The 68,308-nt window shown below is 39.9% G+C and overlaps 1 protein-coding gene and 1 long non-coding RNA gene across 6 annotated transcripts; one reads left to right on the top strand and one right to left on the bottom strand.

Annotated features, from left to right (window-relative positions):
• LOC109229414 (sulfate transporter 1.3-like) lies at positions 37,335–43,610 on the bottom strand. 5 transcript variants are annotated; one of them, XM_019394843.1, is made up of 14 exons: positions 43,381–43,610; positions 41,020–41,373; positions 40,877–40,925; positions 40,589–40,796; positions 40,299–40,473; positions 40,128–40,193; positions 39,928–40,041; positions 39,717–39,833; positions 39,504–39,630; positions 38,941–39,227; positions 38,662–38,852; positions 38,496–38,581; positions 38,329–38,405; positions 37,335–37,875 (listed from the first exon to the last, which is right to left on the bottom strand). In XM_019394843.1, exons 2-14 carry the CDS (start codon positions 41,347–41,349, stop codon positions 37,732–37,734), a joined length of 1,971 nt encoding a protein of 656 aa, XP_019250388.1. In that variant the 5' UTR covers positions 41,350–41,373; positions 43,381–43,610; the 3' UTR covers positions 37,335–37,731. The 5 variants fall into 5 exon arrangements, with proteins under 5 accessions (XP_019250388.1, XP_019250389.1, XP_019250386.1 ...); XM_019394844.1 differs by lacking the exon at positions 43,381–43,610 and adding an exon at positions 41,545–41,750; XM_019394841.1 differs by lacking the exon at positions 43,381–43,610 and adding an exon at positions 41,580–41,750.
• LOC109229415 lies at positions 37,808–39,607 on the top strand. The gene is made up of 3 exons (XR_002068565.1): positions 37,808–37,895; positions 38,350–38,480; positions 39,521–39,607. It is a non-coding gene; the product is annotated as an uncharacterized LOC109229415 (long non-coding RNA).

The following is a 68,308-nucleotide window of genomic DNA, read 5'->3' as shown; positions in this document are numbered from 1 at the left end:
TATACTAGTATACTATATATATTATATATACTTGAAGAAGTAGTACTAAATATACTACAAAACAAGATTTTTCAAAATGAGGGCCCCATCCCCAATGACCACCAACGGTCATATTGCACAAATAGCCATTTTTTTTTCCAATTTACAAAACTAACCTTCTCTAACACTATAAATACCCCCCTCCCTCTTCTTCATTTCAATACTCAATACTCATTTCTCAATCTAAATTTCTCTCAATCTCTCAATCTCCAATTTTCAAGACTTCAAGTCTCAATCTCAATTTTCAAGTTAAATCATGCCTCGTTCGGAAAGAGTGCGCTTATTTGTTTCGCAATACTATGAAGTGCTTGAAGAAAATGAAGAAGGCCAAATATTAAAGTGCAAGAACTGTGGAAGAGTCTTAAATTTTCGTTCAGGGTGTACCACAGGCATTTTAAGGAGGCATATAAAGTATTGTGTTGAGGGTATTTATCCGCAACTTCGTCTTTAAGATTTTTCAACAATTTGTGTTATTTTAAAATTATTAGACGTATTTATGCTTCATGTTGTACTTTGTTATTAATTTATTATGCATGCCAATTTAGTTTTACTATTGTTTTGTTATTTTACTTTTACGTCAAGCACTTTAATAATTAGATTTTTATATTATATATACTACATATATTTATATAGCCATGCATAAGAGCAATTTATATATATACATACATATATGGTTTACAAGAAATTGCCTTAAATAAAAAAAATTAAAAAAAAAGCCCGAAAATTAAAAAAGCCCGTTAGGCCCGCTAAGCCCACGAACCCGGCCCATTTAGCCCAGGACCATATGGGCTTAGGCCCGTCACGGGCTGGTCCCACCCGTTGAGCCCACGAAGCCCGGGACCGTGAAGCCCGGGACCGCCCGGGACCGCCAGAGCCCGGGACCGCTAAGCCCATGCCCGTTTAGCCCATTTAGGCCCGGACCCGGCCCACCATACAACCTTATATGTACCTATTTTACTCTATCGAGCCACACTATAGTCGGCCGGGTACTGTACCTGTTGTGCAACCACCGATCAGTTGGGTTTTATCGAGCTCCACGTGGCCGGGTACGATTCTATCGAGCCTTATGATGGCCGGGTACGTTTTTACCGAACCTATTATGACCGGGTACAATATGATGATGATGATGCTCACATAGGCGTATGAGGGGCTTATCCGTCGGAGATGTCAGACCTACTTCTATAATCTCTTGAACGAGGGGGGGGGGGGAGATAGGAGCATTGTACTGGGTGATTTGGAACTCTCCGGTAGTCGTTGTGACTTTGGGTATTGTAGGCGAATTAGAGTTGATGAAGTTGAGAGGGCTATGCATAAGATGAGCAAGGTCAAATCGACCAGGTCAGATGAAATCCCGATGGAGTTTTGAAAGAGTGCGAGCAAGGCAGGCTTGGAGTGGCCCACTAGGTTATTTAATGTCATTTTTAGAACGAAGAAGATGCCCGAAGAGTGGAGGTGGAGCATGATGGTTCTTGTATACAAGAACAAGGGTGATATCAAAAATTGCAATAACTATTTGGGTATTAAGTTGCTTAGCCATACTATGAAAGTCTGGGAGAGAGTGGTAGAGCTAAGGGTGAGGAGGAATATGTCTATTTTCGAGCACCAGTTTGGGTTTATGCCTGGGCATTTGACTACATAAGCCATCCACCTTGTTAGGAGATTGATGGAGCAATATACGAAGAGAAAGAAGTACTTGCATATGGTGTTCATCGACTTAGAAAATGCGTATGATAATGTTCCAAGGGAGGTTTTGTGGAGATGTTTGGAGGCTAGAGATGTACATGTTGCCTACGTTAGGTTGATTAAGGACATGTATGAAGGAGTAAATACCCGAGTGAGAGACTCGGACCATTTTCCTGTTATGATGGGGTTGCATCAGGGGCCGACACTCAGCCCTTTTTTGTTTGCTTCGGTGATGGGCGTACTGACGCGCCACATCCAAGGGGAGGTGCCATGGTGCATGCTATTTGCAAATAATATTGTATTGATTGACGAGACGGGAGACAGTGTGAACGCGCAATTAGAGGTATGGAGGTAGACCCTGAAATCTAAAGGTTTCAAGTTGAGCAGGACCAAGACAAAATACTTTGAGTGTAAGTTCAGTGGCGAGACTCAAGGAGGGGAAGGGGGGTGAGGTTGGACTCACAAGTCATCCCTAGGAGAGGGAGTTTTAAGTACCTTGGTCTATTATTCAGGGAAATGGGGAGATATATGAAGACGTCACACATCGTATTGGGGCATGATAGATGAAATGAAGACTCGTTTCTGATGTTATGTGTGATAAGAAGGTGCCACCGAAACTAAAGGGTAAGTTCTACAGAGTGGTGGTGATGATAGGCTATAATTACGTATTTTAGTCGCTTATTAAACTCTAATTTACTGCACTTTAATTGAGTTTACGCTTTAATCGCTAGTGTTTTGCACTAACGATGTGTTTTATGCTGTAGGAGTGATTCCGAGATATATAGATGTTATAGAATAAATTCAAGTGATTTGGAGCTTTGAAGTCTGAGTAAAAGCCCAAGGAATTAAGCCGGGATCGTATTCGGGGATCAACAGATGATAAAACAACAAAACGAAGACTCAAGTAGGCATATTGCGTAATGTCTAGTAAAATGCACATAACTTTTTGCTCAGAACTCCAATTGGGCTCCACAATATATGGTTGGAAAGCTAACTCAAAGGGCTACAACTTTCATGTTTTACATTTTTCCAAGTTCCAAGCGGAACAGGGTCAAAAACGCGATTGAAACTGAGATTGCGGACCTGACGCGGCAGAACACTGCTGCAGATTCTGAAGGCCACTCTGGCCGCGGTCTTGGCGTAACCGCGGTAGGACCGCAGCAGGATGCGTAAATTTCAGGGACTAAAGTGCAAAACATGGGATTTTAAGCCCTAAACCCTATATTAAACGAAGGAAGCCGGCCAAGAAAGGGGAGAATGATTTTTGGAAGTGAAAAACATCAGAAGGAAGGGCAAGAGGCAAGGAGGATCATCGGGAATCAATCTTTAATCTTCTTCTTTGTTCTTTTTTACCTTTGAATATGAATTCTTTTGTGATTTTTGTTATTTTCATGAGTAGCTAACTTTTCTAATCTAAGGTTTTGGTGAAACCCGTTGGGGATGAATTGGTTGTTATAAGTAATATAGATTTGAATCAGTTTAATCTCTATTTGTTCAACTATATTTTGATTGTGGTTAATTGAAAGGATCCTCAATTAGCCGTTCCTATTTATTATGTATCTGCTTGAGAGAGAGTGCATATTTAGGTAGTTCTTTGAACAACATCACTCCCGGAGTATAGGCGAGAGTCATAACCGAGGGTTTAGAGGTTGGATTAGAGATAACGATACCTCGGGTGCGATCTAAGTGAACTATAATGTGAATCTAGCTGGCGTAGCTTGAGAGAGTGCGTCTAGTAAATTATCATAATTGCTTGAGAGAGATTTATGATAGATGGAGAGTTCATGATTGATAGAGGCATCTAATTCAACGCTATAAGAAACATACAACCAAGGAAATCAACAACGGGGGAAACCATTACCTTAGACCTTTATTCCAATTGTTTACAATTCAAGCATAGTTAGTTTTCAGCTGCTTATTTATTTTCAATCTTGTCTTCTTAGTAATATTAAACAGATACAGCTAAGCCTTAGTTCTCTGTGGGATTCGACTCCGAACTTTTAGACCGGATTATATTTGCACGGCCGCTTATCCTTTTTAGGACTGGAGTTGGGCGTGACCACAACCCATTTTCTGCCTGTTAGGACTACATATTCTGCAGAGGATTATGCATGGCTTTACATTAAGGAGATAGTACGACTTTATGGTGTCCCTATATCTATTATCTTGGATAGAGGTGCTTAGTTTACAGCTAATTTTTGGAGGTCCTTCCAAGAAGGATTGGGGACTCAGGTAAGTCTTAATACAACATTTCATCCCCAGACAGACAGACAAGCTGAGCGTACTATTCAAACACTTGAGGATATGTTACGGGCTTGTGTGATAGACTTCAAGGGTAGCTGGGATGATCATCTGCCGCTTATTGAGTTCGCAATAATAGCTATCATCCCACTATTCATATGGCTCCATACGAAGTTCTTTACGGATGGAAGTGCAGGTCGCCTATAGGATGGTTCGATGTAGGGGAAACTAAGTTAGTAGGACCAGAGTAGGTACAACAGGCAATCGAGAAAATTAATCTTATACAGGAAAGACTATTAGTAGCTCAAAGTCGTCAGAAGTCTTATGCGGATAATCGACGACGAGACTTGGAGTTTCAGGTTGACGATTGGGTATTCCTAAAGGTATCACCGATGAAAGGCGTTATGAGGTTCGGTAAGAAAGGAAAACTTAGCCCTTGGTACATTGGACCGTATAAGATCATACTCAAGGTAGGTTAGGTAGCATATGAGTTAGACTTGCCTTCTGACTTGGAGTCTGTACATCCAGTCTTTCATGTGTCTATACTCCATAAATGTATCAGAGATCCTTCTAGAGTCGTGTTAGTTGACGATGTTCAGGTCACAGAGCAACTATCATATGAGGAAACTCCCATTGCTATACTAGATAGACATGTTCAGAGATTGAGGACTAAAGACGTAGCTTCGGTGAAAGTAATTTGGAGAAACAATAATGTGGAATAAATGACTTGGGAAGCCGAAGAAGACATGAAGTCTAGGTATCCTCACCTGTTTCCTCTTGCAGAGAAGGATCCGACTGAGACATCACAACCTTAAGGTTCGTGTATGGATTCTTGTGTTAGTTATTGTCATTGGTCATGTGAAGCCATTGTCTGTGGCATTGAATTATTGAGTTTTTTACAGGAAGGGTTGGTAGTAGTACTGTTACAAAGGCGACTCTGCCAAAATTTATATAGATCCCGAGGAGTTAAACATTCGAGGACGAATGTTTCTAACGGGAAATGATGTGACATTTCGCATTTTCGTACGTTAAAGTTTCGTTGTAAGTTAATCTACATAGGCTCGGGAATAAGAATATTTTGATGTTATAATTATTTATGCTATTTATAATAGGTGATAATTAAGTGTCGTGAAGGTTAGATTGGAAAAAAATCAAAGAAAATGAGTTTCATTGAAGGTTGTCAACTTGGGATAAAATACGGTCCAAGCTATAATTCCCGGTATTTATGAACTAGTGCTATACAAGGTACCACATGACCATGATAGTAAGATGTATAAAGTATGTTAAAAGTGATTAGTATTTTAAATAAATTAATATATTACCTAATTATGTTGGTAATGGGTTAATTATTGATTTGAGTGGGAAATTAAGAAATCAATTAAAAATTGGTGGATAATTATTTGGTGAAAACATCACACCCAATGTGGCAGCAAGGGGTTTATTTGCTAATACCAAACAATGACTCTTTTGCTATGTGGCTATGTGGCATATTTAGGGGATTTTGGAAAGGTAATCTATATCAAGTGGGACCCAAAACCACTAAGATAAGAGACCTCCCTAATTCATTAAAGGGAGATGGATATATCTGCAAAGTAACGGATGAAAGCTACAACAGAATTCATACGAAACTACAAAATGTAATAGCAACGTGACTTGCAATTCTAAGGGAGCCCCGGTATAACCTTTCTCAAGAATATCATACGGATTTTTCCCTACTTCGATCTCACCGTTATGTATTTTGTCGCGATTGACGTGTGTTAGAGAGATTGTCAAGAGAATCGGCTCAGGTATGTTAAGGCTATCCTTTCTTTCCTTTTGGCATGATCCATACGATACAACAAAACGAGCAAATGCGCAACTTTCACAAATGAATCTATTCTTAGAAGTACTAGTGATGCCTATGCTCTTGATTACCCATGAGTCCTATTATTTTATCATCTGTTCATGGGTCTCAGAAAAATACGTAGTTGATAAAGGTTTATTCGTAAGCATATTGACTTATGATATTCCGGGAGATCTTATTAACTTACTTCTTATGCATTGCATTCATTTATACATGTACATTGACCAACGACCGGATAACGTTATATATGCATATATTATATGTATATGGGGTATGGGTAAAGGTTACGATGTTATATACGCACCACCACTTGATCAGTTGGTATACGTTGATGATTTTGCCCACTAAGACCGAGAGGATATGATGGGATGCCCTCAGAGGCTTGGTGATGTTATGTACACATATACCTATGTATGATACGACCTTTATACACACATGCATGACTTTATAAATAATTCAGGATTCACAAAGTTATTTAGACTTACAGGCGGATTCCTTTGCTCCATGTTTCTTTTATATCTTTTATGTACTGATTTTCATGCCTTACATACTCGGTACATTATTCGTACCGACGCCCCTATTTACGGGCCCTGCGTTTCACGCCCGCAGGTGCAGGTAGACAGGTTGACGGTCCCTCTTCTTAGGATCCTTGACCAACGAGAGTTAGTGTGCTCCATTTGATCCGGAGCTGCTTTGGGTTTCGGTACGATATGTTTGTATGCATATATGGGTAAACGGGGCCCAGTCCCGTTCTTTGTACAGTTGTACACTCTATTAGAAGTCTGTAGACAGTCATGTATAGTTGGTAGTATGTGGCCTTATCGGCTTCTAGTTTTGAATATATAGTTGTCTATAGCAGCCTTGCCGGCTCGCCCTACCATATTTCGGATGTTATATGTATATATTTTGGGCATGTTTTCCTCGCATATGTTATTGACGTGATTCAGCAGCTTATTGACAGATTTTATGCATGATCTACCCTTTTTTAATGCTAAGTCTTAGTCATATGCTTAGGGGTGTTCGGCAGGTAAGACGCTGGCACTCGTCATGTCCCATCGATTTGGGTCGTGACAGGAAAACTATACAAATTTGCTTCTACTTCTTAAACTATTTTTGGTATTCAATGCATCTAAAAAGAACAAGAGCGCTAAAACTAGTAAAAAGTACTTACAATGTTTAGAAGGAAAAAAAATTAATACTCACACAGTCAACTATAGTGAGAAGAAACTTACCAAGTTGGAAGTTGAAAGATAACCCACTATGCTAATCCATACTTTAGCCTCATTTTACCCATGAATACCCATATTTCTATGGGTTAAAGCCCAAATTTTACCCAACTTAAATATCACCTATCCAACCTACTAAAATATGGGCGATTGACAAATATGGGCTCATTTTTCCAGCACTATATGTTATTATACAATTGGATCAAATATACCCCTCATCCGTTAAGGTTGTCCAAGGTGGACGCTCAATTCCACGTGACACCGATATTTTGGCCACGTGGTATGCCACCTCAGTATCATCAACCCATTTTATTCCTCACCTTCACTTCTTCTTCCACCACTAGACCTCATATCCCTTCACCACTAGTGCCACCATCAACATCATCATGACCACCACCATTTTCACCATCTCCACCTTCACTCTCTAGACCGAGCTTAGGGATAAAATATAAACAATTATTGCAAAATATTTTTTAATATTCATTTCATAAAATTTATAATCACTGTAATAATTTTCAAAACCATTAACATATGCATATTTCAATTGGGCTCCTTCCAGTAATTGTAAATGCTTGTTTGACTCCCGACGTTCATCCCAATTAGTCCAATCCCAAAATGTGTACTAACAGTGTGTGAGGAAAAAAAAAGGAAAAGCATAATTCGACGATTTCAGTAGCCAAATAAATGAACTGTCATTTGTTCTTGATTTCATTTTTATTGCATTTTTTCTTGTAGTCTCCGCCCAAAACATTCTTTTTCCTTTTGGAAAAACTTCAAAAAAAAAAACTCATGACAAATATTAACAAAATATTTTGCTACAATTTTTTATATTTTTTCCCAAGTTCAGTCTAGAGAGTGAAGGTGGAGATTGTGAAAATGGTGGTTATAGTGATGTTGATGGCGATACTAGTGGTAAAAGGGTAGGATGTGTTAGTAGTGGAAGAAGAAGTGAATGGGAGGAATAAAATGGGTTTGTTCAGTAAGGTAGCATGCCACATGGCCAAATTGTCAATGCTGCATGGGATAGACGTCCACCTTTGAACAACCTTAATGGAAGAGAGATATATTCAATTCATTGCATAATAGTAAGGGTAATATTAGAGAAAAAGTATAACGAAGGATAAATTTGATCCTTTTTTTATAGTAAAAGGACAAATTTGACCCTTTTCCCAAATAAAAATATGAAAACATAAAATAACAGAAACAATTCGACCCAATAGAAAACTATGTTTCCTTAAGGAATTTAATCCACTCACAATTAAATTAAAATCTCGCAAAAAAAATTTGAATCTGAAACCGGGCTACAATGACGGCACGCTTACTCGCTTCTCAACTCTTAAGAGCTAGAAGAAGTATTATTATATGTAAGCACAACCATCTTCCTCTTCCTATCTAAAGAAGGATAAACTTCTTTTTACCTTAAAAATACGAGTAACAATTAAATTTCATTTGTGGTTTTAAAGATATGTGATTAAATTCAATACCAATTAATATTCAAGAAATATGTAGTAGAAATGAAAGAAATATGTGAATCAAACCAATGTTACTCAGCAGTGGTGATCTCGAGCTTAGTGACCTCGAGACGAACTAAGAGCAATAAAGTAAGAACAATAAATGTAAAGAACAATTCTGATGAACAGTAAGAGAGAAAAGTAGGATAGTATATTCTTGCCAATGATGAGATGATCTTACAAATTATTGGGGTCCCCTTTATATAATAAGGGAACCCTAAAAAAGGTATATTTCTATTTACAGTAAGGAATATTCTTGGTACAGCTGTCTAACCGCCTAGTACAGAATAGTACAATCCTATTCCGGGATTTGCGCCGTGATCTTGGGGGCGTGGCAGAAATCTAGCACATTCCGTTACAAGTCCATAACGGTACTATTCCGGGGTCGATCATACTCGACCTCGGTATGTATCGTGCTCTGTCTTCGAACTCGGGTCTGATCCCTCGAGCTCGAACTCGACCTTACCTAAACTAGGACTCTGGACGACCACTCGAGCATATAGATCCAAGGCATACGATCTCGATCATATAAAGATAGTCCACGCAATACTTAGAAGAAGATGATAAAAAACGATTTGAACCTCGTTTCCCCGGAATCTTTAGTGATGACGTCATTTCCGTGATGTAGGCGATCGAAGTGACTGAAATGTCCTGTCGGTTCGCTTTCCCAAAACATTAAATGTACACCAGTGCTGGTCGGCCATTAGTACCGCCGAACCGTCGTCACCTTTCTATAAATATGGGGCTACTTCTTTGAATAAAGGACTTTATTCTTGTATCACTTTTGCTCTGATTCTTCTTCATTTCTTTCCCTAATCATCTGTTTCCACCGCCCCTTTGAGCGACAAAAAATGCCAAGTTCCCCTAAAACGCCACGTTTTGCTACAGTCTGTATTCTTTAGTTCAAAATCATGGATAAAACTTCCAAAACAGTCCCCAAAAAAGATAAAGCTTCGTTTTCTTCTACCTCTCAGCTGGCCAAACCGGTGGTGCCCCCGACTCTTGAAGAAATCACCTTCGGCCCTTGCATTATTAAGAAGGACTTCGGTATTGAAAATCCCCCGATGTCCCGAGCCGATGCGAGTATGTATCTCGATATCTTAGTTTGATATCGGAGAAGAACCTCAAAGCAATGAAGAGGGACTACGGCTGGGGAGACGGGGTCCTGGTTCAGATTCCGAGCCCCGAGGAAAGCATTACTACACACGTGGAGGGGTTTTTAAGTGTTTGCACTTACCCCTTCACACTAGGTCCCCTCGACCCAGTGGTGATCGACTTCTGCAAAACATACAAGATTACCCTCAGCCAGATTCACCCCTCCTTTTGGCGCATCGTGATCATGTTGCGCTACTTTTTCGATAAGGCCGAGGGGTTGGAATTCACCCTCAACCACCTGGTTCGAGTGTATCGGCCCTAGCTGTTTCGAGGGCTTGTCAAGCTGCAACGTCGAACAAAGAAAGCCTTCTTTGCTAGTAATGGCAAAACCAAAGATTGAGGCTGGATGAGTCGGTTCGTCAGTGTAAAGACTTCGGATGTCATTCCCAGGGACAAAATGCCGTTCCGGGAGAGATGGAATTTTAATCGTAAGTGGAGTTCTTCTTCCCACTATCTATTCATATTCAGCTTTCACGCCTCATAATGCCTTTACCCTTTCTGCAGCCACTGCCTGAGTGCCTCACGCGGTCCCCAACCTCGAGGATTGGGTCCGAAAGTTAGCTGCCACCTCCTCCTACGATGAGCGCAAATGGCGTGAATTATCGAGGGGCAAGTGGGAGGCCAAACATCATGGTAAATTCCCTTCCCAAGTTCCAGATATTTTTCATTCGCTAGTGGTGTCAACTTATTCACGTTTATTTGTACAAGCATCGGAGATGTATCCGAAATGAGGCCAACTCCGCCCGGGGAGAAGACCGTGTCCTCGACCCCTAAATTGGAGAAAAAGGGCTTCGAAGCCTCAAGATTCCCAAGATGAGGCGTCACCTTCCCGGAAGCTGAGGAGAAGACTCATTCATGTGGACTTGGATTCGGCCATTCAATACATGGAAGATGAAGAGAACAATGGTGAAGAATCGGCGCTGGTACCTCGAACCAGAAAACCAATCGAAGCCATCAATGCCTTCGAACCAAATGCCTTGCCACTCGATGAAGGAACTCCGAATAGAGACTCGGAAAAAGCCCTCGAATCCCCCGAGATCGAGATCGTACCTCCTTCTTCAACAAATACACCGAAGGGGGCCAGCACTGAGAGGGCCGAAACTAGCCAGAGCGCCCCAAGTGAGGAGCTCGGGGCCATGACAATGGGTCACTCACTTTCTCTTCCACCTTACTCTGAGGAGGCAATAAAGGATGCTCGCGCTTGGCAAACACCTGATCCGAGCAAGATCCTCGAAGAAAACCCCTTTTGGGATTGTTTTACCGGGGTTGGCGATGTTGCTGACCTTAACGATGCATCCACCCTGTTCGAGGAGGCTCAACGTCTTCTTTCTAAGGTAAATGCTAACTTTCATTATTGTAACTTCCTCTTCCCTTCCTTTCCTTTGACTGACAGGCCTTCATCTCATGTATAGGACATCTTCAAGTTTAGAGCAGCTGAGCCAATGTGAGGCCGAGCTCAGGAGGGTTTTAGGTGAAGAGAAAGCCCTGAGGCTCCTCTGTGGCCAGAAGAAGGAGGAGCTTAAGGACCTGCGGGCTGAGTTGGCCAAGGATCGAAAAAATGAGACCGAGTTGGATGAGCAAGTAACTCTGATTTTAATAGAGTATGGTCTTCTTGGCCTTACTTCGGAGGCTAATACTTTGATGTCTCAGCTGCAACAGAAGTTGGAGATGATTGGGCAGCTTTGGAGCGAGGTTGATCAAGTTAAGGCTGATTGCCATAGGTGGGAAAAAAACATGGATCAGCTCGCTGCCGATAAGGAAGCTGTTACAGTCCAATTGACCTCAGCTGAAACTCAACTCTGAGGTATTAAAGCGAAGGGTCTGGCCCAGGCCAGGAAAATCGAGGAGTTAGAGGCAGAGCTTGCTAGAGCTCGGGCTGAAGCTTCAAAAGCTAAGACTAAAGTTGAGAAGACGAAGGCCACGGCTGACAAGACTATTGCCGTGTACTTAAAAGATGGCGCGGCTGTTCTGTCACGCCCCAACCTTGGGAGGCGTGGCTGGCACCCAGTGCCGCACTGGCCCGAGCGAACCACTCTGTAACTCATTCATTGCTTTTGTAACTATCATAGGGCAACTGGCCACAACTCGTAATGTACGATTGTAAGTGGGCAAATTTTATATCAATGAACCATCGTTCGTAAAACATGAATACATACGGTCCGTCAAGGCCTCTGATATACTGTACAAAATAAACTTGTGTCTACAAAGCCTCTAAGATTATCTGACATAAAATGAGACAGGGTACCGGTCTACCCATAAGTCTGTAGCAAAATTCTGACACGATGACATATAGACACGGCTGCACTCCGAATGAGGTGGAGTCTTACCTATTCTTCGTTGAATGCTAACCTCGTCTACTATGAGGGTTCGTCAAACTGATTGTCCATACCTGCAAGCATGAATGTAGCGTCCCCAACAAAAGGACGTCATTACGAATAAAGTACTGAGTATGTAAGGCAGAACTGAAACATAATAGTAAGTCAATATCAATTAAGGACATGGAAGAAACATGGAATACATGACTCAACCTGTAAGTCTGGATAGCTCTGTAAATCGTGAAATATTTATAGTGTCATGCATATGCGTGTAAATGTCATGTAATGCATGGTCTGTACGTACATAATATCATCAAGCCTCTGAGGGCATCCCATCACATCATCTCAACCACTATGGGCAAAATCATCAATGTATACCAGCTGATCAGGTGGTGGTGTGTATATAACGCCATAACCTTTCCCATATCCCATATACATATATATACATATATATACGCGTAAATAACGCCATCTGGTCATAGGTCAACATGCATGTAAATGCATGAAATGCATATGAAATACGTTAATAAAATCTCTCGGTACATCATAAGACCATTATGCCTCTGATTAATATCATGAAATAAACTTTACCAACTTACGTATTTTTGAGACCCATGAACAGATGATAGAATAATAGGACACATGGGAGAATAAGAATATACATATCTCTAGCATTTCTACGAATAGAGTAATTTATGGAAGTTGTGCATTTGCTCATTTGGCTTGCGTCGTATAGATCATGCCAAAAGAAAGAAGGGATAGCCTGAACATACCTTAATTGCTCATAAGAACTCGAGAAGGTCGTAGATGAACATTCAAACTTGGATCATATTCAAGAGAATTATCCTCAAAGCATGAGTTCCCAAAGAATTATCCTTACTAAGGGTGTTGAACTTTTGTTTACTCCTTCTCTATACCAAGTGCTCCAGCTTAGGATATACCATAATATCAATGCTGGTGTTCTATGGTATGCAAATCAAATTACCAAGGAAATGCTTACAAACAATTTGGTTACCTTATGAAATCATATTCCACCATGCCATGAAATTGTAGTTGGGCTTCTTTTATAACATAATCAAGCGCACATCTTTACAAGTCGTTCATGGCCGAAAGAGGGTAAAACCCACCGCCTCAAAATGTTGAAAATAAATAAACAAATCCCTTATGCTTTTAGCATTTGCATCATGTGAGACATTTTTAATCTCCAGTTCTACCCATTATAATGCAAAGCTATCATGCAACCAAGTTCGATAATTTTCATCCCACCGACATCCTTAGTGATTCCCTCCCTACTCTAGCTCTGCTTCAGTTTCTCCGGGCCTTAAGATTGATCGTGAATTTNGTTACAGTTTAAATTGGATTAATTATTATAATTATGTACACGCGTGCGTGACATAGTTATGATGTCCAAAATAACCAAGGTATACGTTCGCGTGACCATGGTCAATTGTTTAGTAATTAAGCGCCTTAATCAAACATTCGTAGAAATGCTTTAGGCACGAGTTTTTAAATTCTATCATGACTACGTTTCATTCAAATAAATTCAAAGTATGTGTTCGCACAACTTTGACCAAACTTTTTTCTGAAATAAACTAAGTGTTATAAATTGAGTATATGTAGGTCTTAAGTTAATTCATTAAATATGGATTATCAAGTGATTAATAAGGGTAAAGGTAAAAATAAACATAGGTCCTAAAATGAGTAATTAGACAAAATAGGCCAACTATAAATTGCTAAGTGAACGTGCTAAAACCACGGAACAGACTTCCTTACCTAGTGTTTCTGGTTTCGCAGACTTTAAACGAAGTCAAATTCTCCTCGATTTGGGATTTTAAAATAAATCGGTGACTTGAGACACCATAAATTATTCGAAGTGGCGACTCTGAAATTAAATAAATAATCCCACATCGATTAATGTCACCTAATTTGGAAAAACTCGCCTATATCCACTTTTCGGGTAAAAAGGAGGTGTGACGCCAGGGATATGTAGGCAACTCAGGAACCAAGGTTCGGCCCCCATTTTTTCTAAATCACATCATCCCACAATCAATTCGGCCAAAATTGGTCATCATTTTCTTTACCCGACAATTATTTATCATTTCCGGGTAAAGAGAGGCAGCTGTTGATACCCAATTTTGCTTTTCCAATATATATATATATATATATATATATATATATATATATAACAGTATCAAGGTGGTTAAATTTACGGGGTGTAACATCCTTCCCCCCTTTAGAACATTCATCCTCGAAAGTTGACTCTTACATATTTACAAAATTTTCACTAGGGTCTCCTCTGTAACTTAAACTTTATCTCAAATGAAATCAGATGTCGCGACTATTCACAGCCCTTTTGTACTTGTGTATCTAGTATCTTCTTTAGCTTTACCTTACTTACCTTTCAATCTCGCATTGTATCTTCTGATTCTTTCATAACTTCCCTTCCACATAAGTAGAAATTACATCTACGCCTTAAAGCTCTATTGTGATAGCACCTCTAGTGCATACAAAATTCGGTGGAAACTTCATGCTGACTTCTTACGACTTAGCTCTATGGCACGATCTGGGAAACAAAGGGTAACATTTCCTAAATGCCCTATAGCCTCTAAATTATAAATGTGGCGCGCAACACACCTATAAGTGAGACTCTACTAGGCACAGCTTTGTAGACTCCCTTGGACACGACCCGCTCTGATACCACTTTGTCACGCCCCAACCTTGGGAGGCGTGGCTGGCACCCGGTGCCGCACTGGCCCGAGCGAACCACTCTGTAACTCATTCATTCCTTTTATATCTATCATGGGGCAACATAGTCACAACTCGTAATGTACAATTGTAAGTGGGCAAATGTTATATCAATGAACCATCATTCATAAAATATGAATACATACGGGCCGTCAAGGCCTCTGATATACTGTACATAATAAATCTATGTCTACAAAGCCTCTAAAATTAGTTGACATAAAATGGAACAGGGTACCGGCCTACCCATAAGTCTGTAGCAAAACTCTGACACGATGACTTATAGACACGGCTGCACTCCGAATGAGGTGGAGTCTTACCGATTCTTTGCTGAATGCTAACCTCGTCTACTATGAGGGCTGGTCAAACTGATTGTCCATACCTGCAGGCATGAATGCAGCGTCCCCAATAAAAGGACGTTAGTACGAATAATGTACTGAGTATGTACGTCAGAACGGAAGCATAACAGTAATCCAACATTAATTAAGGACATGGAAGAAACATGGAATAAAGGAGTCAACCTGTAAGCTTGGATAGCACTGTAAATTGTGAAATATTTATAGTGTCATGCATGTGCATGTAAATGCCATGTAATGCATAGGTCGGTACGTACATAACATCATCAAGCCTCTGAGGGCATCCCATCTATCATCTCAACTACTGTGGGCAAAATCATCAACGTATACCAGCTGATCAGGTGGTGGTGCGTATATAATGCCATAACATTTCCCATATCCCATATACATATCTATATATATCTATATCTATATATATCTATATATATATATATATATATATATATATATATATATATATATATATATATATATATATATATACGTGTATATAANTATAACGCCATCTGGTCATGGGTCAATGTGCATGTATAAATGCATGAAATACATATGAAATACGTTAATAAAATCTCTCGGTACGTCATAAGACCATTATGCCTCTGATTAATATCATGAAATAAACTTTACCAACTTACGTATTTTTGAGACCCATGAACAGATGATAGAATAATAGGACACATGGGAGAATAAGAATATACACATCTCAAGCATTTCTACGAATGGAGTAATTTATGGAAGTTGTGCATTTGCTCGTTTCGTTTGTGTCGTATAGATCATGCCAAAAGAAAGAAGGGATAGCCTGAACATACCTTAGTTGCTCATAAGAACTCGAGAAGGTCGTAGATGAACATTCAAACTTGGATCATATTCAAGAGAATTATCCTCAAGGCATGAGTTCCCAAAGAATTATCCTTAACTAAGGATGTTGAACATTTGTTTACTCCTTCTCTATACCAAGTGCTACAGCTTAGGATATACCATAATATCAATGCTGGTGTTCTGTGTTATGCAAATGAAATTACCAAGGAAATGCTTACAAACAATTTGGCCACCTTATAAAATCATATTCCACGATGCCATGAAATTGTCGTTGGGCTTCTTTTGTAATCATAATCAAGCACACACCTTTACAAGTCGTCCATGGCCCAAAGAGGGTAAAACCCAATGCCTCAAAATGTTGAAAATAAATAAACAAATCCCTTATGCTTTTAGCAATTGCATCATCAAAGACATTTTTAATCTCCAGTTCTACCCATTGTAATGCAAAGCTATCATGCAACCAAGTTCGACAATTTTCATCCCACCGACATCTTTAGTGATCCCCTCCCTACTCTAGCTCTGCTTCAGTTTCTCCGGGCCTCAAGATTGATCGTGAATTTTTCAATTGTATAACAGGGGTGATTGTATATAGCCTAGTGAGTGGGCCACTACTTAAGGAATGATTTTTGCCACCCAAATTCCTTATGTGACACATATAATAATTGACTAATGAGTCATTTGATTGAATGGCACAAACTACCACGTGGGGTAGGGTGGGAAATTTTAAATTTTTATCTACCTATTAGGTAATTAGGTAATGTCCCGTTACCCGGTAATTAATCAATTACCCACATAATTAAATATTGACTCAAATTACTTAAAATTCTACTTATTTTAACATACTTTATATAATATGGCCATGTGGTACCATATAAAATTAATACATACACTATTGTTTCATTAAAATATCCATGTAAAAATACATATATTTTCTCAACTTATAATTTCCCTAATCTCATATAAAGAATAAAAATTTCTCGTACGCTTAATTCTTAAAATGGTAAAAGGATAACCTTCTTTTCTTGTAAAAAAAATAATTTCTATCTTTACAATAAAGAGATCTCATAAACTTCCTTATATTATGTGTATAATTTAAAACATATATGAAAGTAGTAATATTAATAACAAATCATATTTATTTTATTTGGCCATGAAAAAGCTGTATATATATATTCATGGTGCTTTTTTTTGAGTTTTCTATTCTTCTGTTGAAATTATTTAGGAGTAATTTATTTGTTATCTTAATCATTAAGGTAATATTTATATGGAGAAACTATTGTTTTTTTTTTATCTACGAAAGTAAATAATTGTCATGCTTTGCAGTAAAATTTCTCACATATAGATGTTTCAGTAGATAATAGATTAATTAATTTTCTCGATTCTTGCTACACATACATCAACATATGAGAAATTATGTCTTTAGCTCCTTTTTTTTCCACTCAAAATATATATATATATATATATATATATATATATATATATAGCAGTATCAAGGTGGTTAAACTTACGGGGTGTAACATGTTCAAGCGGAGCTGAGGAAGGCTTCCGACCGGGAAAAATGGAGTAATGATTTGGCCAAGTGTCAAGCCCGGAGGGAGACTCTCGAAGAAATCCACGCCCGAGAGTTCGATCTAACTGAAGAGATAGCCGAAGCAAAGGCGCAGGAAACCGATGCCAGGTTTCTTGTCTCTTTTGATGACGAAGATGATGTGAGAGGCTCCGAGGGCGGGGAAGGTGAGGAAGGTGTTCCCGAAGAAGAGGAGGCTCTCGAAGATAGAGCTATCGAGGGTACGTTTCCCAAGGAAGCTGCTTCCGGGGACGTAACCCCAAAATAGATTAGGTTCTCTTTTTTCTTTTTTATGTAAGGGCCCATTGTGGGCGTTGTAAATATATCTTTGTAAAATATCCTTTTTGAATATAAAGAACATTTTTGCTCTATCCTAAACTTGTGTTGAATTTCATTTTTTTCTCATTTGTGGAAGATTTGATTGTATAACTCGAATGATCTGTCCGAATATTGGTTTGGATTCGGAACATAATAAACTCTTAGGTCTTTATTGATAAATATAATAATCCTCGAGCTAAGTTTAAATCGATTCGATGTGAGCTCGGGGTATCGGGAATCTTGAGTCCGAGTTGAGTGAGAACGGGGTCTCGAACTATATGTTTTGGCCCTTAAGCCTTTCAAAGTTGGCCCTCAGGCTCTTATATATCGGCCCTAAGGCTCTTTAAGTTGGACCTTAGGCTTTTTAAGTTGGCCCTTAGGCTAGAGCGGCTATATAATTTTTCTCTCTTTTCGGCTAAAAGACTTAGTGAAAATTTTATTATGCCTTAGCACTTTTTTTCCATACCCATTGGGTTTTTCGAAGGTTCAACGAATCGGAACCTAATTAGTTTGTATAAATATAATCGAATACCCCTTGAGGTTTTTTTCAAAGGTTGATGTTATAGAAGCCTTTAAATTATTCGAGGGCTGAATTTATCGAAGCCCTTTATATTTTGCTTTTGCCGAGGGTAGCCTGATTTAATCGGTTTTTTCAAAGTGTTTGAAAGCCTTTAATTTATGGCGGAAGTCGGACGTCTCCAAGCCGCATTATTTCGGCCGTAGCCTTTTATATGACCGTAGTCTTTTGTATGGTCGTAGCCTTTTATATGGCCATAGACTTTAATTTGGCTGTAGCCTTCGAGTGTGTCTCTTGGACTTGTTTCCCGATAACCTTTCGAACTTGTTCGAAAAGTTAGTCCCCGAGTATATTGGCCTTGGCCTTTGTTTCGGGGGGGATGCCTCTTTGAGGTCTTACGACTGAGTTTTCGATGGCTCGGACGAGCTGAATGTCGATGACAGTCCCCGAGTATCTCGGAGTTACATTCGTGCTTTGGCCCTTGAGCCGTTTCCCGTAGGATTATAAGTGTAGAGCTCGTATAATAGTAGACTTCTTTGAGACACAAAGTGTTTTTGATATAAACAGAAAGCTTCCTCAAATAATTGATACATGCGTACATGTTGCCGTCGAGGCTTGACTATTCTATATGGACACGGTTCATCTGACCGTTTGGCCCATTACAAAGTTTTCCTATCGAGGCCCTCTTAGGTGTGAAGTATTTTCTTTGAAAATATGATCTCCGAGGGTGATGCCCCCCAGTATTCGAGGTTGATTGAAAAGAAGTCTTGGATACTGTTCGAGTTTTCCTTAGGTAGCATATAGTTGTTGCCTCGTTAAAAACCTTATCGTAAAACCCACTTGGGACAAAATCCGGTCTAAGGGAAAAAGAGTGCAACGCATGCTTTAAAACCTAGGGCCTTTGTGTAAAAAGGGTGTCTTCGATAGCTTCGATCAAAAATCTGCAATGAGTTAGTTGTAAACTCAAATGGACAAAATGATAAAGTCATACCTTAGCAGTAGTATCGTTTGAGCAATGATACATTCCAATTATTTGGCAGTTGTTCACCTTTCATCGTGCTGAGTTTATAAGATCCTTTACCGACAATTCCGAGGACTCGGTACTGTCCTTCCCAATTCGGGCTCAGTTTCCCATCATTCGGGTCTCGAGTATTGAGGGTGACTTTCCGAAGGACTAAGTCCCCGATTCCGAAGTGTCGAAGATTAGTCCTTCTATTGTAGTATCTTTCGATCCTTTACTTCTGTGCAGCCATCCGAACAAGCGTTGCTTCTCGTTTTTCATCTAGTAACTCGAGGCTAGTATTCATGGCCTCGTGATTTGACTCCTTCAATGCATGTCGAAACCTGGCGCTGGGTTCTCCGACCTCGACAGGGATAAGGGCCTCGGAGCTACATACCAAAGAAAACGGGGTAGCCCCCGTGCTAGACTTCGATGTTGTGTGATATGCCTAAAGGACCTCGGGTAGAACTTCTCTCCATTTCCCCTTTGCATCGTCCAATCTTTTCTTCAAGTTCTGAATGATAGTTTTATTTGTTGACTCGGCCTGTCCATTTCCGGTTGGGTGGTACGGTGTCGATAAAATCCTCTTTATTTTATGCGCTTCGAGGAACTCCATCACCTTGCTGCCGAAGAATTGTTTTCCATTGTCACATACAATCTCGGCAGGTATCCCGAATCGGCATATGATGTGGTCCAAGATGAAGTCAATAACTTCTTTTTCTCGGACCTTCTCGAAGGCCTGTGCTTCCACCCACTTAGAAAAATAATCAGTCATAAACAAAATAAACTTAGCTTTACCTGGGGTCGTTGGTAGGGGTCCGACTATGTCCATTCCCCATTTCATAAAAGGCCACGGGGATAGGACCAAATGGAGTTGTTCTCCAGGCTGATGGATCATTGGAGCAAATCGTTGGCACTTATCACATTTTTTGACAAATTCCTTAGTATCTTTTTTCATATTGTCCCAGTAATATCCTGCTCTGATGATTTTGTGAATCAAGGACTCGGCGCTGGAGTGATTCCCACAAGTGCCTTCGTGGATTTCTCGTAGAACATAATCGGTGTCCCCCGGCCCCAAACATACTGCCAGTGGCCCATCGAATGTTCTCCGGTACAATCTTCCATCTTTATCTAATGCAAACCTAGCAGCTTTAGTTCGTAGGGCCCTTTATTCCTTATGGTCCGATGGGAGTTTTCCACTCTACAAATAGTCGATGTACTTATTCCTCCAGTCCCACGTCACACTTGTTGAATTTATCTTGGCATGACCCTCTTCAACCATAGACCTCGATAACTGGACGACAGTCACCGGGACGATGTCGCCTTCTTCAACCAAGGATCCCAGATTAGCAAGTGCATCGGCCTCGCTATTTTGTTCCCGAGGCACATGATCCAACGACCACTCCTTGAAGCGGTGCAAAGTTACCTGTAGTTTATCCAAGTACCGTTGCATTTTATCCTCTCGAACTTCGAAACTTTTGTTTTCTTGGTTTACCACCAATAGAGAATCGCACTTAGCTTCGATGACTTCTGCTCCAAAGCTTTTAGCTAGCTCGAGGCCTGCAATCATGGCCTTATACTCGGCCTCATTGTTAGTCAATCTAGAAGTTTTAACAGATTGTCTAATGTATCACCCAAGGGTGGCTTCAAGACAATGCCAAGCCCGGACCCCTTCACATTCGAGGCACCGTCTGTGAAAAGGGTCCATACCCCCGATTATGTACCCGAACTTAGCATGAGTTCTTTCTCCACTTCGGGTACAAGGGTTAGCGTAAAATCAGCCATGAAGTCAGCTAGGATTTGAGAGTTAATGGCCATTCGGGGTTGATATTCGATGTCGTACCCGCTAAGTTCGACGACCCATTTGACCAACCGGCCCGATAGCTCGGGCTTATGCAAAATATTTCGAAGGGGGTAGGTGGTTAATACACATATGGGATGACATTGAAAATATGACTTCAACTTTCTAGATGCGCTTATTTATGCAAGTGCTAATTTTTCCAAGTGAGGGTACCTAGTTTCAGCGTCTCATAGAGTTCGGCTTACATAATAAACAGGGAATTGCGTACCTTGCTCTTCTCGAACTAGTACCCCACTCACCGCTATCCCGGACACCGCCAAGTACAGGTAAAGTTTTTCATCTACCTTCGCGGTGTGAAGCAAAGGCGGGCTCCACATATATCACTTTAATTCTTCTACGACTTATTGGCAATCCGGGGTCCATGCAAAATCCTTCTTCTCTTTCAGCAAGGAAAAGAACCGGTGACTCCGATCCGATGATCTCGAAATGAATCGACCCAAAGCGGCTATTCGCCTTGTTAGCCTTTGCACGGCCTTCTCTCTATCCACGATTGTGATATCCTCGATGGCCTTGTTCTTATCGGGGTTAATATCAATACACCGATTTGCCACCATGAAGCCGAGGAACTTACCCAAGCCGACTCCAAAGGCACATTTCTCCGGGTTAAGCTTCATGTTGTACTTCCTCAAGATTTCGAACGTTTCCTACAAATGAGCTAAATGGTCCTCTGCGCGCAGGGACTTAACCAACATATCATCAATATAAACTTCCATTGTTTTACCTATTTGTTCTTCGAACATTTTGTTAACTAGGCGTTGATATGTAGCTCCTGCATTTTTTAGCCCAAAGGGCATTACGTTGTAACAAAAAGTTCCAAACTTAGTAATAAATGAAGTCTTTTCCTGGTCCTCCGGGTTCATCTGAATCTGGTTATACCCAGAGTAGGCATCGAGAAAAGTTAGGATCTCGTGGCCGGCCGTAGCATCGATCATACGATCGATATTGGGCAGCGGGAAAGAATATCTCGGACATGCTTTGTTCAAGTCCTTATAGTCTACACACATTCTAAGTTTGTTTCCCTTTTTAGGAACTACAACTACATTAGCTAACAATTCGGGGTATTTTACCTCCCGAATATACCCTATTTTAAGGAGTTTGGTTACCTCGTCCTTTATGAACGCATGTTTCACCTCGGACTGGGGCCTCCTTTTTTGCTTCACCGGTTTGAACCTGGGATCAATGCTTAGCCGATATGTGGTGATTTCTGGTGGAATCCCTATCATATCTAAATGGGAACAAGCAAAGCAATCCATATTATCTATATGAAATTGAATGAGTTTTTTCCTGAGCTCGGGGGTCAATCCCGTTCCAAGGTATACCTTTCTCTTGGACAAGTATTTGATCAAAATGACCCGCTCCAGCTCCTCGATAGTTGATTTGGTTGCATCGGACTCTTTGGGAACGACGAAGGTTCGAGGAGTAAGGAAATCCTCATCTTCGTCTTCGATTACCTGTTGCTCCGATTCCTTCGAGGCTGGAGGAGGTGATTGCTATTTGGTCGCTTGTTTACCTTTGATGCTCAATTTCTCTGAGGTCGAAGGCTCTGGTATCGGTACCACTTCCTCGATTGCAAACATCCCCTTTGCAGCATGTTGCTCTCCGTAGACTGTTTTTACTCCTTCTTCTGTTGGGAACTTCATCATCTGGTGAAGGGTTGAAGGCACTGCTCTCATGTTGTGTATCCATGGTCTCCCGAGGAGTGCGTTATACCTCATGTCACCTTTGATGACATGGAATATAGTGTCTTGTACGGTCCCAGCTACGTTTACTAGCAAGATAATTTCTCCCTTTGTTGTTTCGCTTGCCATGTTGAAGCCATTCAGGACCCGGGACGCAGATACAATCCGATCCTGTAGGTCGAGCTGTTGTACGACCCTTGATATAATTATGTTTGCCGAGCTACCTGGATCCAAGAGAACACGTTTAACCTGAATTTTATTTAAAAGGATAGAGATTAGCAGGGCGTCGTTATGTGGCTAAGATATGCCATCTGCTTCCTCGTCGTAGAATGATATGGCATCCTCGGGCACGTAGCTCCGAGTATGTTTTTCTCTTATGATCGACACCTTGGTACGTTTGAACACTGGTCCTTGCGGGACATCGATGCCGCCAATGATCATGTGGATCACATGTTGTGGTTCTTCTTGTTCATTTTTTCTTGCATCTCTCTCCCTGAAGTGATTCTTGGCTCAATCGCTTAGAAATTCTCGAAGATGGCCTTCGTTGAACAATCGAGCCACTTCTTCCCTTAGTTTCCTGCAATCTTCTATTTTATGACCATGCGTGCCATGATACTTACACATTAAATTTGGATTCCTGTGAGATGGATCGATTTGGATTGGCCTGGGCCACCTGGTATCTTTGATACTTCCAGTAGCTGACACGATCCCTGATGCGTCTACACTGAAATTATACTCTGACAATCGAGGTGCTTCCGCGGGATCGGTGTGCTTATCGAACCCGTTCCCACTCATGAGTCCTCGAGAACTTTGACCTCGATCGTTTCTCCGACCATTTCGAGGAGCGTTACGGCCTGGACCATTATTTCTCCGACCAGCATACGACTGATACCATTCTTTGGTCGACCTCGATTCTCTGTCTGTATCCCTCGGGGGTCTGGCTGCCGATCTATTAGGATGAACTGAACCTGAGGGGGCTCCCAACTGGTCGTCCTCGACCCTGAGTTTTGATTGATAACGGTTGTGCACATCTGACCACGTCACAGCCAGATACTCGATCAGGTTCTGCTTTAACTGTCAAGATGCAATCGAGCTCCTTTCATTCAAACCCTGCATAAAAGCTTATACTGCCCAGTCATCTGAGACCGGTGGTAACTCCATTCGCTCAATCTGGAATCTAGACACGAACTCCCTCAACATCTCGTCGTTCCTTTGTTTTATCTTGAAGATATCCGATTTTCTCGTGACCACCTTTATGGCCCCGGCATGCGCTTTTACGAAGGCGTCTGCTAACATAGCAAATGAATCAATAGAGTTAGGAGGTAGGTTGTGATACAAAATCATTGCTCCTTTCGATAATGTTTCTCCAAACTTTTTCAACAAGACTGATTCAATTTCGGCGTCATTCAAATTATTTCCGTTGATCCCCCAAGTGTATAAAGTAATATGCTCGTTAGGGTCGGTTGTCCCATTATATTTGGGTATATCGGCCATGAGAAACTTCTTAGGAATAGGCATTGGAGCCGCACTTTGGGGGAATGGTTTTTGTATGAACTTTTTGGCATCTAATCCTTTCAAAACTAGAGGTGCCCCCGGTATTTGGTCACGGGAATTATAAGTTTCCACCTTTTTGTCATTGTCTTCAATCTTCTTTTCTCCGGACTCGATCCTCTTGGTGAGCTCTTCGAGCATCCTCATAATGGTGGGGTCAGTCCCCGAGTCAATTCCATTTGGCCTTTCTGGCGCTGGCTCAGTACGTCGATTATTTTCATGTTCAGCTACACTCGGAGTTTTATTTTGACTTTGAAATCGAGCAATGGCGATCTTTTGAGCTTGCAGCATCTCGAATATCACTTGGAGGCTGATTCCCCCATTATCCACTCCTTGTGTTCATTGGCCACTAGGTCAGGCTTCCCTGCGTACACTCCCTCCGGGGTCTCTGCCTAAATATGCGTTTAGAGCAATGTGTGAACTAACATCAACTGGTTCCATGTTTGGCGCTTCCCCATGGTTTATTGGTGGTACACCGACCCATATATTGTTGTTTTCACCACGACGTTCATTGTCATGAACATGTGCATTTTGTGAGCTAGACATGTTTCATCCTGAGAATCAAAAATCCTTGACAGGAAAAAGTGTAAAGATAACGTGTGTAATGAGAATCAGTAAAGAAACAATCACTATTATCTTTAGCCCCACGGTGGGCGCCAAACTGTTTACCTCGAAAATACGAGTAACAATTTATTTTGATTTGTGGTTTTAAAGATATGTGATTAAATTCAATACCAATTAATATTCAAGAAATATGAAGTAGAAATGAAAGAAATAAGTGAATCAAACCAATATTACTCAGCAGTGGTGACCTCGATCTTAGTGACCTCGAGACGAACTAAGAGCAATAAAGTAAGAACAATAAATGTAAAAAACAATTCTGATGAATAGTAAGAGAGAAAAGTAGGATAGTATATTCTTGCCAATGATGAGATGATCTTCCAAATGATTGGGGTCCCCTTTATATAATAGGGGAACCCTAAATAAGGTATATTTCTATTTACAGTAAGGAATTTTCTTGGTGCAGCTGTCTAACCGCCTAGTACGGAATAGTACAATCCTATTCCAGGATTTGCGCCGTGATCTTGGGGACGTGGCAGGAATCTAGCCCATTCCGTTACAAGTCCATAACGGTACTATTCCGGGGTCGAGCATACTCGACCTAGGTATGTATCGTGCTCTGTCTTCGAACTCGGGTCTGGTCCTTCGAGCTCGAACTCGACCTTGCCTGAACTAGGACTTTGGACGACCTCTCGAACATATAGATCGAAGGCATACGATCTCGACCGTATACAAGTTCCTCTGTAAAAAAGAGCCAATTCAAATTTTCATTTTTCTTCATTTATTTCCCTCCATTTTCCATTCACACATTTAGCTTTACTTTAAAAATCCAACAAAGCCACCAACGGTAGACAATTTTGTGACACCAAAGCTGCTGGACGAGGGCAAGAACTTGTAGATTGACCGAGTAAAAAAAAACAATAAATATTATAAATCATAAAGACATGTTTTAAAGCTGTGACGACCCAAAGGGGTCATCACCTGTTTGCTTATTCATTCCGTGCTTCCGAGGCCTCGAAAAAAAAAACCTCATTTAGGATTACCTCGATTTGCGTGCGCAGTCCGGGCGCGTAGCCGGAAAGCTTAAATATAAATTCTGTGTGAAAAATGCTAAAATTAGATATTAATATGAATATATTTGACTTCGGTCAACATTTCTGGTAAACGGGCCCGGACCCGTGATTTGACGGTCCCGGAGGGTCCGTAGAAAAATGTGGGACTCGGGCATATGCCCGGAGTCGAATTTCGAGGTCTAGAGCCCGAGAAATGAATTTTTCCGTGAAATTGTATTTCTGAAATTATTAAGGAAATTGGAAACGAAAATTGATTAAAAGAATGTGGTATCGGGCTCGTATTTTGGTTCCGACGCTCGGTACAAGTCTTATATATGGTTTAAGCGCTTTCTGTAAAAATTTGGTTGAAAACGGACGTCGTTTGACGTGTTTCGAACTCGAAATGGAAATTTGAGGCTTCATGAACATTTCAAAGAAAATCATGAGTTTTGAGGCTTGATTCTATGTATATGATGTTATTTTGGCGATGTGATCGCGCGAGTAAGTCTGTAGGATGTTTTTGAGGTTGTGTGCATGTTTGGTTTGGAGCCCGGAGGGCTCGGGTGAGTTTTGGATAGGCATCGGATTGCATTTCTCATGTTTTAAAAATCGGGTATGCTGGCTTCTGCAATTTTCGCAAATGCGAAGGGAAGACTCGCAATTGCGAGCTCGCAAATGCGAGCACTGCTTCGCAATCTCGAAGTCTGGAGAAAATGGGGCACTGTCGCAAATGCGATGGGTAGGCTCGCAAATGCGAAGGGGGGAGGTTCGCAAATGCGATGCCTCTTTCGCAAATGCGAAACCCCGCCTGTAGGCCCAGTGTTCGCAAATGCGAACCAAGGATTGCAATTCCCAGCCCTGTCTTGTTCGCAAATGCGAACCAAGGCTCGCAATTCCCATATCCGAGGCCCAGCAAATATTATACTTAGTCGAATTTTCATCACTTTTCACCATTCTTTCAAAACCCAAACACCATAGGCAATTTTTCAAGAGCAAACTTCATCCCAAATCATTTGTAAGTTGATTTTTACTCAAATCTTTCAACTTTTAACATCATTAAGCATGTCTTCCACTTGAAATCAAGGATTTTCATGGGTGAAATTGGGGTTTTTGGGTAGAACCTAGGTTTTCTAAAAATTGGGGATTTGGACCTCGATTTGGGGTCCGATATCAAAACAAATTACATATTTGAGTTCGTGGGGGAACGGGTAACCAAGTTTTGGTTCGAACCTTGGGTTTTGACCACGTGGGCCCGGGGGCGTTTTTGGATTTTTTTTGGAAAAAACTTGGGAAATTCATTTTTATGCATTCAAATTGATTCATATAGTGTTTATTAAAGTAATTGAGCAATTTGTGATTAGATTCGAGCGAATTGGAGGTGGAACCGCGAGGTAAAGCAATAGTTGAGGATTAAGTGGATTTCAAGGCTTTGAGGTAAGTGTTTGGTTTAACCCCAGCTTGAGGGAATAGGAGTTGAGTCCTGTTGCTAATTGCTATGTGATCGAGTACGGTGTATAGGCATGGTGACGAGTATCTATACATTGGTGTCTAGCATGACCGTGAGTCCTTATAATATGATTATCATGAATTGGTTGTGAATTTTGTGTTTATTGGAAGATTTCTATATGTTGTGAATAATATGTGAACGATGATATGATCGTGGATTCCTAGAAGCATTGGCTCGAATTGTGATACGAATATTGATGGTATATGAAATGACTTGATTCTTTGGAGCGTTGGCTCAAAAATGGTAAAGTGGATTATAACATAAGAAAAGTAAGAAAGAGAAAGCGTTGTTGATTATTCCCTTGACGGGATGTTTGGTTGAACTTGTTGGTTCTTTCCCTTGCCGAGATATCTTCAAATATCTGGTTATAGTATGCCCTTATTTGTGATTGTTGTTTGGGGAGCCAGACTGTTGAATGATAAGGATCGGGTTGCACGCCGCAACAGTGGTATTCGTGGATCGGGTTGCGCGCCGCAACAATAATATATGAGGATCGGGTTGCACGCCGCAACAATGATATGTGATAAATGATATGGGTCGGGTTGCACGCCGCAACAGTGGTATTTGTGGATCGGGTTGCACGCCGCAACAGTTATTGATACCATGTGTTTATTTTGAGTATTGGTTCTTGTTCACTGTAATTCTAAGCTGCTTTAGTTGGTTACTTTGGATTACTGTTAATATTGTTATCTCCCCATAGCATGTTTCCCCTCCCACATTGTTACTTGCCTGGTATTTCGATTCCGTTGTATATTTATAGCTGCACAGGTTTATGTGGTGTCCGGTCTAGCCTCGTCACTACTTCACCGGGGTTAGGCTAGACACTTACCAGCACATGGGGTTGGTTGTGCTGATGCTACACTTCTGTGCAATTTCTGCACAGGTCCAGGTTTTGAGGAGCAGCAGCAGCATTAGTACGGGAGCAGGCTTTCACTTTACGAGACCGAGGTAGCCTTGCAGGCGTCCGCAGGCCCGGCGTCTCTTCCTTATGTTCTCTTTAGACTGTTGCCTCATTGTTTTCGAGACAGACAGCTTATATGTTTCTTTCAGACCTTTGTATTTAGTAAATTCGTAGCAGTTCGTGAGTAATGTGACACCAAATCTTGGGTAGAGGCTATTGTTGACTATTCCGCGTTTTGATTCAGACTTATAAATTAGACTTCCGCTATTATTATTATTAAATTCCATATTACTTATTGATGCTATAGATTGTTAACAGATTTATTTATTAATGAAAGATAAATAAGTTGGCTCTCCTAGCTACCACGAGCAGGCGCCATCACAATCCCAATGGTGGGAAATCTGGGTCGTGACAAGTTGGTATCAGAGCACTAGGTTACATAGGTCTCACAACTCACGGACAAACTCAGTAGAGTCTGGGGGGTCGGTACGGAGACGTCTGTACTTGTTCCCCAGAGGCTATTGAGTTAGGAAAAATCTCTCATTTGTTCTTTCTCGTCGTGCGTTTTGGTTTCTAAATGCTGATTGAATTTCTACTCTGTTCTTTCGTAGATGGCGAGAACACGCGCTTCCTCATCTACCGATCAGCAGTCCGAGCCCCAGACAGCTCCCGCTAGGGGCAGAGGACGTGGCCATGCTAGGGGCCGAGGTAGGGGCAGGGCTCAACCCCAAGAAGCAGCACCAGTGGTGGAGCCCCAGCTTGACCTTGAGGAGGAGGTTCCGGCCCCAGCCGCAGCAGTTCCAGTGGGCCCAGCTCAGGTCCCAGAGGGGTTTATTGCTACCCCGATTCTTCAGGACGCTTTGGTCCGGTTGGTGGGCTTCATGGAGAGTGTCACCCGAGCAGGATTGCTTTCTGTAGCACCAGCCACTTCTCAGGCTGGAGGAGGGGCCCAGACTCCTGCTGCACGTACTCCGGAGCAGGTAGCTCCCCAGGGTCAGATTCCAGCGGCTCAGCCAGCTACGACAGTTCAGTCGGGGGTAGTTGCACAGGCCAGCGATGGAGCGTCTATGTCCGTAAATGCTTTATGGAGGCTTGACGGGTTTACCAAGCTCTTCACTGCTACATTCAGTGGAGCTTCTTCTGAGGACCCCCAGGATTTCTTATACAGCTGCCACGAGGTTCTTCGGAACATGGGCATTGTGGAGTCCAATGGAGTTGATTTTGCTGCCTTTCGTCTATCTGGATCCGCCAAGACTTGGTGGAGGGATTTTTGTTTAGCCAGACTAGCAGGGTCGCCGTCCTTGACTTGGGATCAGTTTTCAGAGTTGTTCCTGGAGAAGTTTCTCCCCGTTACTCAGAGGGATGCTTATCGGAGGCAGTTTGAGCGCCTCTAGCAAGGGTCTATGACAGTCACTCAGTATGAGACCAGGTTTATCGATCTAGCTCGCCATGCCATTATCATACTCCCCACTGAGAGGGAGAGGGTGAGGAGATTTATTGATGGTTTGATCCAGCCTATTCGTCTTCAGATGGCCAGAGAGGCGGGGAGTGATATTACTTTTCAGGAGGCGGCCAATGTGGCCCGGAGGATCGAGATGGTTCTGCCACAAGGGGTGGTCATAGAACAGACAAGAGACCCCGTCACACAGGTCGGTTCAGTGGTGCCTCATCTAGGGGCAGGGATTCTTATGATAGGGGTCATCCTTCCAGGCCTTTCCAGTCAGCCCTCCAGGTTTCTCAGGGTGCCCCAGGTGATCGTGGTTCCCGTGGGAATTATTCAGATCAGCAGTCACTCAGTGCACCGCCAGCTCCCATCAGTGCACCGCCACTTCAGAGTTTTCGTGGAGGTCATTCGGGTCGCCGGGGCCAGCCACAGCGTTCGGAGGGATGTTATGAGTGTGGTGAGTATGGTCACATCAGGAGAGCTTACCCGAGATTGAGGGGTACTCAGTCTCAGCAGCAGGGTCCCCGTCCTATGATTCAGGCACCAGATGCCCCAAAGCCAGCCAGGGGTGGAGGCAGAGGTTATAGAGGTGGAGGTAGAGGCCATAGAGGTGGAGCTCAGACCGCCAGGGGCGGAGGTCAGCTAGCAGCAGATCGACCTAGGGATACAGCTCAGGGTGGTGGGGCCCAGCCCCGTTGCTATGCTCTCCAGGCTAGACCAGAGGCAGAGGCCTCAGATGCGGTGATCACGGGTACGGTTCTGGTTTGTGATCGAGGTGCTTCGGTACTATTTGATCCAGGGTCTACGTATTCATATGTTTCCTCTTATTTCACACCATGCTTGGTTATGCCTAGTGATGCTTTGGGTATTTCTGTATATGTGTCTACACCGGTGGGTGACTCTATCGTGATCGTAGTGATTGAGGGTCTTGAGACCCGTGTAGACTTATTACTCTTAGATATGATGGACTTTGATATCATTCTGGGTATGGATTGGCTATCACCCTATGACGCTATCTTGGACTGCCATGCCAAGACCGTGACTTTAGCTTTACCGGGTATGCCTCGCTTAGAGTGGAGAGGGACTCCAAGTCATTCTACCCGTAGTGTCATATCGTACGTGAAGGCTCGACGTATGGTCGAGAAGGGGTACCTGGCCTATTTGGCCCATATTCGTGATTCCAATGCTGAGGTCCCTTCCATAGACTCTGTGCCTACTGTCCGGGAGTTTCCCGATGTCTTTCCTTCAAACCTGCCGGGTATGCCACCCGACAGGGATATAGACTTCTCTATTGACTTGGTTCCGGGCACTCAGCCCATTTCTATTCCGCCGTACAGAATGGCCCCGCCGGAGTTGAAGGAGTTAAAAGAACAGTTGCAGGATTTGCTGGAGAAGGGTTTCATTAGACCCAGTGTGTCTCCTTGGGGTGCGCCGGTGTTATTTGTCAAGAAGAAGGATGGGTCAATGAGGATGTGTATTGATTACTGGCAATTGAACAAGGTAACGGTCAAGAATAAGTACCCACTACCGAGGATTGATGATTTGTTCGACCAGCTTCAGGGTGCCAGGGTATTCTCCAAGATTGACTTGCGATCTGGCTACCATCAGTTGAGGATTAGGGCATCCGATGTCCCTAAGACAGCCTTCCGCACTCGGTATGGGCATTACGAGTTCCTGGTTATGTCATTTGGGTTGACCAATGCCCCAGCAGCATTTATGGAGTTGATGAACCGAGTGTTCAGGCCATATTTGGACATGTTCGTAATAGTCTTTATTGATGATATTTTGGTGTACTCCCGCAGCCAGGAGGAGCACGAGCAGCACCTTAGAGTGGTTCTTCAGACTCTGAGGGATAGTCAGTTATATGCCAAGTTCTCCAAGTGTGAGTTCTGGCTGAGTTCAGTTGCATTCCTGGGTCACGTTGTATCAGCTGAGGGTATTCAGGTGGACCCGAAGAAGATTGAGGCAGTCAAGAACTGGCCTAGACCAGCATCAGCTACAGAGATTCGGAGTTTCTTGGGGTTAGCAGGCTACTACCGTCGGTTCGTGGAGGGATTTTCATCTATTGCAGCCCCGATGACCAGATTGACCCAGAAGGGTGCCCAGTTCAGATGGTCGGATGAGTGTGAGGCGAGCTTTCAGAAGCTCAAGACAGCTCTGACTACGGCACCGGTGTTGGTTCTGCCCACAGGTTCAGGGCCCTATACTGTTTATTGTGATGCTTCCCGTGTTGGGCTTGGAGCAGTGTTGATGCAGGATGGCAAGGTCATTGCCTATGCTTCGAGGCAGTTGAAAATTCATGAGAAGAACTATCCAGTGCATGATCTGGAGTTGGCAGCCATTGTCCACGCCTTGAAGATTTGGAGGCACTATTTGTATGGCGTGGCGTGCGAGGTGTTCACTGATCATAAGAGTCTACAGTACTTATTTAAGCAAAAGGATTTGAATTTGAGGCAGAGGAGGTGGTTGGAGTTGTTGAAGGATTATGATGTCACCATTTTATATCACCCGGGAAAGGCCAACGTGGTGGCCGATGCGTTGAGTAGAAAGTCAGCCAGCATGGGTAGTCTTGCTTATATTCCGGTCAGCCAGAGGCCGCTTGCTTTGGACGTTCAGGCCTTGGCCAATCGATTTGTGAGGTTGGATGTTTCTGAGCCTAGCCGAGTGTTAGCTTGCACGGTCGCTCGTTCTTCATTATTGGAGCGTATCCGGGATCGGCAGTTGCATGATCCCCATTTGTGTGTCCTTAGAGACACGGTGCAGCGAGGAGGTGCCAAGCAGGTTACCTTAGATGCGGATGGAGTTTTGAGATTGCAGGGGCGAGTTTGTGTGCCTAATGTTGATGGGCTTCGAGAGTTGATCTTAGCGGAGGCCCATAGTTCCCGGTACTCCATTCATTCGGGCGCCGCGAAGATGTATCAGGACTTGCGGCAGCATTACTGGTGGCGTAGGATGAAGAAGGATATCGTGGCATATGTAGCTCGTTGTTTGAATTGTCAGCAGGTTAAGTACGAGCATCAGAGGCCTGGTGGTCTACACCAGAGTATTGAGCTTCTAGAGTGGAAGTGGGAGCGGATTACCATGGATTTTGTTACTGGACTTCCGTTGACTCGGAAGAAGTTTGATGTGATATGGGTCATTGTTGATAGGCTGACCAAGTCAGCACATTTCATTCCTGTGGCAGTCTCCTACTCATCCGAAAGGCTAGCTGAGATTTACATCCGGGAGATTGTTCGCCTTCATGGTGTGCCGGCATCTATCATATCGGATCGGGGTACGCAGTTTACCTCGCGCTTCTGGAGAGCAGTCCAGCGAGAGTTGGGCACACGGGTCGAGTTGAGCACAGTGTTCCATCCCCAGACGGACGGTCAGTCCGAGCGGACTATTCAGATTTTAGAGGATATGCTCCGGGCTTGTGTTATTGACTTTGGAGGTTCATGGGATCAGTTCTTGCCTTTAGCGGAGTTTGCTTACAATAACAGCTACCAGTCGAGCATCCAGATGGCTCCTTATGAGGCCTTATATGGTAGGCGGTGTCGGTCTCCGATTGGATGGTTCGAGCCGGGAGAGGCTCGGTTGATAGGTACAGATTTAGTTCAGGAGGCCTTGGAAAAGGTCAAGGTCATTCAGGACAGACTTCGTTCAGCTCAGTCTAGGCAAAAGAGCTATGCAGATCGTAAGGTTCAAGATGTAGCTTTCATGGTTGGTGAGCGGGTATTGCTCCGGGTATCGCCTATGAAGGGCGTGATGAGATTTGGAAAGAAGGGCAAGCTTAGCCCTAGGTACATTGGCCCGTTAGAGGTTCTTGATCGAGTGGGAGAGGTGGCTTATAGACTTGCATTGCCACCTAGCTTATCAGCCGTGCATCCAGTTTTCCATGTGTCTATGCTTCGGAGGTATCACGGCGATCCTACCCGTGTGTTAGATTTCAGCACTGTCCAGTTGGACAAGGATTTATCTTATGAGGAGGAGCTGGTAGCTATTCTAGACCGGCAGGTTCGTCAGTTGAGGTCTAGGAGTTTTCCTTCTGTTCGTGTTTAGTGGAAAGGTCAGCCCCCTGAGGCATCGACCTGGGAGTCCGAGTCTGAAATGCGGAGCCGTTATCCCCATCTTTTTCCCGACTCAGGTACTTCTTTCTTTTGTCCGTTCGAGGACGAACGGTTATATTAGAGGTGGAGAATGTGACGACCCAAAGGGGTCATCACCTGTTTTCTTATTCATTCCGTGCTTCCGAGGCCTCGAAAAAAAAACCTCATTTAGGATTGCCTCGATTTGCGTGCGCAGTCCAGCGCGTAGCCGGAAAGCTTAAATATAAATTCTGTGTGAAAAATGCTAAAATTTGATATTAATATGAATATATTTAACTTCGGTCAACATTTCTGGTAAACGGACCCGGCCCCGTGATTTGACGATCCCGGAGGGTCCGTAGAAAAATGTGGGACTCGGGCATATGCCCGGAGTCGAATTCCGAGGTCTAGAGCCCGAGAAATGAATTTTTCCGTGAAATTGTTTTTCTGAAATTATTAAGGAAATTGAAAACGAAAATTGATTAAAAGACTGTGGTATCGGGCTCGTATTTTGGTTCCGACGCTCGGTACAAGTCTTATATATGGTTTAAGCACTTTCTGTAAAAATTTTATTGAAAACGGACGTCGTTTGACGTGTTTCGGACTCGAAATGGAAATTTGAGGCTTTATGAACATTTCAAAGAAAATCATGAGTTTTGAGGCTTGATTCTATGTATATGATGTTATTTTGGCGATGTGATCGCGCGAGTAAGTCCGTAGGATGTTTTTGAGGTTGTGTGCATGTTTGGTTTGGAGCCCCGAGGGCTCGGGTGAGTTTTGGATAGGCATCGGATTGCATTTCTCATGTTTTAAAAATCTGGTATGCTGGCTTCTGCAATTTTCGCAAATGCAAAGGGAAGACTCGCAATTGCGAGCTCGCAAATGCGAGCACTGCTTCGCAATTTCGAAGTCTGGAGAAAATGGGGCACTGTCGCAAATGCGATGGGTAGGCTCGCAAATGCGAAGGGGGGAGGTTCGCAAATGCGATGCCTCTTTTGCAAATGCGAAACCCCGCCTATACGCCCAGTGTTCGCAAATGCGAACCAAGGATCGCAATTCCCAGCCCTGTCTTGTTCGCAAATGCGAACCAAGGCTCGCAATTCCCATATCCGAGGCCCAGCAAATTTTATACTTAGTCGAATTTTCATCACTTTTCACCATTCTTTCAAAACCCAAACACCATAGGCGATTTTTCAAGAGCAAACTTCATCCCAAATCATTTGTAAGTTGATTTTTACTCAATTCTTTCAACTTTTAACATCATTAAGCATGTCTTCCACTTGAAATCAAGGATTTTCATGGGTGAAATTGGGGTTTTTCGGTAGAACCTAGGTTTTCTAAAAATTGGGGATTTGGACCTCGATTTGGGGTCCGATTTCAAAACAAATTACATATTTGAGTTCGTGGGGGAATGGGTAACCGGGTTTTGGTTCGAACCTCGGGTTTTGACCACGTGGGCCCGGGGGCGTTTTTGGAATTTTTTTGGAAAAAACTTGGGAAATTCATTTTTATGCATTCAAATTGATTCATATAGTGTTTATTAAAGTAATTGAGCAATTTGTGATTAGATTCGAGCGAATTGGAGGTGGAACCGCGAGGTAAAGCAATAGTTGAGGATTAAGTGGATTTCAAGGCTTTGAGGTAAGTGTTTGGTTTAACCCCAGCTTGAGGGAATAGGAGTTGAGTCCTGTTGCTAATTGTTATGTGATCGAGTACGGTGTATAGGCATGGTGACGAGTATCTATACATTGGTGTCTAGCATGACTGTGAGTCCTTATAATGTGATTATCATGAATTGGTTGTGAATTTCGTGTTTATTGGAAGATTTCTATATGCTGTGAATAATATGTGAACGATGATATGATCGTGGATTCCTAGAAGCATTGGCTCGAATTGTGATACGAATATTGAAGGTATATGAAATGACTTGATTCTTTGGAGCTTGGCTCAAAAATGGTAAAGTGGATTATAACATAAGAAAAGTAAGAAAGAGAAAGCGTTGTTGATTATTCCCTTGACGGGACGTTTGGTTTAACTTGTTGGTTCTTTCCCTTGCCGGGATATCTTCAAATATCTGGTTATTGTATGCCCCTTATTTGTGATTGTTGTTTGGGGAGCCAGACTGTTGAATGATAAGGATCGGGTTGCACGCCGCAACAGTGGTATTCGTGGATCGGGTTGCGCGCCGCAACAATAATATGTGAGGATTGGGTTGCACGCCGCAACAATGATATGTGATAAATGATATGGGCCGGGTTGCACGCCGCAACAGTGGAATTTGTGGATCGGGTTGCACGCCGCAACAATGGTAATTGTGGAACGGGTTGCACGCCGCAACAGTTATTGATACCATGTGTTTATTTTGAGTATTGGTTCTTGTTCACTGTAATTCTAAGCTGCTTTAGTTGGTTACTTTGGATTACTGTTAATATTGTTATCTCCCCATAGCATGTTTCCCCTCCCACATTGTTACTTGCCTGGTATTTCGATTCCGTTGTATATTTATAGCTGCACAGGTTTATGTGGTGTCCGGTCTAGCCTCGTCACTACTTCGCCGGGGTTAGGCTAGACACTTACCAGCACATGGGGTCGATTGTGCTGATGCTACACTTCTGTGCAATTTCTGCACAGGTCCAGGTTTTGAGGAGCAGCAGCAGCATTAGTACGGGAGCAGGCTTTCACTTTACGAGACCGAGGTAGCCTTGCAGGCGTCCGCAGGCCCGGCGTCTCTTCCTTATGTTCTCTTTAGACTGTTGCCTCATTGTTTTCGAGACAGACAGCTTATATGTTTCTTTCAGACCTTTGTATTTAGTAAATTCGTAGCAGTTCGTGAGTAATGTGACACCAAATCTTGGGTAGAGGCTATTGTTGACTATTCCGCGTTTTGATTCAGACTTATAAATTAGACTTCCGCTATTATTATTATTAAATTCCATATTACTTATTGATGCTATAGATTGTTAACAGATTTATTTATTAATGAAAGGTAAATAAGTTGGCTTGCCTAGCTACCACGAGTAGGCGCCATCACGATCCCGATGGTGGGAAATCCGGGTCGTGACAAAAGCTGGGAAATGTAACATTCTAGGTAAATCTCACAGACAAATCCACAGGAGATAGATATGCTGGCTGTGTCTTAAATCATAAAGACGTGTTTTAATTCCAAGTGATTAATTCCGCCTTGTATGCGTAGTATTATCTCTTAGATGACCTAAATCGTGATATATAAAAGTTAAACACTTAATTAAAAAGACATATTAATGTCTTATGACTAGTATAGTTATGTTAGCTACATGTATCTTCCGAATCCGGGAATCGTAGATATGACTGCTACTTGCTAGAGAAAATAATCAAATGCTGACAATATTATACAAGGATATGACAATAAAACTAAAAACACTTAGCTTTGTAGATGTTGCCAGCGAACCATCTCATATATTTTACAGATTATGATCACAAGAGGAGTTTAATTAGTACATAATTGCCTGCAGCATAAACAAGGAAGACAAGGGAATTCTTATGGACGACTATATTTTAACCATAAAAGTTAAAAGCATGGCTAACATGTACTAACTTTAAAAACCAAATAAGAACTCCTTATCGCAATTGGCTAGCTAGGACCACCATCTGTTTTGGATTAGTATCATATCACTTTTCTGAGGATCCCACCACTCACTAAAAATAGAATCCAGTGCCTTTATTTATCACTCTATATATGTACTCTATTCAATTTTGGCTCTGGTTGATTTTTTCTTTTGCATCCATTCTTTACATTGTTAAACTTCTTCTGGCAATTTTAGTGAACAGGTTAGCACAGCATCTGCAACTGTGAGAAATATCTTGTCCTCGCCGATTTGACTTGGAAAATTGGATGCATGTAGCTTGTCAATCACCACTCTTCCGGGGTTCGAGAGAACAAGCTGTTCAAGAAATGAACAAGGTAAGATTTTTAGACACAAATTTGTAGTTTTTGAGGTTAAAATACTACTCTTATCTGTCGCGTTACCAAAAAAAATTTCCAAGATATGTCATTTTTTAAAAGCCAAGAAGGCATTAACTTGTTGGCTTTGACCTTACTCCAAAAATGCAACAACAACAACCTAGTAGAATCCCACTAGTGGGGTCTGGGGAGGGTAGAATGTACGCGGACCTTAACCCTACCCCGAAGGGATAGAGAGGCTGTTTCCGGGACACCTTCGGCTACTCCAAAAAGGCATATAGTGATTAATTACTCGTTAAAGGAAGAGATAAGAGTAATTTAGTAAAATAGCCATTATGATAGAACGAGATCAAAAGATTTTCTTAATGGATAAAAATGACCGGATGGAATGTTTTAGTATAACTCACTTTATGAAGTTAATTAAGATCATTACCTGAACACCTCTTTTTTTTAGGCTTCTGAGCAACTCATCCAAGGCATGGATGCCACTGGTGTCAATGTCAGTAACAGCTGCAAGTAGAAAAGAAGAAACACGAGGAGTCGCTAAGTAGGATAACATGCTCTTAATTTCAGCGACAAATTAAGGTAAACTCTACTTACGTGACATCTCAACAATCAAGAATTGAATTTTAGGAAGGCCAGCTGCTTTTAGTTGTTCTTCCTCATCCGTTAACCATCTCAATATCCTGAATAACAAGTTAGTTTGTTAAGTTCCTACTTCTTGTCAATATAAAACTTCAGATTAAAAGTAAGACAAGAGTCCTACCTTTCCTTTATGTAGTTAGAGTTTGAGAAGTATATAGCTGAATCTACTCTCACAATCAATACACCAGGAACTTTTGTTGCCTCAGGGTATTGCTGAATGTTTCTATATACATTTGTCCGGGGTATCCTACCAAGAGTAGCTGTTCGCGGCCTTGTGACTTGGAGGAGAATCTTAGCAAATGATATTGTGACCTATTTAATGATAAAATACTATCAGCTCTGATTGTTGAATGATGATAATTTTTCTCAAGTAAACAGTTAAGTTGCTGGATGCCCTTACCGCAATTAAAAGACCAATCTCAACAGAGGCAAAAACCACGCCAAAAAATGCCCCCATGCAAGCGACAAAATCAAATTTGTCAATCTTCCAAATCAAAATTGCAGCTTCATAGTCAATTAAACCAAGTACGGCAGAGATAATGATGGCAGCAAGGATTGCATTCGGAGTATATTTAAAAAGAGGGGTTATGAATTCCAAAGTTAGGAACACGACAACAGACATGACAATGTTGGAAACTGCAGTTTGGCAGCCAGCCATGTAATTTACGGCTGAGCGAGAGAAGGAACCTGCAAGACGTTAGTTGATCGATTAGTTGAACAAACCATTATAAATGACAGAAATAACTGAATAGTAATAGGTATATTAGCGAAGAATTCTTGTTACACCATTAGGTTGGCCTGATAATGGAGCATAACACATCCACATATGATAGTGCATCAGATGAAAGATAAACAGATGATTTGATATTGATGCATTTGGCTGCTTAAATGAAACCTATGTGTAGAAAGTTTAAAATACATTAATGTTTACTCAAACTCCATTTTCTTGTACATATGTCTTACCTGTTGCTACATAGCAGGAAGTCATTGAGCCAACAATATTCATAGCTCCAAGTGCCACCATCTCTTTGTTTCCGTCCAACTGGTAGTCCTTCATTGAAGCAAAGGTTCTTCCAATTGCAACAGCTTCCTATGAAACAGAAGGTAAACATCAGGTATCGATTAGAAAGATGTCAAGGTTTCCTGCTTCAACATTTCATTAAATAATTTGCTTACCGTCAATGCAATCATGCCAGCTACAATACCAGTCCTAAGCCCTTTTAAGAGATAGTCACCAGTGAAATATATTTCCTTGACTGAAGGAGGATTTATTCCTTTCTCAATGTGTCCTACCTGGTAACGTTGTCATAGAAATGATTAAAAACAGATCACTATGCTCCAATCAAAAATTTAATGAAAGTAGGAGGCACCTAAAACAAGCACTTACAATCGCGACTCCCTTTTTTTCAGCATGAGTAATGTAGACAAAGAAGGTGGAAAGAATGACAGAAATCAACGGCGCAATTGCAGGTACCCAGAACAGCCTTTTGTTCTTCTTACCCTGGTTGCCAAGTTACTTTAGAACCAAGGAAATTAAAGGCTACCAAATTCTTACATAATTTAGTCCACAGAACTTAGGACTCTTACAATGTACTTTGCGAACAAAAGGAAAGTTAAAAAGGTTGCTCCAATGAGAATTGTCTGCCAGTTCCACTGCAAATTGTTGAAAAATAAAACAAGAAAGAATAAAATTTCAAGTTCAAGTTATCCATAAAAGACATCTTATGTAAAATGCTCTTTAGTGGCAAGAAAACTTACTCCATGGTTGGCTGAATGCAACACTGATTTCATTACAGATACGATATCTGTTTTCTTAGTAAACTTCTTTATGCCTAAAAACCCTTTAAGTTGCTGAAGTGCAATCGTAATTGCAGCACCACCCATGAAGCCAACAACAGCAGCGTGAGATAGGAAGTCAATTAAGAAGCCCAATCTGCCAAGAAAGCAAAGCAAGAAATAAACAAAAAACCAACTAAATCTGATGAAACAAAGAAATGAAAGGACAAGATATTACAAGTCCTAAACTTGGTACTTATTGTATTAATCACCTTAGGATCCCAAGAGTAGCCTGAGTAATGCCAGCAAAAAAGGTAGCTGTAAATGCAAGCCTCAGATACTCATGTGGATTTGTAGTCGGATCAATTTCATTCCGGAGTAGAGTACCTAACAAGAGTGAGACAACAGCCACAGGCCCTATGGCTATATCTCTCGAGCTGCCCATGAAGGCATAAATCAGAGGCGGAACAAAGCTGGAGTCTGGAATTTCAAACAAAGAGAACAATGAAAAGACTTCTTAACACATATGATAAGAAGTTAACAACAAGCTGGAAACTCACATAATCCATACTGAGGAGCTAAATTTGCAAGCTTTGAATAGCCAATGTCCTGTCATAACAGTTGAAAGTTTTTGATAAGAAATTTATAAAGATCTTAACAATCTTGATTTCTTTAGTAAAATAACTCCAGGCATTCTCTTTACCTGAGGAATGCAAAGGCTTGCAATGGTGAGACCAGCGATAAGATCACCTCTGAATTTAGCAAAATTATAGCTTCTACCCCATTCTAGTATTGGAAATATAGCCTGTAAACCAAGGACAAACTTCCTTGACCTTGGTTGATCCTTAAAGCAACGCAGTGGATCGTCTGCAAAGAACGTTTCCTTCACAGTAGTCTTAAACTCCTTGAATATATCCTGTTTTGGGGGGACTCCAACCTTGTGAATATAGGGCGTTTGGTTGTGTCGCGAGGATGAAAAACTTCTGATATCCATCTCTTTTGTTTCTTCTGCCTCAACACTAGAATGACCCATGCTAGATAAGAACAGCTAATTCACCTGTAATGAAGAGGAAATACAATTGAGCTATATCACCAAATGAAATACTCCACTAAATTTCATTCAAGCATGTTACTGAATCCAAATCAAGATATTGAATTAACTTCCATTAGGATTTTATTAGTAAAACAAATAAGAAGTAAAGCCATGTGATAAAATAAGAAGTTACACCAATCTTTTCAAATTAGATCAAAGCAGAGAGAGACTTTTACTGCTAATAAAGTTCCAAATCTTGTTGAACTTTGTACTACATTAGAAAGTTCTTGCTTGTCCATTATATAGATAATCAGGAAACTACAGGTTAAAGTTTTTCAATCTAGAAGAGTATTAGTGGTGGGCTAAAAGTAAGCTTTTGCTTAGCACATTCTAGTTTTAGAAACTACATCACAATTTTATATTCTCACCATTAGACAAATGGATCATCGATAACCATTGATTTAAAGAAAGAACGATTTGTTAATGACCGCTATAATTTGAATAAAGCTGGTATGAAAAGATTGAACAATTGACAACACAAAGTAACAGCATCTACAGTTTGGTATGTTATCAGAATTAGGGCAGGTCATTCTCCTAACATGGGACATAACTTTTCACCAGGAGGAATATAGAACCTTAAATGTTGTAATGTTTCTCTAGTTTTAAGTTCATGAAAGAGAACCTAATACTTTGTTCAAAATTGAACAACTCAAAAGGGGCTTTAAGTTTATATCAAGCATTGATTTTATTCTGTTTGAGGAATTAACTTATTGATGCCTCTTCTAATGCAGGCATCTACCAAAATGTCTTGTTGTAATTACTTGAGTGCTTTATAAAAGTTAAAGAACTAAGTAGAGATGAATAAATCACCACAAAATGAGACTCAAAACGGTTTTAAAGCAGAACGAACCTATATACATGTGCGAAAAACAAGTATTGATAAAGTTAGATATACATTTCAGAACATACTCTCGCAACTCAAACGCATCGTCTAAATTTTGGACTGACACTAAACTCATGGTATATTTACAAGGTTAAGCTCGTTCTCTTTTAACTTTCGATATACATTTCAAAACATACTCTCATAACTCAAACACATTGTGTAAATTCTGGACTTGACACTAAACTCATGGTATATATACAAGGTTATGCTCGTTCTTTTTTAACTTCTCTCTATTTCCCACTGCCTCAGAATTTCTCTAAGTACTTCCATCAAATGTGTTTGGATGGAGGATGAAGAAAATGCTAAATTAAGTAAAAGAAGTCATGAACTGACTAAAAGTTGAAGTCCAGATTACATTATTGGAATAACTTAATATAATAAAGTTTGTTATTCCAATTTTAGCAGAAGAAACAAGCATTGGCTAGACTAAAGCCAACTTCCATACGCCTTATTTAGAAACCATTGATAGTGGACCACATTAGCACCTAATAAAATAAACATTAAAACGTCCACCCACTTAGCCTTATGGTCCCATAAAATTCTACTTATAAAGAAGTACAAAAGGGTAAAAGTGCAGTTATGTGTCACATAACTTTTGTCCATTTTTATTTACAAAAGAAACACATATATGGTCAGAGCAAGATAATAAATCGAAAATTCATAATATTGCCTTAGGAGGATAGTGTCCCACTTTTCTGGGTTAGTGAGGCATCAATTAGTTTCAACTCCAACTCTCTTTATATAGTTATTTAGTCCAAAATCTTTTAAGATACATATATCTATATTAAATTCGCACACATTATTACAAATGAAAGTAGACACATTCATAATTTATTAACTTAAAATTCTTTTTTTCAATAACTATGATGTCCGGGCTAGTTTGAGCACATCTCGACTAATTCGACGAGATATACTAGGACAAGTAGGGGCACCTCTGTGGCCCCCAAGACTTGGACAGACGATTGGACCATTAACTTAAATTTTTGAATCAATCTCTTTCAAAAAGCAAAATGTAGATAAAAGTAAGGTACGCACATTCGATGGTCCTGGTACTTCAGAGATTAAAAAAAAGAAAAAAAACAACTGACCTGAAGAGAAGCAAGAAACCAAGTAATGTCCAGGTTCAATGAATCCACTTTGTTCCTGGATTTTTTTTTAATTATTTAACTTTCCCCTCTAATCATCACAGAAAAGAAACGAAAAACCTGGAGATTTGCTATCCTCTGTTTAGATACCCAGATGAATGCATGTTCGGGGAGTGGAGGAAAAAAGCACAATTGCTGGTTACTTTGAAAGTGTTACTATTATTTGTTTGTGTCAAAATGGGAAAAGAGCGTACTAATTTAGTATTATTAATTTTTCTTTTGAATTCCACGTCTGTAAGGGGAAAAAAGTAAACTTCATACCATAGAAGTCATTCGTCAACTGTATGAGATTTAATTAATTTCCACAGAATGTGGGGTCTGGAGTTTTAATGGTTCTTGACGTAGTAGCGTCCCGGTTCATTGGAAAAAACAAAAGGGGGGGGGGGGGGGGGGAGGGGCGGGGCGAAAGGACGACCTTGTTCTTATTTGACGAAAAGACTTACTTTGGAAAAGTCTTCGGTGGACCTAAGGTTTTGGAGTTTGGGTCTTCCACTCTGAAGCTTTCTGGAGCCCACTTTCTTGTTAAAATAGCACGGTATAGTCAGTTTTCGGATTGATCATTCAAAAATAGCCAGCGTTTACCAAGTCAATGAAAAATAACCACTCTTTTGCTGCAGCAGAGACCGGTCCAGCATAATATACTGGAGTTTGGTGCACATGTGTATGAATCCAGCATATTATGCTGGACCGGTATACTTTGCTGGCTCCAGTATAATATACTGGAGACTGGAGCACCGGTGCTCCAAACTCCAGTATATTATGCTGGACCGGTATACTTGCTGGAACTCCAGTATATTATGCTGGAGTTCTAGTGTACTTATGCTGGAACTCCATCATATTATGCTGGAGTTCCAGCATACTTATCTTGGAACTCCAGTATAATATGCTGGAGTTCAAGTATACTTATGCTGGAACTCCAGCATAATATACTGGCGTATTTTTCGGGTTTTGAACAGTGTTTTCGCTCAGATTTATCTTTACATGAAAAGTGGCTAAATATCGATTACTTTTGAAACTGGGCTATTTTTGAACGACCAGTTGTAAATCTGACTATTTTTTAATTTCACCCCACTTTCTTCACAAGTCCTGGGAAAAAAATTTGGGGTTTTGACATAGCTACTCACAAAAACAAAACTATTTGCCCTTGTCTACCCATTTGTTTTTCTTCCCATAAACTAATTACATTTTCTACCCATAGTAGTTTTTGTAGGGAATTTTTTCTTTATTCCTAATTCTTTTTTATTTCTATGCTTCTTTTCTTTCTTTTCTTTCTTTTTTTTTCATTTCCCTTTTCTTTTTTCTCGTTTTCTTCTTATTTTTTTCTTTTTTCCTTTTCTAATTTCATTTAACTTCTTTTTTGTATATTCTTTTTCTCTTCATAGTCTAATTTCATTTACTGTTTTTATTATTTTTTATTATTCTTTTTTTATATTATTACTAAAGAAAAATCAAATTGTGTACCAATTAAATGTAGCTAATACAACCAAAAAATATTAACTAACAAATGATACCAGTATAGTATATAGCTATACCAACAGGGTATACAATTGTACGCAAAGAGTTAAAAAAAATAATTCAATTATTAAACTGAATAATATCAGTTGTCAATAAAAATTTCAAAAAATTCTAAAAGGATCTAATTGTAAGAGTATACCATTACATTACATAGCATACTATAATTTTTTTTTGCATTTTCAATTTGTCCCTCACGCTGGGTAAAAGCTTAAAGCAAATTAAAAGGGAAAAGGCAAGTGAATTTACGGGTAATAAGTATACTATTATAGTATATTGTATACTACTACAGCATACTGTTACACTATATTGCATATTATTACAGTATACTATAACAATATATTGTATACTATAATAGTATACTGTTGCAGTATAACTATATACTCCTATAGTATATTGTATACTGCAGCGGTATATTGTTAGGTAACTGTGTTCTTCTTCGATTATTACAATATACCGTTGCAGTATATTGTAAACTGTAATAGTATATTGTTGCAGTATAGCTATATACTTGTATACCGTAGCAGTATACTATTGGGTAGCCGTGTTCTTCTTCGATTTTTAGCTGAAAATTTCGATCTCAATCACCTCAAATCAGCTCCAAATGCTATCAAATTTCAGTATGAACTTCCAGAAGGTATTATAAGCAATATTAACAATACCCACTTTGAATCAAACAAGAAATCTTCAAAATAAAAATTTTAAGGCAAGGCAAGAGCAAGAGCTAGGGAAAGAACAATCAAGAAAAAGTGGAGCAGAATTGAAACTAGCCAGAGGTCAACTTCTCAGATAATCAGATCGAATTTCTTTTTGAGAGGGATATAAGAGAAATGGAAGAACAATTTTGTAAGAATAAATTACAAGTAACTCAAGAAGTAGCAAACAAGGAAATAATTCAAGGATTTGGAGTTACTAAATTAAGACCAAGCCTTCTTTTTCTTTCTGGGTCACTTTCATTCTCACTCTACAAAACCCAAACTACTCAAAAATAATAATTCCTCAAACTAACAATAATTCCTCAATTTTGGCGAGAATATTTCAAGAAATCATATGGGTAATACTATTTTGGCATTAATTTTGGTATTTTGTTATTGGTTTTCTGAATTTTTTGAGGTGGTGACTGTTGGATCTAGTAAAAAGGAGAAGATGGTGTTTGAATATATAGAAGAAACTAGAGATAAGGTTGAAAAATACATAAGGGGTTTCAGAGAAAAAGGAAAATAACATGAATTGGGGAATTGCTGATATCAAGAAGAAAGAGAGAAGTGAAGAGAAGAGACCGCACTCTTTCTGATTTTTCTCAGCTATTTTAATAGAATAAATGAATAACCGGGTAAATATTTTGAGCGGCATGGGTAGGAGTAGTAAATAGTTTGGGCATGGGCATTAAAGGGTAAATAGTTTGGAATTAATGAGTATAAAGTGAGATTTTCTCAAAAAATTTGCCAGTATTTTTATAATAAAAATGATTTTTTTTCATTTAGCAAATAAATTTTTTTATCAAAATAATGTGCTATTTGTACATCATGCCCCTTTACAATTTTGAATTTAAGAAAATGACCTTTTTAGATCTCTTGTGTGTAAAAGACGTATCTCTTAAGTGTAAAAGTAAATCTCCCATATGTAAAAAAAAGAGATAGAGTCATAAAACTAAAAACAAGTTTGTGAAGAGCCAAAAAATCAATTGACCACATCTATTTAAGACTACAAGATTCAAAGTATGTTATTGATATGTCACATATGCATTTAGTTTACGATCAAAAGATCCAAAGAATATTTTTAATATGTTAACACGCATTTAATTAGTTAAGATCACAAGATTTAAATATCTTCTTTTAATTTTTAAATATCGTGCCTAATCAAACTAGACACATAAAATAAAATAAAGAAAATAGTAAGAAATATATATATGAATTAATTATGCTTAATGATAAGTCTTATATAAAAGAAAAATATCGTGCAATTGTTAATTTAATATATGCACCAAGTACGAAAAAGTATTTCGTCTCCTTTTGTGCTACTTCTGGAAATAAAACCAGCTCAACCCCTCTTAAAGGAGAAATTGAAATCTCTTTTGTTCCTGCTAATTTTTCTTCTTCTGTGGGGGTGAGTATATGAACAGTAGAGAACTATAAGATAAAAGAGATGACGATAGATGTTGGTATCCTGAATTTAAGTAGTGTAAAAAGTAGTTAGAATAAGAGCAAACTTCATTTGTAGTCACTAGGGCCAAACATATATCACCTGATAGCCACAAAATAACCGCTTACAAGTAATAGCCTCAAAACAATAACAAAGGCTAGCAACTGAAATAGCTGAAACTATACGCTCAACGCAAACGAAAAGGAAAGCAGTCGTAATCGATTTTGTATCCTAAATTCACGCGTTCAGTATGGGATCTTCAACCTCCAAACACTATAAAAGTCGCCCAATTATTCACATTGTGAAAAAAATTCTAGGGTTTCTGAAGATTAAACCCCGAGAAGAGCTCCCTAAAATTCACGCTGAAATTCAAAGTTTTTGCATAATTATTGCCTACAATCAGCTTAATAGAGTTGAGATTTCGTTCTTAAATTGTGAAATTGATACAAAATCGACAAAATCAACTAATGTCTATGGAGATTGTGAATGTTAGAACTACCGTTCCAACTTTGATTCCTATTTTACTTCAACACAGTGGTGAATGGGTAAGTGAGAGTAAATTTATTAATTTCCTTGTTAATGGCGTGTTGATCAATTCGGGCTGTAGCTATGATTATTTTGTTGATGAGATATACAAGCAATTGGGTAGAGATCCAATTACAAGTGCAATGGTGATTTAAAATATACAGTGAAGGATGGCTATATAGCAATTCCAATATACAATGATATGAGCGTGCGCTTGTATATGGAGATGAAAAAGAAAAACCTGAATATCACTGAATATCCATTATGCATAACATTGAAAACTGTGTATTCAAGTGCTGAATGCTCATATTCAAGTTCATACTCGGGTGGCAACTTACTCGCAACAACTTCGGCTGGAAACTTACTCGCAACAACTTCAGTTGGTTTACAATGTCAGAACGTAGAAGAAGTACACGGAACTAATATTGTTGAGATGATGGATAATCATGTAAAGGAAGACAAAATTGAGATATTGAAGGGAAATTGTATAATAGACAATCCACAACATGAAAAAATTGCAGAAGGTCAGTTGTATTGGGACAAAGATACACTCATTAGTGTAATGAAGCACAACGCAATACGAGAAAAATGTCAATTTATAGTGGATAGATCATCTACAACAAGGTATGATTTCTACTTATGAGATTGCACTTCTCTATAATTTTGTGTATACAGATCTGTATAAAAAATGTATAATTATTGTATAGTGTAAATTTATATATACAGATCTGTATAAAAAATGTATAATTATTGTATAGTGAGATTGCATATGTATACAGATCTGTATAAAAAATGTATAATTATTGTATAGTGAGATTGCTTATGTATACAGATTTTTATACAAAATGTACAATTATTGTATAGTGTAATTTTATGTATACAGATCTGTATAAAAAATATATAATTATTGTATAGTGTAAATTTATGCATACAGATCTGTATAAAAAATGTATAATTATTGTATAGTGAGATTGCATATGTATACAGATTTGTATAAAAAATATATAATTATTGTATAGTGAGATTGCATCTGTATACTGGTTGTTTATTTGAGACACAAGTGTAAAAATCTGAAGAAATGCATTATCATAACACTATATTTTAAATAGGTATTGTCTTATATGCGTGGATGAAAGTTGCAAATGGAGTCTTAGATCTTCAAGTCTACACAAATCAAATGTCTTCAAGGTTAGACGGTTCAATGATGTTCACACTTGCCCAGAGATACTAGACTGTTTTCACAGCGTCATGTTACTTCGTCTGCCATTGCAAAAATGATTTGCAACAAATATGCCAATCCAAAAACAATATACACTCCGGCAGACATCATGAGCGACATGAAACAACAGTATGGGATTAATATGAGTTACGCAAAAGCTTATAGAACAAAAGAATAGGCGTTTGAACTACTAAGAAGGATACCACGCGAATCTTATAGAAAACTGCCGGGTCACTTGTATATGATAAATATGACTGTGAGCATGTGATTTTTGCCCTAAGCAGTAATTCCCAAATTTCAAGCAAAATAATTTTTTCTCTAATATTTTATAATTTTGTGTGAATTTTGTGGCATTCTTTGGTAATTGGTGCATTCATTTTATGCATTTAATCCATAAAAAATACCAAAAATATGCATTAGCATTTAGGGATTTAATTTCACAATTTTAGTATTAATTAGTCTTAGAATAAAATACAAAGAAATTGCAAGAAAGTAGTCTTTTGCATTACTGGTTTTTGCATAGAGTTACAAGCAAATTTTAGGAATTAAAATAGCTTAATTAGGTCTTTGCTTTGTTTAGGCATTTTATAAAAAATCAGAAAAATAAACAAATACAAAAATACAAAAAAAATGTAAAGCAAAATAAGGAAAAAATACAAATTGCCCGGATTGGGCTGTTTGTATTAGTCCAAAAGGAAAACCCTCCCTTGCCCACATACCAAACCCAGGCCCAATACACCACCCAGTCCAGTCCCTCCCATAACAAAACGACGTCGTTTTGACGTCGTTTAATCACAACCGTTCATCTCCCCATATCCGACGGCCATGATTAGTCCCCAAGATCAAATATAACTGTCCGAAATTTTATACAAAAATCAAAACAATATCTCTTCTTCCTCGTACCAACCCACCCCTGTAACGCCGGTCACCGTCTCCGCCATAAGCCACCGTACCCCACCGTCCCACCACCGTCCCGCCGCCGTCCGCCGCCGGCCGGAAATCGCCGCCGGCGGCGGCGAAGCTCCAATGACCACCAAAAATACACCACAGATTCATCTTCCTCTCCTCTTTCCAACCCCCATAATATCATCTTCCAATTCCTAGCCAAACTTCTCGAATATTGAATCAAAAGTTCCGGCCAAAACACAACTTTATCCAAACCGGCCCAAATTCACACTCCATAGTCCCCATGGCTTCCTCATCGTTAACCCCCAACCAAAATCGTTCAAATCTTGCTGGAATTCCCCCAATTTTAGATCTTAAAAAACTGGCAAAACCCTAGATAAAACCTTTGAGATTTCTGACCGTAACTTCCTCAATCATGTGGATTCTTATGAAAATACATGGTTGGGGATGTTACGTGTCAAGAATCCTCAAGGATTCAAGCAACAAAGTTGTCCGAGCCCTTAATCCGATTAGGTATGTTTTCTTTCTTCTGATCCTTATTCTTGTGTTCTAGTGATTCTAATAGCATTGTATTAGCAGTAGTGTGATTTGATTGTGTTTTATTTCATTTTAATCTTGGTTTAACTATTGTTCCAAATCTGTTCAAACACTGTCTGGTTAATGGCAGTGGTGATGTTAGTTCCAATTTAAATTGATAATTGTTTCTTAATTCAATATTTAGGATAATTGAATGGTTATAGCTGATTTAGGTTAGATGAAATTAACATAGTCAATATTAAGTTAAATTAAAAGGGGCTTGGGTAGTCTAGCAATTTCAGAAGGCTTAAAGGGTAGTTTGGACATGGAAAAAGGGTACTTTCAGTAGGTTTGGTAGTTTTTGAAGAGGTTTAAGGGTAGAATAGGGATTGTGATAGGCATGAAACTTTCTAGGAGGGACTATAGTGTAGATTCTAATAAACTTAGGTTAGTTGCTTGCATAACAAGTTAAAATAGTGGGGTAAACACTGAAATTAGAATAGGGACTAAGGGGGGTAAAGAAAATCTGAAAATTGGACTTAGTTCACCTATAAATAGGCAGTCATTTTGCCTTGAGGAGGGGGTCTGAAGTTTTAGAAGGGGGGAGAGAGGAAAAAGCATTCTGGAATCTGAGAGGAATTAGAGTTAAAAACCAGAAATAAAGAACACAACAAAAATATAAAAAGTATACTGTTCCATCGAAAATCTTTAAAATTTTCGTGGCACTCTTTCTGTGACAAATTATGAACAATTGGGGTACTCTACTTGAATTGCTAAACTGAGTCTGGGTAGTCAATCTGGTGCTGGACTATATTGGTGTTTGCAATTGTTGGTGTCTTGGTTCATTGTTGAAATTTCAATCCCATTCCTGAACTTGCTGGGCTGCTGTTGCAAACTGTCACTGCTACTGATTTTCTCCTTTTCTTATTTGCAATTACCAGGTACACTGCTGTCCTTAGTAGCATGAAGCTTCATGAAATATATATGGACAATTGTGGATAAGGAAATATCATGTTATCACACAAGTCTACCTCTGTTTTAGTTATTAGCTTAATATATGTAGCTGTAACTTCATGTGTGTGAACATGTATAGATATTAAGTAGGACTGTTTGTATAATTAGGACTGTTTAAATATGAACACTTTGGGACTTATACGAGCTCAAGTTCTATGATTCATGATAAAGCTATATTCAGTGAAATCCTGTTCATTGTTAGTTCGTGTACGATCCCACAGCTTGTTGATAAATCTTGTNCAAACTTCATTTGTAGCCACTAGGGCCAAACTTATATCACCTGATAGCCTCAAAATAACCGCTTACAAGTAATAGCCTCAAAACTATAACAAAGGCTAGCAACTGAAAAAGTTGAAACTATACGCTCAACGCAAACGAAAAGGAAAGCAGTCGTAATCGATTTTGTATCCTAAATTCACGCGTTCAGTATGGGATCTTTAACCTCCAAACACTATAAAAGTCGCCCAATTATTCACATTGTGAAAAATATTCTAGGGTTTCTGAAGATTAAACCCAGAGAAGAGCTCCCAACAATTCACGCTGAAATTCAAAGTTTTTGCACAATTGTTGCCTACAATCAGCTTAATAGAGTTGAGATTTCGTTCTTAAATTGTGAAATTGATACAAAATCGACAAAATCAACTAATGTCTATGGAGATTGTGAATGTTAGAACTACCGTTCCAACTTTGATTCCGATTTTACTTCAACACAGTGGTGAATGGGTAAGTGAGAGTAAATTTGTTAATTTCCTTGTTAATGGCGTGTTGATCAATTCGGACTGTAGCTATGATTATTTTGTTGATGAGATATACAAGCAATTGGGTAGAGATCCAATTACAAGTGCAATGGAGATAAAATATACAGTGAAGGATGGCTATATAGCAATTCCAATATACAATGATATGAGTGTGCGCTTGTATATGGAGATGAAAAAGAAAAACCTGAATATCACTGAATATCCATTATGCATAACATTGAAAACTGTGTATTCAAGTGCTGAATGCTCATATTCAAGTTCATACTTGGGTGGCAACTTACTCGCAACAACTTCAGCTGGAAACTTACTCGCAACAACTTCAGTTGGTTTACAATGTCAGAACGTAGAAGAAGTACACGGAACTAATATTGTTGAGATGATGGATAATCATGTAAAGGAAGACAAAATTGAGATATTGAAGGGAAATTGTATAATAGACAATCCACAACATGAAGAAATTGCAGAAGGTCAGTTGTATTGGGACAAAGATACACTCATTAGTGTAATGAAGCACTACGCAATACGAGAAAAATGTCAATTTATAGTGGATAGATCATCTACAACAAGGTATGATTTCTACTTATGAGATTGCACTTCTCTATAATTTATGTATACAGATCTGTATAAAAAATGTATAATTATTGTATAGTGAGATTGCATATGTATACTGGTTGTTTATTTGAGACACAAGTGTAAAAATCTGAAGAAATGCATTATCATAACACTATATTTTAAATAGGTATTGTCTTATATGCGTGGATGAAAGTTGCAAATGGAGTCTTAGATCTTCAAGTCTACACAAATCAAATGTCTTCAAGGTTAAACGGTTCAATGATGTTCACACTTGCCCAGAGATGACTAGACTATTTTCACAACGTCATGCTACTTCGTCTGCCATTGCAAAAATGATTTGCAACAAATATGCCAATCCAAAAATAATATACACTCCGGCAGACATCATGAGCGACATGAAACAACAGTATGGGATTAGTATGAGTTACGTAAAAGCTTATAGAACAAAAGAAAAGACGTTTGAACTACTAAGAGGGATACCACGCGAATCTTATAGAAAACTGCCGGGTCACTTGTATATGATAAATATGACAAATCCCGGTTCTTTCACAATGTTACATAAATCAGAGGGCGGGCGCTTCATGTATGTTTTTGTCGCACTAAATGCATCAATCATAGGATGGAAATACTGTTACCCTATTGTAGTGGTTGATGGGACATTCCTCAAATCATCACACAGAGGAACAATGTTAACAGCTAGCGCACAAGACGCGGCAGGTGAATATGTTGCAGACTCGTATAATAATTATATATGGTATAGATAGTTCTTATCTGTGTATAACAAAAATAACATGTGGATGCTTTCTTATTTGCTTAACCAGGTAAAATTTTTCCACTAGCATACGCTGTTGTAGATTCTGAAAATGATGCTTCCTGGGAATGGTTTTTTGAAATGTTTAGACAGGCTTTTGGGGAAAGGGAAAGGATGTGCATCGTATCGGATCGTCATGCAAGCATATTGAGGGGTGCTTCGATTGTGTATCCAGAGGTATCTCACTGTGTATGCATCTTTCATCTTTGGAATAACATAAAGAAGCAGTTCAAGAAGAACCATGACCGGCTGAGGGAAGTATTTTTTGCAATGGCCAGAGCATACAAAATTGAAGATTTTAATCGCCTCATGCAAGATATGGACAGCATTGATAAGAGGGTAAGGGGTTACCTATTCCAAGTTGGTTATGAAAAGTGGTCTATAGTGCATTCCACTGTTAATAGATCCATGGTGATGACTTCAAATATTGCCGAGTCACTCAATGCAAGGAACAGAGAGGCAAGAGAGCTACCAATCATGAGTTTGCTAGATTACATGATGAATTTGGTTATGGAATGGAATAATACAAATAGAATGACTGCAATGAGTACATTTATTGGCGTAGGAAAAAAATATCATGAAGTACTGAAGGAAAATAGCTATTTGTCGCAGAAGATGACGGTAAATATTCTTTTATCATGTCTTACTTCATACGCCGGAGCAACATGCTTTGACAAAAATGCATTAATACTTGTCATATCCATGTTTTAGTTTTACTAATGATATCTATTTAAATTTAGGTGAGGCCTTCAACCGATTATGTATATGTAGTAATGGATGCTGAACAAAGGCGGAACATAGTCTGCATGCAAAAAAGAGAATGCTCGTGCAAACGATTTCAAGTGGATGAGATTCCGTGTCCACATGCTATGGCAGTATTGGACTACACACACATGGAAGCACCCAAATATTGTTCTGCCTATTACACCAAGGAATACTTCAAGAAGACATATGAAGTGCCAGTTAATCCACTTCCAGATGAAACTTCATGGGACCTTCCAACAGAGGTGTTAGATAATGTGGTCCTACCACCGATAGTGAAGAGCAAACCAGGAAGACCGACGAAGTCGCGATGCAAGGGACTTTATGAATATCTGTATACTGAAACTGTTACATGTGGACTGTGTGGAAAACAAGGACATAACAGAAGAACATGCAGGAATCCTCAAGACAACTAGTAGATGCTGCTACAGTGATTTAGTATTTTCTAACAGTTTTTCTTCTGAATATTACAATTGGAAAAATAATGAGATTTGCAATCAGATTCTCTATGATGTATGAATTAAGATTCTACTTTTTGTCATAATGAAAGTATTGGTGGAAGTTTTATTTCAAATACTATTATGGATGTCACTATACAAAAAAATATACAAAATAGATGACAATGTACAAAAAAGACTGTTACTATACAAAAATATACAAAATAGACTGTCACTATACAATTTATATGTAATATTTTGTTCCTATACAAAAAAAATACAAAATAAACTACAGCTATACAAAAAACATACAAAATAGATGTCACCATACAAAAACTATACAAAAAGAGGGATTACCAATTAAATATACAAAATAGAAATTGTATATTTATACAATTTACATACAATAGACTGTGACTATCCAAAAATTATACAGATAGATATCACTATACAAAATAGACTGTAGCTATACAGTTTATATACATTTAGCTGCCCCCAAAACATCGTTCACAAAACTTCCTGTAGCAACTTAGCAACACCAACTAAATTTGCAAAATCTGTCGAAAATGCAAAAGCTGTCGAAATAGATTAAACTGTATAAATTACAAAAATAAAACTGTAGAAAAGTCAAAACTACACAAAATCTGAAATTTTCATAATTTTACTATTAACTGAAAACTACACAACAAGTCGCAATTAAAAGTAATATTCAACATTAGCATTTCAAACATATTGTTCAAAGACATCCCAAACAAAAAGCATAAAACGTGATATAAGTATGCAACTGTATCCAATCATAGACAATATCAGAACCAAACTACTTCCATCTTAAAACTACATGTGAATTTTCTGTTAAACTATCCCAAACTACTTCATCTTGCCCTTCAACTTGCCATTTTTCTTGATATCCTTCAAAATTCCGTTATCACCAACATCATGCAACTTGCTATTTTTCTTGATATCCTTCAAAGTCTTGTCATCACAAACGGCATGCGTCTTGTCCTTTTTCTTGTTATCCTTCAAAGACTTGTCATCAACAACGGAATGCGACTTGCTCTTTTTCTTGTTATCCTTTTTTGTTTGATCCTTCAATCTACCAGTACACTCATCATCACTAGCTGCATGTCCTCTTTGTTTCTTCACTCCGTAATCCCATAGCAATATACCATATCGATTTCGTATCCCATCAATATCAATAGCTTTAGGAATACTGCTGCCTTAAATGATGTACTCAGCAAATGCAGCAACATAAACACCACAATCACTACATACAAGGTAGTACATAAACATTGAATAAAAGTTAGGATAATATCCAAATAGGAATTCATGTACAAAAAATGAATAAGAATCAGAAATATTCAATAATAATTTACGTGTTATCTTACGTTGGCAACCCATCAACGACATGAATCTCAAAAGGATCATTGGCGGGGAATCCCATAGGATTCTCCTTTGCGTCCCAAAAACCAATACGATGAAGGAAATATGGGAGCAACACTGAGTATGGCTCAACTGATCTCCGAACTGCACTATTCTGTCGCGCGCCACTCATGGAATCATATACATAAATGCACAGATCTTTGAATGACAATCTCGCCAATATCCAGTGCCACTTATCAGACAGATTTATAGGGAAAAGGACTTCATCAACAGTAGACCAAGGAAAATTACATCTTAAAAAATACCCAAGTATATACTCAGCAATTGGATCTGTTTCAGTAATCAAATTCATGTCTCTATTTTTCTCCAAAAACTCCTTGTACAAATTCGAAATCAAGCAGTTAAACCAACAGTCAGTAGTTGTGAATCTTACTGGAACATCAACACCGTACTTCCCTTTCATTCTCATGTAGTAAAAAATTACATCAATATGCTGAAAATGAAGAATATACACACATAGTCAGAAAATTACAGTATGAGAAAACTAAAAATGTATATCACCAGTTTATATTTTGCAGTTAAAGCGTTGACTTACTGAATCACACAAGGGTAGGCCGGGATATGCAAATGTGAAGAACCATTTTTTTTCTCCAATATCATCAACTCCAAATTCAAAGATTTTCTTTAGCTTATTGCTAGCCTCTGTATAAACACCATCCCTGATGAACCATGATAAAAAGATATGGTTCATAACACGAAAATAAACAAGAAAAAAAAAAGAAAAAAGAAAAAACTGAAACACAAAACTTACGGCGCATTAGTCCTTAAGCCTCTATTGATGAAAGTGTTCCACTTACACAATACTTTGAAGTCAACAGGATTGTCAACATTTCCCTGAAAAGGATACTTAATAGTCAAGATGGGCTTCTTTGACTTAGTTGGCTTATTTTCAACAACTTGGATGGTGCCACCAGAGTCAAATGTGTTCATGAATGGTGACTTCATGACCCCTGCTGGTTTCCTTTCTCTAGGGTTCATTTCAGGTGTGTCATGATCAACAACTATACGATCTTCCTGCATAGTAGCAATATTTTTCTCCTCTCCTAAATTACCATGTTCAATATTTTGATTGAAATACTTTTGGGTGATTGCAGTTATTTGAGCCTCAGCATCACTACTCCAGCTATTGTCCTCACCAACTTCCTCACAACTATTTTTACCAATTTGTACAGAATCATCCGCCAAACTCCCCATATTAGCAGTATTTTTGTCACAAAACTGCTGGGTGATTGCAGTGATTTCAGGCTCGGCATCCTCAATCCAGGCTTCGTCATCACCAACTCCTTCACTACTTTTACCATCTTGTATAGAATCCTTCACCACACCCTCTATAACATCAACAGTTTGCTCTAGACTTACCTCATTGTCAATATTTTTCTTTACAACTCTTCAATGCCAATATTTTTCTCCATAACTTCCTCACTACCAAAGTTATTCTCTGAAACGTTCTTATCATGATGGTCGTCATCTTTTCGATTACCCTGTTCAGAAAAAATCTACAAAAAGTTATAAAAGTATAGTAAAAGGTAAATATAACAAATAAGCATAGTCATGAGAATACCTTTGAAGCATCGCGTTCACCTAGAGCTTTAAAAACCTTTTCGAATGAGGAAATCATTAAGTTCTCCAAAGATGAAACCTTGTCGTTTACTTATAAAAGGAAAAGTGAAACCGAATATCAATTAAGTTATCAGAACTGCTGAAAGACAAAATAGAATTATACCTTCTTGATTTCACTTCTCAGAAGTTTCAGCTCTGTCTTGCTTTAATTCAAGTTACTGGGCAGTGGATCCGGATTCTCATTGTTGATAGATTGTGATTTCGCCTTATTTTTGGAGTGCTTCTTAGCATTTGTTTTAACTTCAGCCACGACTCCAGATTCAATATGAATCTCATTTTTATCTTCACAAACCGGAACAAAGTCATGCAATTGAAGCCTTGTTTGTTCATCATTTGTTGGGGAAATGTTGCCAAACACCAACTACAAATAAATAAATAAAAGTTAGCAATCATGATTTTCTTTTTTAAAAAAAAAAAGACAACTTATGTATCAGAAATGTATCATAAATGCATAATTAATGTACCAGAAATGTATCATAAATGTATCAAAAATGTATCATAAATGTATCAGAATGCATAATTAATGTATCAGAAATGTATCATAAATGTATCAGAATGCATAATTCATGTATCAGAAATGTATCAGAAATGCATAATATGTATCAGAAATGTATAATATATGTATCAGAAATGTATATTTTTTTACCTGATCTTGACTTAAAACAAAAATCTCTTTCCTCAACCTCTTAAACGTCACCTTCTTCTTTACTTGCTAGTTAAGTATGCGTGGAACAAGCTCTCTAATCCGGTAAGCGAGGTTTTTACGACTGTAGGGGCAGCATTCATAAAACCAACACTGGAATGCCAAAGGCAAACCACCATATCGGTACATCTCTCTCTTGCTACGAACCTTATCCTTCATTGACTCCAACGTAGCATTAAAAACTACTTTTCCCCAAGGGAAAGTCTCAAAATCACCAGATTCAACCAACAGAAAATCATTCTTTGTAATCAAATCATCATTCGTAATAGAAAACAGGAAACTGTGAATGAAATACAATACTGCAATCTTTAATGCATCCTCATCAGATTTCCACATCTTCTTTAAGAAACAGTCAGTTAACAATTTCTTAGACACTTTCGACATGCTTGGAAAGTACAATTCCGTTAACCGACTCGACTGCACAGATTCATAATCCTTATCGGGATCACCATTACACTTTAAACCTGTGATAATACAAAACTCTGCAAGTCCAAAGCGCAACTTGGTGCTATTCACTTTAATCCATAACTCATTATTTTTAGGTGACACTACTTCCCTAAGCAATAGTGAATGAATAAGTTGGTTCTGTATAAAAAATTCGGGCAAGTCCACAAAATAACCAAAACATGTTCTTCTAAACATCTCAATCTGCTGATCATCCAAATTATCTTTCAAATGTTTCACTATACTGCAGTTTGTATGCACACTAATACGGGTACTATAATGATCACCCAAAGGAACATAGTAATCCCAAAGCTGCAAACAACACAAAAATATAAATATATATAAGCTTCATAACAATCACAATCACGCACTTTAAACATTACTTATACAATATGTGGATAGATGATACACTTTATATACAAAAGTTGCACATTACTTATTGACTCGATACACATTATATACAATATGGAAAAGAATGATACATTTTATATACAAATCTGGAACATAACTGCTATATTGGTTATCTCAAATTTCTACATATTAAAATAAACTATCCGCACACAAGTCAAAGTTATATCATTAGAAAATACCTTCAAATCAGATGAACTAGAACATTTTTGATCATCATGAACTTTTCTCTTTTTTGATGGAACATCATCCCCATCACTTTTAGCCTTCCTTTTAAAACCTTTACCCTTATCCTTCACAATATCCTTTCCCACTATTTTAATCTTTCTTTTTGAACTTGTTCCTTTTTCAACAACTACATGCTGAGTAGTGTGTGACCTCGTTACTCTATCGCTGGGAGTCCCGCTATGAGAACGAGTCCTTCTATCAACAGGGTATTTTGCTTACCTTCACTAGGGGTATTTGGCTTACCTTCACTAGGGGTATTTTGCATTGATTCAACAGATTTATGGGCTGCATGCCCCAAATCGCACCCAAATTCTGGCAAATCTTCAAAATCGTCATCATCATTCCTAATGAAATTAGGGTCATGTTTCACTAATTGACCGGCTAATTTCAGAGAATTTGGAGATGCCTTCATCTTCCTTTTTTTCTTCTTCTTCATCAAAGACTTCTTTTCCCCCATTATAGAGACGAATATGAACAAAAATCGGAAAACCTAGAGTCGACTATGAACAAAAATCGGAAAACCAACTGAAATTTTGACTTACATTGAAACCAAGAGTAAAAATGTAGAAGGTGTGTTTGAGAAGAAAGGTGTTTTGAGAGAGCCGGGTTAACAGAGCGAGTTAAAAGGCGTGGGTGTTTTATGGATTATGGGCTAGTAGATGTAATAAGTTTGTGCCGGAGGGACATTGCGGGTCCAAGGGGAAAAACTTGGGCTATTAAAATTTTGAAGGGCTATACAGGGTAGTTTTCTCTTAGAATAATCAGACCCCAACTTTAGTGTCAATAAACTCTAAGTTGATGGGTAGAGTTGATAACATGGGCCTGGTCCACTGTGTCAGCCAGACTCGGTCCGTAATTTAGCAGGAGTGGGCTATGATTTAGAGTCCATTTAAGAATGAGATTAGCCCGGCTCAAGTAAGTCTGTGGCCCTTGAGGCTTGATCGAGGTTGCTAAAAATTTCAGGAATTTTTACCTCCTATAACAAAGGTTAACACCTTATTTATTTTAAATAAATATCATTTAAAAAATTTTTATTCTATAGATACCTTCTAAGGTTTATAGCAAAATATTTAATTTTGGTTACCTCCTAGCCCTAAGCCACTAAATACGCTAATCAGTTACACTATTTTCTTTCTCTCTCTACTTTAATACATCCCATTCTCTTCTCCCATCTCATTAAAATTTCCGATCTCCTCCTCCTTCCACCGGATTTGTGCAAAGCCTACTTCAGAAATTGCTCTGGCTCCCGCATCCGACTACTGCAATGGCATATTCCTACAGCTAGAAAACCCAGGGGATCGATGTTTTTCGTATTGTTAGAATTAAGAGAAACTTAATAAGTGTTTAAGGTTGAAACGTTGGCACATGAAGATCTGCTAGTGATGAGAAAAGATACGTGCAATCAAGTACAAACGCTTACTTCCTTTTCTTCCTTTTCGTAAATTATCCCTCAATAACATTTTGATGAACTAACTTGACTCCTACTGAGTTCAAGAAAATTTCTGTTTTGATGTAGAGGCCTCGTGAATACCGTCCATGCCAATTGAAAAACTTTCACTGCTGTATAAGGTGGCTCCACCAGCCTCGTGAATACCGTCCCTGCCAATTGAAAAAATTGAGATATGGATGTTGTAGGATGATTTTCTGTTAATATATGTCAATGTATTTTCATGTATTTCATTGTATTCATTGTCTTTTTTTTCATTGTAATTCAATGTATCTTGTTGTATTTCATTGTATTCACTGTCTTTTTTTCTCATTGTATTTCAATGTATCCCGCTATATTCTATGTATTTCATTGTATTCACTGTCTCGCTATATGCCATGAATGTATTCATAAGTTTTTTTTAATTAATATAATTTATGTATTCAGATGTATTATATAATTTATCTGAAGATTGCTATGTTTTTGGGGTATTTTTCGGTTGAGAATCTTTTTTATAACTGAAAATACAAAATTTGTGTGTTATAATTGAGTTTGTTGAGTTATATTATGAGTCTATTATGTTAAATGATTCACTTTCCCTTTTAAAAATAGTGTAATTCCCTATTTCACGCCGTGAATACAGTCGAATACAATAATCTGTCCAGCTGTAATCCCATGTTTCACTCCATAAATACAGTTGAATACACTCGAATACAACAACTGATTAGCTGGACTTCCTTGATTCACGCCTATTTTTGCTACTGTATTCATGAATACAATAGCTTAAATACATCAAATACATCTTCTAACAACATAAAAGGTATCTATAATCCGTAATATAGCAAATGTATAGATGGCTAATTACTACTAAAAGATAGTGCTTTATGAAAATTTCTCAAAATTTCAGGGGGCGTCCTATTTGGTCGTCCCCATTTAATATGTACCCGCTTTTTTAATAGATTTTTTCGTTTCTATACAATATTTAATTTACCAAAATTGTTCTAACTTTATATATTACCTGCCCTAAATAAGGATTACTTACAAATTATATATATTCCACCTAAAAGGCTCCCAATCCATTATTAGTACCTTCAATTAATGGATTTAGTTACATCCTTTTTCTTTTTTTTCTCTCCTCCCTCCCTCTTCTGTCCAGATCAAACTTATATTTAGATTATGACGTATGTATAACTGTTCCAACGTGATTATCGAATTGCTTTCAATTCGCCAGTATAATTTGTACTGCTTTCGAATTTGAGGCGGCATTCGATAATAAATCATTGTTTCAAGGGGTTTCATCATTTTATTTTGTCTTTGAATTTCCATGTGAATGTTTAATGATAATTCTTACTTTAAGATTTCTCTAACATCTAAAGTTGATAAGTCACCAATAAAGTATTACTAGACAGTTATTGATTGGCTAATTAAAACAAAAAGATAGCTAATGAAGTGTCTGTACTAAAAATCATGATATTGATCTTTGGGTTTTGACGTTGAAGTGTTGAGATATATCATTTTTGTGCATTGAATGATATTGCTTTTAATTATGAAAAATGCTTAACTGTTACTGCCTTTAAGCAATTTGGGGTCATTTTTTTTACTTTTATTTAAATAAAATAAAGGAATGTTATGAAATATTATTTTGTAGTGGATGTCTATAACTCCTAAAGAAGTTACTCCCACTACTCTTCTCCATTATGTAAATAACTCCCACTACTTCTCACCATTATAGTTGTAACTCCCACACCTCCATGACCTCCCCATGATCTTCCTCCATGATCTCAAATGTTTAATGTCATGTTTATGGTATTCTTTTATATGCCTCTATGTAATCCTATAAATAGAGGATTTTGGCATCACATTGTATACACTTGAATACATGGAAGAAATAGATTCTCTCCTCTCTTTCTCCCTACATTGTTGTCTATCTTCTTGTTTTATATTATTACTTTGAGCTTAGTTTCTTAACACGTTATCAGCACGAAGCTTTAATCAACCTAGAAGATATGAATGGTCGACAACCTTGAACCAATTTGGTTGAACCAATGGAAATATGGGCATTATTACGTATGCCATATTAATGTTTAGTTTGCCTCTATTGTCCAGTGTGACGACCCGGCCCGTCGTCACATAAGTTACCGCTCCGTTTTCCCCATTTTTATGCTTCTTCATGTTTCGTTATCGGTATGTGGTGTGTTAGAGTTGATTCGGATTGGTTTTGATAAGAAATGAGACACTTAGTCTCTTTAAGGAAGGCTTAAGTTGGAAAAGTCAACCAGACGTTGACTTATGAGTTATAGGGCTTGGATGTGATTTTCGGTGATTCGGTTAGCTTCGGGAGGTGATTTGTGACTTAGGAGTGCGATCGGAATTGAATTTGGAGGTCCGGTGTAGAATTAGGTTTGAATTGGCGAAGTTAGTATTTTGGCGAATTCCGGTTGGCAGGTGAGATTTTGATCCGAGGGTCGGAATGGAATTCTGAGAGTTGCTGTAGCTTCGATATGCGATTTGTGATGTGTGTGCAAAATTTCAGGTCATTCGGACGTCGTTGGGTTAGGTTTTTGATCGAATGCGTGTTTCGGAAGTTCTTGAAGAACTTAGGCTTGAATCCGATCTGAATTGATGATTTCAGTGTTGTTAGGTATGTTTTGATGATTGGAACAAGTTTGGATGATGTTTTGGGATATGTTGGTGCCTTTGGTTGAGGTCCCGGGGACCTCGGGGTGATTTCGGAGGGCTTAACGGAGGTTTTGAAGTTGGAAGTTATTGCAGATTTTTGCCCAGCTGTAGCAGACCTTCGCGTTCGCAGCCTCAGGAGCGTGTTCGCGATGAGGAGTTGTGCAGACCATCGCGTTCGCGAGGGCTGCTTCGCGTTCACGTAGAAGGGGCCTGGGGCCCTGCCTGGTTTGTGCATCGCGTTCGCGGTTGGTTGAACGCGTTCGCGTAAGAGGATGAGCTGGAGCATCGCGTTCGCGGACCTCGAGTCGCGTTCGCGTAGAGGTAATTTATGGTCAACGGAATTTGTTCATTGCGAACGCGGGGGTGTTGACCGCGTTCGCATAAGGTAAAACCTGGGCATCCAGAGGGGCTTTTTATATTATTTCATCCGCGACCCCATTCATTATTTCCTCCATTGTTGACCACCTTAAGAGCTTTTTGGTAGAAATTGAAGAGGATTTTGACGGGAATCGATTGGAGGTAAGTCTCGTGACCTTGAAACGTCATTTTTTTTTTTAAGAATCAACCTTTAATTCTTGGAAATTTGGGTAAAAATTGGAAGAACTAGAGCTTGGTTTTTGAAATGAAAATTTGGGATTTGAAAGGGCATTTGAACTCCGATTTTGATGATTTTGATATGTATAGACTCGTGGCGAGACGAGGAATCCGGAGATGTGAATTTCGTAATTTTTCGAGAAGTGGGCCCGGGGCTCGGGTTTTGCCAACTTCGTAATTTTTGATATTTTTTGAGTCTTTTCGATTGGGTTACGACCCATTAGCCTATTGTGATGTATTTCTTGTGGTTTTGATCAGATTCGACGCGCGAGGAGGTCGATTCGAGGGGAAAAGGCATAGTGAGCTAGACTTTGACCGGCTAGCGGTGAGTAATGATTTTAAATGATGTTCTGAAGGTTTGAAAACCCCGGACTTGCACAACTTGGTGCTATGTTGAGATGAGACGCGCTCCATGACGAGCGCGGGGTCATTTACTATTGGGGACTGTGACTTGGTCCAGCCCGAATGATATTTTACCGCATATTAGCAATGACTTGTTGTTTTCACTATGATTTGGGCTTATTGCCATATTTGGGGCTTATTGCCGAGTGTTTGACTCTTTATGAACTAGCATCACTGTTTTCCTCAATGTTCGAAATATTATTTGAACTCAGTCCATGTGAGTTACACTGTTTCTTGAACTCAGCCATATTTACTCAAAATTGGAGTTTTAAACTGATATTTGAACTATTGTTCGAGCTGAGTATTATTGCTTTACTGTTGCCCGAGGGGCTGTTGATTATTTCTGGACTGATTGAGGCCGAGGGCCTTATGTGAGGGCATGATGCGTGAGGTGAGGAGGCTTTCAGGCCTCGTATTGATACTGTCAAGGCTTTCAGGCCTTGTTGATAGCGCTTGGGCTGTAGGAGCCCCTCCGGAGTCTGCACACCCACAGTGAGCGCGGGTATCTAGAGTGATTAAATATTGAACAGTGGTAACAATGACTGTTATACGCGTTTGGTCAGGTAACAATGACCGACCAGTCAGGTAACAATGACTGACCAGTGGTAATAATGGCACTGTAATGCGCGTTTGGTCAGGTAACAATGGCTGACCGGTCAGGTAACAATGGCTGACCATACTTGAGCATACTTGTTTTTTTTATTGTTTTCAAAGAGATTTTCTTGTTATATTTCACTGGTTTCTACCGTTTATTTTATGTTGCTGCTTGAGATAGCATTATTTGTGCCCTTGTGAGATTTTATGTTCTCAGTCGTTATTTAATTTTATTACTCACTGGGTCGGAGTACTCACATTACTTCCTGCACCATGTGTGCAGAGGCAGGCACAGCTGAGTTCATACCTGAGCACTGATTTCCTTCCAGACCAGGCGGACTAGGAGAGACGAGGTAGCTGTCGACGTCCACAGCCCCGTTTCTTCCTTATCATCTGCATATTTTATTCATCTTCAGACTATGTTTCCAGACTTGTAGTATTTTCATCAACTCTGTAGAAGTTCGTGACTTGTGACACCCCGATCATCGGGCTGAGTTGGGATGGTTTTTCCCCGTTATGTTACGTTTATTTCCGCACTTATGATTAATCAGTATCTATAGTTTAAATCTGTTTATGCTAAGAAATTTTCAAAAGTAGTGTTGATTGTTCTGTCGGCTGGCCTTGTCTTCACGAGAGGCGCCATCACGACCGGGTGGGAATTGGGGCGTGACAAGTTGGTATCAGAGCCTAGGTTACTTGGCCTCATGAGTCATGAGCAGGTTTAGTAGAGTCTCGCAGATCGGTACGGAGACGTCTGTATTTATCCTCGAGAGGCTGCGGAACCTTTAGGAAAACTTCACATTCTTGAAATCCTTGTCGTGCGACTTTGTTGAATCTAAGAACTAAACTTCTGTGTTCTATCCTCTCGCAGATGGCGAGGACCCGCGCTACAGGACGAGGCGGACGACCACCGGTACTACCTACTGAGGGCACTAGAGGCCGTGGACGCGGTCGTGGTCGTGGTAGGGGCAGAGCCGCGAGGGCAGCACCTGTTGCTCCGGCTCAGGATCAGGCCCCAGCTGCAGACATTCCAGCAGCACCTGTACAGGCACCGGCAGTGCCCATTGTGATTCCGGGTCTCCAGGAGACCTTTGCTCAGATACTATCAGTTTGCACTGGCCTAGCCCAGGTAGTTTCAGCCACTGCTACAGCGGCTACCTCTCAGGCCGGGGGAGGCAGTCAGACCCCCGCCGCTCACACACCGGAGCAGGTTATGCAGGGTTTATAGACACCGGGAGCAGCTCCAGCTCAGCCGGTTGCACCAGCAGCACCAGTTGCACCAGTCGCACCAGTTCAGGACTTTGTAGTCCCAGTTATGCCAGACGATGAGCAGCGTCGTCTTGAGAGGTTCAGTAGGCTCCAGCCTCCATTTTTCAGTGGTGCTCAGGGCGAGGATGCCCAGGGATTTCTGGACAAGTGTCAGCGTATGCTTCGGACAGCAGGGATTTTGGAGACCAGCGGGGTAGCATTCACCGCATTTTAGTTCACTGGGGCTGCCTTCACATGGTGGGAGTCGTATGAGCGGCGTAGGCCGGCAGGTGCAGCGCCTTTGTCATGGCAGGAGTTCTCCACTATCTTTTTGGAGAAGTGGGTACCACAGTCTCAGAGAGAGGAGCTGCGCAGGCAGTTCGAGTGGCTTCGACAGGGAGACATGACTGTGACCCAGTATGAGGCGAGATTTTCTGAGTTGGCCCGTCAGGCCTCGTGGATAGTTCCGACCAACAGAGAGAGGATCAAGAGGTTTGTAGATGGACTTAACTATCACCTTCGTGTTCTGATGACTCGAGAGAGAGTTCTGGGTATTTCCTTTGAGGATGCAGTTGATATTGCTCGTGATATTGAGATGGCTCGCCGTCAGGACAGAGAGGAGAGGAAGGCCAAGAGGCCTCGAGGTTCTGGTGGCTTCAGTGGTGCTCCGTCTAGCGGTCAGTTCCAGCAGAGCAGAGGTCGTTCATTTAGCCTCCTCAGTCAGCTCGCTCTGAGTATCGTGGGTCATCTTCCGGCCGAGGTCATCAGGGTTATCAGCAGAGCCAGCCGTCTCTCAGCGCTCTTCCAGCTCAGGGTTCATCACGAGCTCCATCTGTTCAGGGTTCCTCCAGACCGAGTGCGTCAGCCAGTCACTCTGATGTGCGGGGTTCCCTTCAGTCCCATTCTCCAGCACCCGGGAGCTGTTATGAGTGCGGGGAGGTTGGGCACATGTGGAGGCATTATCCTCGGCGCCGTGGTAGTCAGTCTCAGCAGAGGGGTCAGCCCTCGTCATCTGGCCCATCCTCTTCAGCACCCGCCCCGCCAGCTAGGGGTGAGAGTCAGGCAGCTAGGGGTCGCCCCAGAGGGGGAGGCCGATCGGGCGGTGGCCAGGCACGATTCTATGCTCTCCTAGACAGGAGAGACGCTATTGCATCAGATGCTATTATCACAGGTACTATCTCAGTCTGCCACAGGGATGCCTCTGTCTTATTTGATCCCGGTTCTACCTATTCCTATGTGTCTTCATATTTTGCTCATCACCTGGGTACGACCCGTGGGTGTCTTGCCTTACCTGTGCACGTATCTACCCCGGTGGGTGATACTATTATTGTGGATCATGTATATCGATCTTGTCTGGTGACTATTGGGGGTCTGGAGACCCGAGTCGACTTGTTGTTGTTAGGCATGGTAGATTTTGATGTTATTCTGGGTATGGACTGGCTATCTCCGTACCATGCTATTCTGGACTGTCATGCCAAGACAGTTACGTTGGCTATACCGGGTGTTCCGAGGATTGAGTGGCGTGGTATGACTGACTATGTTCCTAGCAGGGTGATCTCTTTCCTAAAGGCCCAGCAGATGGTTGGGAGGGGTTGTCTATCGTATTTGGCTTTTGTGAGAGATGTTGGAGCTGAGACTCCTAGTCTTGATTCTGTGCCCGTTGTGAGGGACTTCCCTGATGTGTTTCCAGCAGACCTGCCGGGCATGCAGCCGGACAGGGACATTGATTTTGGTATTGATCTGGTGCCGGGCACTCAGCCCATTTCTATTCCTCCATATCGCATGGCACCAGCAGAGTTGAAAGAACTAAAGGATCAGCTTCAGGAGCTCCTGGATAAGGGGTTCATTCGTCCGAGTGTGTCACCGTGGGGTGCACCGGTCTTGTTTGTAAAGAAAAAGGATGGCACAAT

The sequence above is a fragment of the Nicotiana attenuata genome, chromosome 7, assembly GCF_001879085.1.
Source record: "Nicotiana attenuata strain UT chromosome 7, NIATTr2, whole genome shotgun sequence".
NCBI classification, from domain to species: domain Eukaryota; kingdom Viridiplantae; phylum Streptophyta; class Magnoliopsida; order Solanales; family Solanaceae; genus Nicotiana; species Nicotiana attenuata.
The sequence above is the reverse complement of the archived record's forward strand: the minus strand, read 5'-3'. Positions and strand labels throughout refer to the sequence as shown.

Bases quoted from the DNA above. Each gene is read 5' to 3' on its own strand.
- LOC109229414 (XM_019394843.1), bottom strand. From the start codon at position 41,349: ATGGGTCATTCTAGTGTTGAGGCAGAAGAAACAAAAGAGATGGATATC. The intron at 40,474-40,588 runs GTGATTAATACA...CTTTCTTGGCAG, and splicing joins GCTACTCTTGGGATCCTAAG to ATTGGGCTTCTTAATTGACT. The intron at 39,834-39,927 runs GTAAGTGCTTGT...CAACGTTACCAG, and splicing joins AAAAAAAGGGAGTCGCGATT to GTAGGACACATTGAGAAAGG.